The 69,673-nt window shown below is 57.3% G+C and overlaps 1 protein-coding gene across 1 annotated transcript; it reads left to right on the forward strand.

Moving 5' to 3' along the window:
• Nucleotides 1-17,743: 17,743 nt before the first annotated feature.
• On the forward strand, nt 17,744-52,087 carry IL4R (interleukin 4 receptor). The gene is made up of 10 exons (XM_062180197.1): nt 17,744-17,842; nt 34,404-34,491; nt 35,404-35,542; nt 36,601-36,752; nt 38,388-38,539; nt 41,885-42,041; nt 44,319-44,418; nt 45,808-45,886; nt 46,795-46,844; nt 47,500-52,087. Exons 2-10 carry the CDS (start codon nt 34,422-34,424, stop codon nt 48,947-48,949), a joined length of 2,349 nt encoding a protein of 782 aa, XP_062036181.1. The 5' UTR covers nt 17,744-17,842; nt 34,404-34,421; the 3' UTR covers nt 48,950-52,087.
• Nucleotides 52,088-69,673: the final 17,586 nt, after the last annotated feature.

The following is a 69,673-nucleotide window of genomic DNA, read 5'->3' on the forward strand; positions in this document are numbered from 1 at the left end:
AGCCCTGCCCCCATCCCCACGCTGCCACCACGACAGAGTTCTCTGACTCAAACCTTAGTGTGGCTGAGGTTGAGAAATCCTACTTCCACTTTTTTGCAACGAGGAGCTGCAAGAGGATCCTCCCACAAGAGCGAGAGATTCAACTCTGAACTCTGACAGTTGAGTCAGTGGGGGCCCAGAGAAAGGTGACCCTGGAGACCAATGTCATTTACTGGATCTCAGAGAAGTTGGCCAGCACAAGTCTGGCTCTTCAGCCAGAACCACAAAGCTCTGTGGGCTCTCCTGCCGACTGGTCAATCCTGTAGGTATTGTGACAAGCAAGCAAGTGTGCAAGGTCTGTTGGGCTCCTGGCACAGGGTTCTTTCTTCCGAGAAAGTGGGATCACTCTAAATCCACCAGCTGCAGGATCTTGAGCAAGCTACTTACCCTCCCTGTGCGTGTTTCCTCATCTGAGAAATGGGGCTGACAACAGTACCTACCCTTAGAGGTTTTGTGAGGATTAACTACTATAGGACGGGAGCCTTCAACAGAGCTTGGCACACAGTAATCGCTATATAATTTTTAGCTTTTCGCATTGTCCTATCACCACCACTACCACCATCACCATCAACATTATCATCACCACCACCATAACCATCATCATCATCATTATGACCATGACCAGCATCATCATCTCCATCACCACCACCATTATCACCACCAAACCCTACCATCACCATCACCATCACCACCAACAACCATCATCAACATCACCACCATCATCATCATCCACATTGTTATCATCATCCCCACTGCTACCATAACCATCATCACCACCACCACCACCATCACCACCGTCATCATCATCACCCCCACCATCACCACCATAACCACCATCATTGTCACTCTCACCACCACCACCACCATCATCATCACCACCACAGCATCATTACCACCATCACCACCACCATCATCCCCACCATCACCACCACCATCATCCCTACCATCACCACTGTAACCACCATCATTGTCACTCTCACCACCACCATCATCCCCATCATCACCACCATAACCACCATCATTTTCACTCTCACCACCACCACCACCATCATCATCACCACCACAGCATCATACCGCCATCACCATCATCATTGTCCCTACCACCACCACTGTAACCACCATCATTGTCACTCTCGCCACCACCATCATCCCCACCATCACCACCACCACCGTAACCACCATCATTGTCACTCTCATCACCACCACCATCATCACCATCATCATCACACCATCATCACACCATCATCATCATTAACATCATCATTTTCTTTTCTAGAAAGCTTGTTTGCTGAACCTGCCTTACCTCAAGTAATACAGACAAGACTGGATGCAGTGCTACTCAAAGCAGGGTAGCAAAAGGGATCAACCCTGGGCCCCTCCGACACAATCTTCTGGATATGTCCACAGAGCTTGACTCAAGGCTATTGGCAACAACCCTTCTGTCTTCCCCTGCCAAAACCAGGGTGGTGGTCCCAGGTGGTCCAGTTCTCAAAGTACCCCCACTGGGTCTGTCCTGTTAAGCTACACAACAGCAAAAGGCTCAACCAACAGATGCATAAACAGAGCTCAAATGTTCCACTGTGACGTGGAGTCTGCAGGCCGGACACGGCTAGTCTGGCTCAGCTGCTCAGAGGCATCCAAACACCCACGCCTGGAAATCCCTCACCTGACATGAATTCCCGACCTGGGCTATTGCTGGGGTTGGCTCAGTTGTTCACAGATGTCATGGCTGCCACACTGCAGCTGCCGTGGCTCCCTCCTGGTGGCAAGAGGTTCCACGGCAGCAACTCTCTCTCTGGAAAGCGAACATCTCCCCCTACCCACACAGAATTCCATTCGTGTTTCCTTGGCAGAGTGGCTCATTCGGAAACCTGGAACATCTGGTCATGATTGACTTAAGAGAACCGTGGTCTACGGCCTCAGGTAGGAAGGACATACGGCCACCCCATCTTCCCCCAAAATACCTGGAGTCTATTGACCAGGAAGGCTGTGTGAGTGGGAGGTGAGTATCGCGGGCACCCCAGCAGTTCAAGCCACAGTGACTGCATCACAGACTAGCCCCCCGCTTGGCGGCCTTGGTTTTGCTTATGAATCTGCAGTCTGGCAGCTTGTTCCTGTTGCACATGGCATTGGATTAAAGCAATAGCCACGTTTGCTTTGCTCAGAATTTGGCGGATTCAATTCTTCCTCCCTTGGTATGAGCTGGGGTAACCACAGAGCTGGGAGCTGGCATCAGCCAAAGGCCACTTGCTGTCATCACCAGGCCTCGGCTGGCAGGAACCAAACAGCTGAGACTGCCTGGGCTTCTTGCTCCATCTCTATGGGTTCTCTCCAGGGTGCTCTCTCCAGCATGGGGGCTTCAGGGTAGCTGGACTCTTCCTATGGTAACTCAGGGATCCTAAGGCATGGATATTATCGGTCAGGGCCAATGCACCAGAGACAAGAGTTGATGCAAGGGAACAGGTTTATTCCAGAAGCCAGAATCCTTGGGGAACGAGCAGACTCTTGAGTCCCCAAAGTGCCTTTCCCAGCTTGCAAGTTATCCAGAGGCTTTTTTTTTTTTTATTTGACAGTTAGAGTTAGACAGTGAAAGAGAGAGAGAAAGGTCTTCCTTCCGTTGGTTCACCCCCCAAATGGCCACTATGGTTGGAGCTATGCCGATCCGAAGCAAGGAGCAAGGTGCGTCTTCCTGGTCTGTCACGTGGGTGCAGGCGCCCAAGCACCTGGGCCATCCTCCACTGCCCTCCCAGGCCACAGCAGAGAGCTGGAATGGAAAAGGAGCAACTGGGACTAGAACCCGGCACCTAATGGGATGCCAGCGCCGCAGGCGGAGGATTAACCAAGTGAGCCACGGCGCCGGCCCTATCCAGAGGCTTTTAAGGGCAGAAAGGGAAGATAAAGCATGAATCAGGAGCAAAGGACAAAGGACAGAGCCAGCTGCATGTTGGCCTCTGGCCAGGCGACAGGAGCTGGCTCAGCGTCCCACTGGGGACTTCAGCCTGCAGTGAGAAACCCAGTGCTCTGGCTGTGCTGGCTGGGGCGGGCTGGGCCACTCTACAACCTCAGCCCACAAGCACTGTTTATCCGTGGAACAGACACTCAGGAGCCGGAGCATCCAGGTTGCAGGCCAAATAAGGTCCTCGACATCATTTGCTCCGGCCCTGCCAAGGAGCCTGGAGCCAGCACTTGAAATTCATTAACTCTGTAGCAGGCTAATCACCATGCTGATCATTTGTGTGGCCCTGCAATTGAGGTTATGACGATCCAAGTGGCCCTGGGCAGGAAAAAAAACTCCCCACCCCCACTAGCAGTCACAGGGCCAGCAGTTGGCGTTGGTTGATCAGGACATGAAAAGGAAAGAGGTGTTTATTGCAGGCAGCTGTGGGGCGGCAGAGAGGGTTCTGGAAGGAAGTGGGAGCGCCTCCTTCTGCCCAACCTTTGGACTGACCGCATCATTTCCATTGCCTTCTCTTCACTGGGAGAAACTCACCGGGCCACGGTGTAGGGGGAGGAATGAGGCTTCCTCCTTTCGCCTGAGACATGTTAAAGAATTGGACGAGGGCTTTGTCCCATACAGTCCGTCCAGAAAGGCTAGGAAAATAACCATCCCCATTCCGGGAGCCTTGAGCCTGTGACCAGGGGGGAGCGGCTGTGTGAATAACCCCACCCCCTCCTCCCACTAGGTAGGAAGATAGACATTAGCCCATGTGCTACTGTCTAGGCCGGAGGGCAAAAACAGGAAGTTCAAGTGGGAAGGAGAGTAGCAGCCTGCTGTTTACACGGCAGCAATCCTGCCCCTGTCCCATAACCTTGTATGGGGGTCCCGGCTGCCCCTCCCTCCCCTCCTGGGGACATTTCAGGGGAATCTTCCTGGCCCGCCCCAGGACACTGTGTGATAAAGCCCTGGGAGGGATCTCATGATTCTCTTCCCTCCCAGAAAAAGAGAGAGGGAGGAGACGAAACAGCTGGAAGAAGTGCGCCCCAGACGTGTGCAAAGCCCAGTCTCTGTGCCGGCCCCTGTTCAGTTCTTTGCTGAGTTGCCCACCTGGCCTGGCAGGTGTACTCGTGATGTTTTGCTGCTTGCCCATCGCCCGTATCTGACGTTCTCTTGGGGTAAGGGGGAAGGTGGGACAGAAACCTCTGTTCCAGTTATACTCCATGGGGAAGGGGGTGAGCTTCCGGGGTGTCTTCTCTCTGCTCTTTCCTGTTCTATGGGAAACAAGTGGAAGCTTAGGTTTGAATCGTTGAGCCGGAAGATGTTTCTCACAACTTCTGCATAGCCCTGCCTTGGAACTCCAACCCTTTCCCTGTCAATCCAGTACCCACGCTTTCCCATGAGACACCTGTGGCTCTTGGAGGGCCAGAAAAAGCCTGGAAGCTAAGCTCCACGTGGAGGCACTAAGAAACCCCCAGAAAGCCTCCCGCGCACCAGACTCCACCCACTCCGTCCCTGCCCCATGGAGGGGTCTGTTGCACGTGGGAGTGGCCCATGGTGACTTTTGGCTTTGGCCCTCGTCCATCCGTCTCTGACCTCTTCCCACACTCCCTCCTCCTAGGTGACTGTCTGGCCCGCACAGGACAGGTATCTCTTCGGGTATGGTTACCCATGCTCACCCCAGGCGTATAACCACGTTTTCTCTCTTTAAATACATGCTGCTGTCAGCTGTGCACCTTAGCTATGCCTCTGCAGGAACTTGGGATAGAATCTTCGGGATGGATATGCATCCCCAGAGCTGGTCCCCTGCATTAACGCTCTCTCCCTGCTCCTACTTCCCCGCGCCTCTACTGGGTTTTCTGGGGTTGGGACAGAACCTCCAGAACTGGTTGGAGGAATTGCTAGAGAACCTCTCCCGGCAGATCTGGACCCGCTCAGCCTAGACATAGCAAGCTGACTGCTGATCCTGGGGTGGTGGAAGACTGTAGGAGTTTCTTTGCAATGCGGAGAGTAAGGGCAGCCTGTGCTCAGTTCCGAGACCACCGAGGGACACAAGGCCGTGACTCTAACAGCTCAAAGCAAGGGGGTGCACGGTGTGCGACCCTCTCGCATGTGGGCCTCGGTGTGTATGGCCTTCCTATGATGAGTCAGTGTTGGCGTCAATGGGATGGCACAGGCAGGCGCCAGTCAGTCTGTGGCTACGGGTAGATTGGGCATTAATTTGTTTAATCAGGGCCTGTGAATCCCCGTGGAGCTCTCAAAATAGATGCCAGCGTTGAGCTGATCGCTCTAGGGGCAATTCCAGGCTTTGCAACCCAAGGGCTTGGCTCTGGCCTTATCCTTGTGTCACACCCTGGATGAGTTCGTCTTCATGGAGGAACTACACGCTAAGGAGGAGACGCTAGGACCCGACAACGTCTTCATCAAAGGCATGAGGGGTAGGGGCTCTGCTTCGGACCCATTGAATCCTACTCTCAAGGTCTGCTTCTAGGGCATACCAAATCGGATTACTGGGTTAGGGCTTCCGGGTTCAGCTCTGACCTTGGACGTCATCACTTCCGTTCTCACGGCCAGGGAAAAGCTAAACAAGTGGAAAAACACATAGGCTTTCCAGAAGACCTGCAGAGACCAAAGAACACAGGGCAAACCGCCACTCAGAAATCTGGGTGAGGAGGCCGGTGTGGGGACTGAGCCAACATCCACTTCCTGACAGCGGCAATCACTAGACCTGTAACTACTAGGAACACTTAAAGGGTGAATTTAAAAAAGGTTTATTTTATTTATTTGAAAGGCAGAGTTACGGAGAGAGAGGGGAACATACAGAGAGAGAGAGGCCTTCCATCTCCTGGTTCGCTCGGACACAACAGTTGGGGCTGGGCCAGGCCAAAGCCAGGAGCCAGGAGCTTCTTCCAGGTCTCATGTGAGTGCAGGGGCCCAAGCACTTGAGCCATCCTCCACTGCTTTTCTTGGGCCACCAGCAGGGAGCTGGATTGGAAGTGGCACAGCCAGGATACGAACCGGCGCCCTTATGGGATGCCAGCATCACAGGTGATGGCTTTACTGAAATGGTGATTTTGATGAATTGCAGAATTAAGTGAGAACAAGCCTGAGAATTACAGGCGTCTGGGCCGCGGTCTTAGTGGGGCTTTTACCTCCAGGAGCCCACCGCCTTCTCATAGTTAAGACCAAGGCAAAATCCCCTGTGTTTTAGGCAGGAGAAACATTTTTTAATGTACCCAGGGGGAAAATAACCATTATGAGATGTGCCCAGGGCAGGCTTCAGAACAAAGGCCTTCCTTTTCCGAGACACTGCCAGGGCCTTCGCTGACCCACGGGAAGGAAATCAAGTCAGCTCAAGCCTCCCCCAGCCTTCCTGGTTCCCAGTTGTAGCGAGACAAAAATATCTGAAGGCCAAGGTCTAGGACTCGGGCACCGTTTTTTAAAACTGAGATTTAAGAGAGTATTTCCCTTTCCTGATACCTTAGTACCCCATCAACAGAGTTCCAGAATCATGACGGTGGCCACCATGGAGAGAGCTGCAAAACACGGGCTTTATTTAAGAAAGAGTTCTTAGGGAAGCCTCAAGACAAAAGAGGAGGGACCAAGGAAACGAGGCAGGTAGCACGTATGGCTACAGCAAGCACTAAATCCAGCCCAGGCCCCAGCCAGAAGAACAGAAAAGTTCACATGCAAACCGAATTATCTCAGTTCTGTTACCCAATATATCACCTCTGACTTCCAACACAAAGTTGGAATGCTAGGGGCTGGCGCTGTGGCATAGTAGGTAAAGCCGCCACCTGCAGTGCCAGCATCCCATATGGGCACCAGTTCGAGTCCCGGCTGCTCCACTTCCCATCCAGCTCTCTGCTATGTCCTGGGAAAGCAGTAGAAGATGGCCCAAGTGCTTGAGTCACTGCACACACGTGGGAGACCTGGAAGAAGCTCCTGGCTCCTGGCTTCAGATCGGCCCATCTCCGGCCGTTGTGGCCATTTTGGGGAGTGAACCAGCAGATAGAAGACCTTTCTCTCGTCTCTCCCTCTCTCTTTCTGTAACTCTGCCTCTCAAATAAATAAATAAAATCTTTAAAAAGAAAAGCCATACAAACTTTTCAAAGGTTCTTCCTAGGTAGGCGCTTGGCCTAGGCGTTCAGACGTAGTGAAGACCGCCTGCTTTCCATAGCAGGGCGCCTGGGACCCACATCCAGGCCTTGCTGCTCACTCCAGCTTCCTGCTGATGCACGCTGGGAGGCAGCAGGTGATGGTCCAAGTCCTTGGGTCCCTGCCACTCACGTAGGAGACCCACACTCAGTTCCCCGTTCCTGCCTTTAGCCCTCACTGCAGGTCACTGTGGGCATCTGGGGGGTGAACCAGCAGATGAGATCTCTTTCTCTCTCCCCACCTCAAATGAATAAATAAAATCTATTTTTAAGAAATTCTTCAGGGCCCGGCGCCGTGGCTCACTTGGTTAATCCTCCGCCTGCGGCGCCGGCATCCCATATGGGCGCCGGGTTCTAGTCCTGGTTGCTCCTCTTCCAGTCCTGCTCTCTGCTGTGGCCCTGGAGTGCAGTGGAGGATGGCCCAAGTGTTTGGGCCCCTGTACCAGCATGGGAGACCAGGAGGAAGCACCTGGCTCCTGGCTTCAGATCGACATAGCTCCGGCAGTAGTGGCCATTTGGGGGGTGAACCAATGGAAGGAAGACCTTTCTCTCTGTCTCTCTCTCTCACTGTCTGTAACTCTGCCTGTCAAATAAATAAATAAAATCTTTTAAAAAAATTTAAAAAAAAGAAATTCTTCAGAGACAAGGAAACTAATTAGGGGAAGAAATTTGGGTCCGCATAAAAACTGTCAGAGGAGGAATATACTAAGTGAAAATATGAATACACGTGTGGGTCGCTCCTAATTGAACGCATAGATAGCCGCTTGGTCAATGTTACAATGGTGCTGATTTTGCTAGGTGGTTACAAGACACAGCCAGCGATGTGCTGGGGGGTGGGGGAGGAGCTGTGGGGGGAGCAGACGCGAACTCGCTGTACCATTTCCCTGGAAATCCCCAGCGGTTCCAACAAGGAGAGTCCAGTGCACGACTGGAAAGTTGAAGGATGCGCTTTGGAAACAAGCGAGCGTGTTGTGAGGTGATGATAACGGAGCTTATAATGAGCAGGACTCGGGAAGCCCCTGGGTTTTTACGATTTGAGGCTCTCCCAGGCCCACTCCAAGGCCTGACCCAGAGCAGCCACGGACAAAGCTTGACAGCTCCTCGGGCAGGAGCTTGAACCTGGGTACTGGACGCTTAGCCACGCTGGCCCCCTCAACCGCCCTGGGGTCATCTGCAAGGCCCTGCTTTTCGTCTGGGCGCAAGTGCAGACTTGCAGAAAAGCTGCAAGAGAAATACAAGGCATTTCTGGAACCCCTCCCCGGTTCCTGAATCTCTTGGTGTCTGACCACAGCCGCTGCCTCTTTTCCTGCCTTCTCAGCAAACCTTTCTTCCTCATTCTACAAACACACAGGCTGAGGGCATGGGCTGAGACTCCGCCCCTTTCTCCTCTTCCTTCGAGTAAGAGGGAGCGTGAGTGGTGGGGATTTGGCACAGGGGTCCAGACACCACTTGAGATGCACTCGTGCCATACTGAACCGCCTGGTGCGAGTCCCAGCTCCTTCCTGACCATCGGCTTGGAGATGGTGGAGGAAGGACCAGGTGCGCGGGTCCTTTCACCCACGTGGGAGACCCAGATGGAGTTCCAGGCCCCTGGCTTTGCCTTAACCCAGGCCTGGCTGTTGTGGGCATTTGGGGAAAATGGATGATCTCTGTCTGTCTCTATTTTTCTCTTTTCTCTGTTTCTCTGGTTTTCAAATAAAATTTTAAAAAAATCCATTCCCAATTGACTTCATAGATAACTTTATTGAAATTAATGACAGCAACCTTGTGTTGGTGACTGTATTATAAGGAAAATTAAATGACAGCAGTGTCACGGAGGAGGAGAGAGATAAATGGAGAATGCTGTCCAGAGGGCCCTGCACTCCTGCGACACCGTGTCATTGAGTTTGAACTAAATTTTTTAAAAGGAATATAACTGATATGCTAAGACAGCGAGAGAAGTGAATCGTGTAAAATACTCAAACCAGAAATCAATCCTGGATGTTTTCATCTAGAAAACCAGAGAATGAAGAGCAATGTAAACCCAAACCAAGCAAAGGAAAATACATAGTGAACATCACAGGAGAAGTGAACTGAAATTCGAAACAGAAAATTGATGGAGAAAGATCACTGAAACCAAAAGGGGTTTCTTTGAAAAAAAAAAAAAATCCATGAGGGGCCGGTGCTGTGGTGCAGCAGGTTAATGCCTTGGCCTGAGGTGCCACCATCCCATGTGGGCTCTGGTTCGAGTCCCAGCGGCTCCTCTTCCCAGCTCTCTGCTATGGCCTGGGAAAGCAGTAGAAGATGGCCCAAGTCTTGGGCCCCTGCTCCGTGTGGGACACCTAGAAGAAGCTCCTGGCTCCTGGCTTCAGATTGGTGCAGCTCCAGCTGTTGCGGTCATCTGGGGAGTGACCCAGTGGATGGAAGACCTCTCTCTCTCTCTCTCTCTCTCTCTCTCTCTCTCTCTGCCTCTCCTTCTCTCTCTGTGTAACTCTGACTTTCAAATAAATACATAAATCTTAAAAAAAGAAAAAAAATCCATGAAATTGATAACATTCTACCTAACTTGATAGAGAAAAAAATAATAGAGGAGACACAAATTAATAATGTTGGAGATGAAAGAAGGAATGTTACTACAACCCAGGGACAGAGGAAGAAAAATAAAGAGTCATTTAACAACTGCACACCCACAAATCTGATAACTTAAATGAAACGGACCAACTCCTTGAAAGACAAACTGCTGAAATTCACAATGTAAAGAAAGGGAATTAATAATTAGTCATCTTTTGTGAAAGAAAGCAACAGATTCAGGTTTCAGTGGTGAATTCTGCCTTACACGTAAGGAGGAAATGACCCACATCTTCCAAAACCTTAACCAGAATACAGAAGCAGATGGACTATTTCCCAACCTGTTCTGTGAGGCTCAAATATCCTAACACTGAAACCAGATATAGACATTACAAGAAGGAAAAGCTACAGACCAACATCTCTCTCGAACACAGAGGAACAACCCGCAACAGAATCCTAGCAAATCAAATCCAGTAATGTGGAAAAAGCCTGGGACACTGTAACCAAGCAGGAGTTATTGCAGCTGGAAAGGATGAGCTAACGTTCAGAAGTCAATTTAATCCTTCCTAATCGCAGCCCATGAGAAATGATCGACCCGGAAAAAAGCACTTGGAAGACTCCAACAGCCATTCAGGAAGAAAGCTCCCAGGAGACTAGGAGTGGAGGGCCATTTCCTCCTCTTGGTGAGACAGTCAACCAAACACCTACAGCTAACTCAACACTAAATGATGAGAAACTTGGTGAGGCACCCGTGACCATCAGGACAGGAAACAGATGCCCCCTCCCATCACTCGCACTCAACATCAAACCAGCCCTGCCTAAAGCAGCCAGAGAAAGGAGAAGTTGCACAGACCGGGAAGGAAGAGGCAAAACCGTCTTTGTAGGCAGATGACATTATTGTTTATGTGGAAAATCCCAGCGTCAACCCGAAGAACCCTCCTGGAGCTAATCATTGTTAGTGGCAAGGTTGCCAGTTAAGGGGTAATTGTTTTAATTTTTAAATATTTTTTAGAGATTTATTTATTTATTTGAAAGGCAGAGTTACAGAGAGGCAGAAGCAGAGAGAGAGAGAGAGGTTTTCCATCCACTGGTTCACTCCCCAGATGGCCGCATCTGGGCCACTTTCTGTTGCTTTCCCAGGCCATAGCAGAGAGCTGGATCAGAAGTGGAGCAGCTGGGACTCAAACCAGCACCCATATGGGATGCTGGCACTGCAGGCAGTGACTTTACCCACTGTGCTACAGCGCCAGCCCCCAGAGTAAAGCCTGAAAGTCAGTTGTGTACCCCCAGTGAACAATTGGAATTTGAAATTGAAGTGCTGGATCCCATATGGGAGCCGGTTCAAGACCCGGCTGCTCCACTTCTGATCCAGCTCTCTGCTATGGCTTGGGAAAGCAGTGGAGGATGGACCAAGTCCTTGGGTCCTTGCATCCCCATGGGAGACCAGGAAGAAGCTCCTGGCTCCTGCCTTCGGATCAGCGCAGCTCCGGCCATTGTGGCCATCTGGGGAGTGAACCAGGGGATAGAAGACTTCTCTCTCTCTCTCTCTCTCTGCCTCTCTCTCTCTCTCTCTGCCTCTCCTTCTCTCTGTGTGTAACTCTGACTTACAAATAAATAAATGAATCTTTAAAAAAAGATATAAATACATGGAAAGCTACCCCATGTTCATGGAAAGAAGACTGGTATTGCTAAGATATCAGTTCCTCCCAGCTTGATCCATAGATTCAGTACAATCCGGATCAAAATCCCAGCAAGTTATTTTGTGAACATCAAGAAACTGATTATAAAATTCATACGGGAGGTCGGCGCCGTAGCTTAACAGGCTAATCCTCCGCCTTGCAGTGCTGGCACACCAGGTTCTAGTCCCGGTTGGGGCACCGGATTCTGTCCCGGTTGCCCCTCTTCCAGGCCAGCTCTCTGCTGTGGCCTGGGAGGTCAGTGGAGGATGGCCCAAGTCCTTGGGCCCTGCACCTGCATGGGAGACCAGGAGAAGCACCTGGCTCCTGGCTTTGGATCAGCGAGATGCGCTGGCCGCAGCGGCCATTGGAGGGTGTACCAATGGCAAAGGAAGACCTTTCTCTCTGTCTCTCTCTCTCACTATCCACTCTGCCTGTCAAAAAAAAATTAAAATTAAAAAAAAAATTCATACGGGAAGGCAAAAGGCAAAACTAGACAACACAACACTGAAGGACAGTCGCCAAGGGGGCAGACGTTGCCAGCTGTAAATCTATAAGCTGCAATCAGCAAGTCGGCTTGGTGTTGATGAAACAACACACGGAGATAAAGCTACGCAGAGTGGTCAGCTCACCTTTGACAAGGGAGCAAAGGCTGTCAGGAGGAGAAATGATGCTCTCTTCAACAACTGGTGCTGGGGGCGGTGGCTGGCCATATGAAAAATGAAAAAAAAAATTTAGGTACAGAACCGCCATCTTCCGCAAAAGTAACTCACAAAGGATCACAGACCTAAATGTAAAAAAAAAAAAAAAAAAGGCAACAGTTGAAACTTCTAAGCATGAAATCTTGGATCTTGGTGACCTTGGGTTTGGCAATGTTTTGTTTTGTTTTGTTTTTAATTTATTTATTTCCTTTGGAAGGCAGAGTGACACAGAGAGAGGGAGATCTTTAAGCTGGGCTGAGCCAGGTTGAAGCCAAGAGCCAGGAGCTCCATCTGTATCTCCCATGTGGGTGGCAGGGGTTCAAGGACTTGGGCCAGCACCTGCTGCCACCCAGGCACATTAGCAGGGAGCTGGATCAGAAGTGAAGCAGCCGGGACTCACGCCGACCTTCCCATATGGATTAACTTGCTGCACCACCAACACTGGTCCTTGGTAAGGAGTTTTTAGATACTAAAAGCATGATCTAGCCAGCGCCGCGGCTCACTAGGCTAATCCTCCGCCTTGCGGCGCCGGCACACCGGGTTCTAGTCCCGGTCGGGGCACCGATCCTGTCCCGGTTGCCCCTCTTCCAGGCCAGCTCTCTGCTGTGGCCAGGGAGTGCAGTGGAGGATGGCTCAAGTCCTTGGGCCCTGCACCCCATGGGAGACCAGGAGAAGCACCTGGCTCCTGCCATAGGATCAGCGCGGTGCGCCGGCCGCAGCGCGCATACTGCGGCGGCCATTGGAGGGTGAACCAACGGCAAAAGGAAGACTTTTCTCTCTGTCTCTCTCTCACTGTCCACTCTGCCTGTCAAAAAAAAAAAAAAAAAAAAAAAAAAAAAAAAAAAAAAGCATGATCTGTGAACGGAAATAGTTGATAATCTTGACTTCATCAAAATTTAAATTTTTTGCTTCACGAAAGACATCGATAAAAGAAAAGAATGATAAGCCACAGAGTTGGACATAACCCTGGCAAAACAAATATCTGACAAAGGACTTGTGTCCAGAGGATATAAATAAGTTTAAAACTGTAATAAACAAATAACCAACTTAAAAATAGTGACTGGGGCCGGTGCTGTGGGCGCGGAGCTGCCACCACTTACAACACTGGCATCCCTCAGAGCATCTGTCCAAGTCCCAGCTGCTGTGCCTCCAATCCAGCTTCCTGCTAGTGAGCTGGGAAGGCAGCGGAAGATGCCCCAAGTCCTTAGAGCCCTGTACGCACAACTGTCTATGGCAGTTCTATTCATAATTGTTCCAAACTGGAAGCAACCCACATGTCTTTTGTTAAGTGAATATAAACAAGAGGTCCATCCATAGGCGTACAGGGGAGCATTATTTAGCAACAAAGAGAGAAGAAGAGAGGGCAGGAGGAAAGGAGGGAGGAAGAGAGAGAGAGAGAGAAAGAGAGAGGTCTTCCATCCCCTGGTTCACTCCCTAATTGGCTGCAACGGCTGGAGCTGAGCTGATCTGAAGCCAGGAGCCAGGAGCTTCTTCCAGGTCTCCCATGCGGGTGTAGAGGCCCAAGGACTTGGGCCATCTTCTACTGCTTTCCCAGGTGCATTAGCAGGGAGCTGGATCAGGAGTGGAGCAGCTGGGACTCAAACCGGCGCCCATATGGGATGCCGGCACTGCAGGCGGAAGCTTTACCCGCTACGCCACAGCGCCCACCCCTTCCCAACTGTCTTGAATCCGAGGTGGGTTGAATCCACAGATGCGGCCCCCAGTGGGCTGACGCTGCTTTCTGATTCCCACCACATGACATTCTGACAAAGGCAAAACTACGGAGCCAGTGAAAAGGACCAGCGGTGTCTCCGGTGTGGGATGGAAACGGAGAGCAGAGGGGATTTCTGGGGGCGTGGAGCCGCTCTTCATCTTGCGCCCTCGCTGCCCACGTGATGTTGTGCCTTTGTCCAGACCCACAGGCCTGCACAAGAGATAAAGCGAGACTTCACTACTAACAGCGGGTTAACATGGATTCCCTCGCAACGTCCAATGATGGTAACAGGGGGACGGAGGGCAGGGTTAGGGAGGCGAATGAGAACCCTCTATGCCATCCGCTCCATTTCCCTGGGCATCTAGAGCTGTTCAAACAAGGAGAGTCTAGTGTGGGTCTGAAAAACAGGAAGATTGGCTTGGGAACGAGTCAGCGTCCTGTGCTGAGAGGCGGGATGAACTTGCCATGAGTGGAGGCTTGGGAACCCCCTGGATCGGAGGATGGCGGTTCTGGTATTTTGGGGGCTCCCAGGGCCTGAGCCAGGGCAGCCAGCTCCGGCAGCCTGGAGTGGGTCTCAGCCATGCCCTGGGGTCTTCAGTTACTCTGAGGTCATTTCAGACTTGCAGAGACACCGCCAGTTTCCCGAAGTGCAGCACATCTGGCCGCATCTGCTCCCCGCTCGCCTGTCTCCTCAGCTGCGTTTTGTCTTTGTTTCACCATAGGCTGAGGGAGCAGGCTCTCATTCCCTTCTCACCCCTCTTCGTTCCAATGAGAACGACCGTGAGAGGGAACCTTTGGCTCAGCAGTTAGGGGGCCTCTGGGGGCGCCCACATCCCACACCCGCACGGGAATGCCTGGGTTCGAGTCCCAGGCTCCCGAATCCAGCTTCCTGCCAAGGTGCGCCCTGGGGGGCACCAGGTGGCTGCTCAAGCGGTTGGGTCCTGATGACCCCAACTGAATCCCAAGCTCCCCAGCCCCCATGGGCATTCGGGGAGTGAACCCACGGAAGGAAGATCTCCCTCTCCCTCTCCCCTCTCCTCCCCCTCCCCCTCCCTCTCAATAAAATGAAAATAAACAAAATTAGAAGAGAAGCACGACCAGGAACACTTATCGAGGACCTGATGCGTGGCAGGCGGTGTTGCCCGCACGTCCCTCTCCCTCACTCCTAGGAGGAAGCTGAGGCCGCGGGCCAATGACCCACTCTGCCCACACTCACGGTCAGTGAGATGTAGGGCGAGGAGGGGAGGCAGGGTGAGCCCAGTGTGCGGCTGGATCCAGCCCACGCCCCACATCCCCAGAGGATCTCAGAGGTGGCCTTCAGCCGCCGTCTCAGGTGACTGAGAGGCTCACAGACAAAGCAAGGACTCTGTCTTACAGGATTGAATTCCAAACTGGCCGGGTGCGTGGATGTGTCATGAGTGTGGCTGTGTGACTGTGCGGGTGTGTGCATGAGTGTGACTGCAGGAGTGTGTGCGTGTGTGATTGTGCACGAGTGTGAGTATGCACGTGTGAGTGTGTGGGTGTGTGCATGAATGTGAGTGTGTGTGAGTGTGACTGCATGAGTGTGTGTGGTTGTACATGAGTGTGAGTGTTAGTGTGCATGAGTGTAGTGTGTGGGTGTGTGAGTGTGTATGTGACCATATGTGAGTGGGAGAGTGTGAATGTGACTCTATGGGTGTGTGCATGCGTGTGCCTGTGCATGTGTGTGCAGGTGTGGGAGTCACATCTGGTCTGGAGAAACCTACTCTGGAAGCCCAAAGCTCCTGAAAGCCCTCCCTGGGGTCCTCTCTGTGTCTGCCCCCTCTCAATTGCTTGTGGTGCCCCAATGATTCCCCAGGGCCAGGGAGTGGGGCTGTGTCTCCCCAGGCCTGGCCCAGGACCTGGTACCAGGAGGTGACTGGGACAGCTGCTGGGTGATGGCAGCTTTCCCACACTCCCATGCCACATCTCCCCTCTGGGTTATCTACACACACACACACACACACACACACCTTTCCCTTCTTCCACACTGATTCACTGGCCAGAAGACATCTCTTCCAAGAAGCCCTCCCGGACTCCCAGGTCCGAGTCCAGGTTTCCCTCGCTGAGCTGACTGCCTTGCTGATGTGGCTGGAAGGTGTCAGAGGGCAGAGTCCACATCTCTGTCCTCATACCTGTTTGTCTGTCACAGGGCTGGGGCCACAGTGGGGCCGAGAAGGTGAAAGAAGCCACACCTTACCTTACCCAGGGTTCTATGGGGGTTTTGTTGGTCCCTGGCCACGCTCTGCCACAGCACTGGACCCCACTGGGCTGCCCTTGGAGTTGAGAGCTTGCCTCCACCCTTGGGCTGGGAGCTGCTTGAGGACAGGATGGTGGGGTCAGTGGAGTCTGTGCCCCCAGCCGCGCCCTGCCTGCCTGTCTCCCACCTCCCCGCACTCAGTACTCCACAGCCACCCTGGATTTGGTATAATTCCTGTAACGGGCTAAGCAGGTTCCCAACCCTGGGCCCTTGCACCTGCTACACGCTCTTCCTAAACTGGTCTTCCCCTCCCCACTCCCCACTCCCACTTCAGGGAATCAGCTCACTTGTCTCCTACCCAGAAACGGTCCCCTGACCAGTGGCCCCACTGACCTAGAAAGCCCCTCTCTGTTTTACTTTCTTCTTAGGGCCTCTAGTTTTTCCCCTACCATTGTGCTCCATCTTGGAATTTTTTTTTTTTTTTTGAAAGGCAGAGAGACAGAGAAATCTCCCATGTCTAGTTCACTCCTGACTGCCTGCAATGGCCGAGGTGGGGCCTGCCAGGCCTCCCACGTGGGCAACAGGGACCCAACCGGCTTAAGCCATCACTGCTGCCTCCCATGGTGTGCATTAGCAGGAAGCTGTAATCAGAAGTAGGGCTGGGGCTTGAGCCTGCGCTGTGGCGCAGCGGGTTAATGCCCTGGCCTGAAGCGCCAGCACCCCATATGGGCACTGGTTCGAGACCTGGCTGCTCCACTTCCGATCCAGCTCTCTGCTATGGCCTGGGAAAGCAGTGGAAGATGGCCCAAGTCCTTGGGCCCTTGTGCCCTTGTGCCCATGTGGGAGACCTGGAAGAAGCTTCTGGTTCCTGCCTTCGGATCAGCACAGCTCCGGCCATTGCAGCCCACTGGGGAGTGAACCAGCGGATAGAAGACCTCTCTCTCTGTCTCTACCTCTCTCTGTAACTCTGTCTTTTAAATAAATAAAAATAAATCTTAAAAAAAAAAAAAGAAGTAGGGCTGGGGCTCAAACACAGGTCTTCTGATTTGGGGTGCCGGGGTCCCGAACAGCCTAACCCAGGCCCCTCTTCCATGCCTTTGTGGTGTCTGGTAGCTGGTGGCCTGTGGAGCCTGGGTTTGAGTCCTGGCTCCGTGGCTTCCTGCTGTGTGGTTCTGAGCAACTTTCTCACTAGCCTCAGTTTCCTTATCTGTAAAATGGGTGATAGCAGACTAGCACTGTTTATGTAGTTGGAGGACTCAATGGGTTCGTGCACGCAGTGCCTTGGCCGGGGGACCCAGCAGATCACGCGAGCTACTGAGCAAAGGGTGGTTTTACTATCTAAATTTCCCTGGCCAGCTGAGTAAACATTTATTGGAAGAATGAACAAGCATTAGCCCTTTAGAAGCTGGGTGGCTGCGGAGGGGAGGACTCAGCCGTCCAGGGACCCCTCCCACCCCTGTAAACCCAACTGTCCTCTCCCGCAGAGCCGGCTACCAAGCGAAATCGCTCAGGGGCCGGGGGTCCGGGCCGAGCCCAGCCCCGGAGCCCCAGTCCGGGTTGTCTTTGTCTCCCCGAGGTCAGGGAAGCTCTGGGGCGGCCGCGAGGCGCCGGGGCGGGAGACGGCGGCTCGGACCGCGCGGGGACAGGGACCGGGACCGGGACAGAGCCCGCGGCCGGGGCGGAGCCGGCGATGCCTGGCTGGGCGGTGCATGCAAATCTGCTGGGCGCTGGGGCGGGGCGCAGGAAGCCCGGGCGGGCCGGGTCCCGCGCCCAGGAAAACCCCGCGCCGCGCCGCCCGGGGCTCCCCTCCTTCCAGCTCGGGCGCCCGGTGGGCGAATGGACCAGGAGCAGTCAGGTAGGACCCAGAGCCGACGGGCGGCCCCCAACGCCAAGAGGTCGCACCCCAGGAAGGGCTCGGGCGCCGGCGAGGGCCCCAGGCGGTGGGGACCCCGAGCGATTGCGCAAGCTCAGGGCTAGCTCCTCGCGCCCGGCTCTGTCCATTTCGGGGCAGCGGTGGCGCGGGGCCGGGGGCTGGGGTGGGGAAGGGCGGCTTGACCCCTGAGACCTGAGCAGGGACCGCCTGCCAGGGACATGGGAACGCGGTGCGCACGGGGGTGGGGTGAGGCGAGTCTGGGGCCGCCCCCTGCCCCGCGCTCGCGTTGCCGTGCGCATGGAGGGGTGTGGACAGGTGTTGGGGAGGGGGAGTCCTGGGCGGTGCGGGGGTGGCTACTGGGTCCAGGACGCGGGGGCAGCGAGGCGCTTCTGACCTTTGGCCTTCTCGGAATGTTGCGTGCACCCAAGTAGGAGCTGGCACGTAGTTGTTCAGGCTCCGGCCCGAGCGTTGAGGGGATTCTGAGCCAAACCGGGCCATCACCCAGATACGGGTGTCGAGGCCAGGGCAGCCTGGACAGCTGGCTCGAGCTCCCAGGCATTTCGAGGCCAGAGACAGCTGCCTCCCAGCTGTGGACACTATAAACTACCCAGTAACCAGATTCTCCCTGGCAGAGTTTGCTTACAATGCAGACTCCTAGGCCCCTTCCCGGAAAGCCAGGTTCCATAAACCTAGGGGGGAAAAAATCTGAATTCCTTGAAGCGGGGCGAGTAGGGGGCCGAGCAGTTTGCTGGGTGCTAGGATTCAGGGAATGTCCCCAGGCCAGACCTCGCTCAGCCACAGCCCTACCCTGCTCTCCCCCAGCTCTGTGGGAGGGAGGGGCGACCTCTGCAGCTCCGCCCCGACCTGGGCTTCCCGGAGCCCACATGTCTGCTGAGACACCAGTGCCTTTACGAAATTCCGGAAGTCCGATGGGGAAACTGAGTCTCCGTGGGGCAAGTCCAGCCAGCCCACCCCGCAATGAGCCGGGACGGGAGGTGATCCTCCGAGCCATTCCCTCAGCGCCCGCTGGGCTCTGTGCTGTCGTGGGCACTGCTGTTTGTCCCCCAGCCACTGCCCCTGGTGGAAGAAGGCAGGGTGGCAGGGGTGGGGGGTGGGGAGCGCAGCTGCTGGAGCTCAGCAGGGGTGACCACTTCGGGTCCTGGCAGTGAGCGGGGCTTCCTGCTGCAGGTGGAGGGGGCTGTTCCTAAGCCAGTCCGCATGTGGGGTAGCCTTGAGTGCCGGCCCGTGGATTTGGCCTTACCTTGAGAGGCCTGGAGTCGCAATGCAAATTCCCAGACCCCACCCCGGAGCTGCCCTTGGAGGGAGGAGCTGCCCCTAGAGGGAGGTGGCCCCGCAGCGAGCTGGCGCAGCACCCGCAGGTCTGTGAGGACCTGAGGGTTTTCATGTCCCAGGCGTGAGTCAGCCACCCGGCCCTGACACAGTGGGTGCGAGGGCTTGCGGAAAGCTGGGGTGGCAGCCACACTGCGCCCTGAGGCTCTCCAGCTTGGGATTAGCAGAAGGGTCACCAGTGGGAAGAGAGACCCACCCCTAGTCCTTTCCCTGCCCGCCCCTCCCCCCCAACAGTAAGGCATGAGGAGAGGCCCGCGGGTGATGTGGCGCCTGCCCTGGGTGGCCCTGGCTTGCTGCTGTGGGGCCGAAGCTCCTGGATGCTGTCTCTGTATTCCTGTTGTTTCCTTGTATTTGTAAAAATCTGGCTTCCATGGTGATGGCTGATGACGTCAAGTCAGTTTTAAATTGTTATTTGATTTGTTTGAAAGATGGAGGTATAGACAGACAGACGGTAATAGAAAGGGCGATCCCATTTGCTTCCCAAATGCCTGCAGCACCTGAACCAGGCCGGAGCCAGGAGCCAGGAGCCAGGAAATGCAATCCGAGTCTCCCACGGGGGTGGGTGCCAGGGACCCCAAACCAGAGCCCTCACCTGCTGCCTCCCAGGGTGCACAGGGGCAGGAAGCTGGGACTGGGGGTGGAGCTGGCACTCGAACCCGTGGCGTCTTGATGGCCCAGCCAAGCCAGTTTTTGTATGATCCGTGACACAGTTTCCAACGCATAGTAGGTCCGTGCCAGCTGCTTACGGCTGTCTTTGACTTGTCGAGAAGTGCAGCTGGTGGCTCGGGTTCAAGTGCTGCCTAGCGCTGTAGCCCGCATCTCAGAGGCTCTGCTGGGGGGGGGGGGGGGCGGCTCCGGACATTGCGGACATTGCGTGGGGACTCTGTGAGCGCGCATGCGCATTCGGGAAAGCAGGCAGTCCGTGTGGCTGCCTGGCTTGGATGCCGCTGCGCGGCGTAGGGTCCAGTAGATGCATATGGGAGAAGAAGCAGCCAAGGCCCAGAGTTGTGTGCAGGGGCCCTGCCTGCGGAGGGGGGGGCAGGGTTTGGAGCGCGCCTCCTGCCGAGCCTGGGGCTTCCCTCCATTCGCACCGACTAAGTGAGCCACCGACTAAGCCACAGGCCACCCTGCGCAGTCCTCCGGGCGGCCTGTGTGCGCAGACAGGCCCAGCCCTGCTTGGCCATTGGGCCCTGCTGCGTGGACTTGTCCTCGACTGAGCGAGGGTCAGCGCCCTTCCGCAGAGTCCCCCCCGCCCCAGGGTCCCAGAGAAGCTTCCCTGAGCCTGGGAATGAGCCCCACCTCTTCACGGGCAGCCCCTGGCTTCCCCATTGACTTCTTCTTGCAGTGTTTATTGAGCACTTAATACGTGCTGGGGGCTGGCCTTGGAGCCCGGGACAAAGCGCTTGCTCTCCCAGCGTTTAGCTCTGTGGGAGGAGTCAGCTGTCTCCCCCGACACCACACACACACTCTATCCCACTCTATCGCTGGTCCATTCTTCAAATGGCTGCAGTGGCCGGGGCTGGACCAAGCTGGAGCCAGGAGCTTCATCTGGGTCTCCCACGTGGGTGCAGGGACCCAAGCACCTGGCCCATCTTCCGCTGCTCTCCCAGGCTCATTAGCAGGGAGCTGGATGGGAAGCAGAGCAGCTGGGTCTCGAACTGGGGCCCATGTGGGATGCAGGCAGAGGCCCACCTGGCTAACCCAGCAGGAGGACTTTTGAAAGGCGGGAAGGGGAAGTGGGGGCTTTAGGGAGGAAGATGGCCAGGCAGAGCCTCAGGATCAGCTTGAAAGGGGAGGGGGGTGGTCGCTTGGATCCAAGGTGGTCAAGAGCTTCCCAGGTGAGCTCCGGCTGTTCTAGCCATGTCTCTGCAGCGAGCCCCTGGAATTCTTCCGTGCACATCTCTCTATGTGGAGCTCAGCACGGGTCTGATTAGTCACAGCGGTTAGCTCACGCTAAGCAGAATGTGAAAAGGGCAAAGCAAACCTATTGAGTTTCAGTTACCATCTGACACCCCCCACCGCAGAGGGAGGGAGGGGTTGCAGGGATCCTGCAATCATGGGGGGGGGGCGATGACAGCGCTAGAGAGAATAAAGGAAGGTGAAATCAGGGAGGGTCTCCCGGAGGAGGTGACATTTGCAGGAGGCAGAGGCCCCAGGACAAGAATGAGCCAGGGGGAGGGGCTGAGGAGCAGGCAGGACCCGCTTCCTGACACCCTGTGCTCTGTGCCCGGTTCTGTGTAAACACGCCAGCGCATGCCTTTCCAAGAAACGGTGATGGTGCTGGGGCTCTGGCTGGGCCCCAGCTGACTCACTGTGGCTCTGGGGGGGCCGTGGGGCCACCTCACCACCTTCGGGGCTGCTTCAGGAACCTGGGGTCTGCGGGAAGGCCAGGTGGGAGGTGGGGAGGGGCGCGGGGCATGGGGCGGGGGCGGGGGCTGGGCTCAGGCTGCTCTCCAGGCTTCTACATCCTCAGAAGGAGGAAGCAGATCCTGGGGGAGGCTGGGGGGGAGGGGAGATGGGGGGGCCGGGAAGGAAGCCCCCCCCCCCCCGGCTTCTGGGGCTGGGAGCCAGGAGTCTGCATGGCCCCTGGAGGAAGGGGAAAGTCACAGAGGCCCCCTCGTGTTGGGTGCCAGGCTGGGCTGGGGACACGGGAGACCCAGGAGCATGCGCCGGCAAGGGGCTGACTTGGGGAGGTGGATATGCAGGCAACAGTGATCCAGACAGGAGCAGCAAGTGCAAAGGCCCTGAGGTGGGGGCAAGCTTGGCGTGCTGGGTGGGGAATGGAGGCTAGGGAAGTGTGCCGGAGCCGGACGCCTGAATTATCCCGTGGAACTCCCTAAAGGACCCAGTGGGCGCTGCCACTCTTATTCAGGCTTCATAGATGCAGCGACACAGGCACAGAGAGGGTCAGGAGCCTGCCGAGGATCACACAGCAGGGCAGGGCTGTAGACCTGGAAGGTGTGGAGTGCTCCGCCTGTTCACGGCTGTGTTTAAACTCAATGAAAACTCCGCTCAAATGCTGAAGGCCCTCCCACCACTTAGTTGTAAAAGATTTATTTATTTGAGAGGCGAAAAGATACAGAGCTAGAGAGAGAGAGAGAAGACAGATGTTCGATCCATTGATCTATTGACCGATTGATCGATCGATCGATAGATAGATAGGACTAGCTTCCATCCTCCGGGTCACTCTCCAAATGCCCATTACAGCCAAGGCTGGGCTTGGGCTGAAAAGCTGGGAGCCAGGAATGTGGTCAGGGCTCCCAGGTGGGCGACAGGAACCTGGTCATTTGAGCTACCACCTGCTGCCACCAGAGTGCACATCACCAGGGAGCTAGAGTCAGCAGCTGGAGACGGACATGGAACCCAGCACTCCGATGTGGGATGCGGCCATTTTTTTTCTTAAGATTTATTTATTTATTCAAAAGGCGGAGTTACAGAGAGGAGGGGAGAGACAGAGAGAGAGAGAGGTCTTGCATCTGCTGGTTCACTCCCCAGATGGCTGCAATGGGCGGAGCTAGGCTGATCAGAAGCCAGGAGCCAGAAGCTTCTTCCAGGTCTCCCACGCGGGTGCAGGGGCCCAAGCACTTGGGCCATCTTTCACTGCTTTCCCAGGCCACAGCAGACAGCTGGATCGGAAGTGGAGCAGCCAGGACTAGAACCGGTACCCATATGGGATGCCGGCACTGCAGGCGGCGGTTTTTACCCACTACACCACAATGCCCGGCCTGGGATGCAGGCACTTTAACTGCTAGGCTCCACGCCTGCTCCTGGATGTGTGTGGCAGTCACCTATTGGCTGCTCACCTGCCACGCCCCTGCCCCGCCACCCTGGGAGTGTAGTCAGGCCAGGGCTGGTTCCTCTGAGCCCCATTTTCCAGACGATCTGATTATTCTACAGATCAGCTTTCAAATGAGCCGGGCCTGCATCGCAGACAGTGAGGGGACAGCTGAGCAGAGGGGCGGAGGGCAGCGGGGGTCGGGGGCAGGAGGGGGGAGAATCAGCTACGGGACAGACCCTGTACTGGATGAGGGCCTGGGGGCGAGTGGCTGTCATCTCATTTCCCTGAGAGGGTGACTGACGCCTGGGAGAGACCCCCCCCCCCCAACGTGACACAGCTCAGAAGTAACAGAGTCAGGATCCAAACCCAGGGCTGTCTAAAGGGCATGATGTTGCCTCTTCCCTAACCCTTTCCCCGCCCCCCTCCCCCAATTCATCCCTTTTGTCGAGACCCTTGGTGCGGAATCAGACTCAGTGTCCCCAGGTGCCTTGCAAACCCAGTTGGCAAAACCCACAAGTTGCCCGGGACAGCTTGTGAAACAGATCAAAGTTGCCAGTGGTTTCAAAGAGTCCCCTAGTCCCTACTTTGCCAGCTGCAAGCCCCCTACCTCCCTACCCCCTCCTCTGGGCAGGCAGCGACAGACTCATCCCTTAACCAGATAAAAACCCAGCCCTCTGCGCCCTGCGTGCTGTCTCTTTGCAAGAACAGACTGTGGCCCCCCACTTCACGTCAGTAAAGTAACCTGTCTCTGTTGCGGTCACCTCCGTCTCCTTTCTTTCTCATCCCTGGGGGCTGTGAAAGGCCAGAACCCTGAGCTATTCCAGACCTCACACTGCCTACCCAGAAGCCTTTGCAGCTGGCCGCAGTTCCCAGCATCCCAGCCCGAGGGGTGTGGTTTAAAGGGACTAAGGGCTGGCAGGGAATTCGGGGAGCAGAGGCACCGAGCACCACTTTGCGGGTCTCAGGGGAGGCCTGAGGTTCTCAAAAGAGGAAACGAAACATCCCTGGATGGGCCGTGGCGCCATGCTGGGACTCGGGACGGCGCAGCCGCTGGGGCCAGGGCTCCCGGGGAGACACTGTCTCCTGACACTAGGGCAAATCCCCGTGCCAGGAGCACAAGCCATCTGCTCTGGCCTGGCCCAGGATTCCTCTTGCTCAGACTCCATCACCACAGTGGTTCCAGGTGCTGTCCCCAAGGTTAGGGCTGGCTGCAGACATGGTTCCGAGTCCCATTCCCCCAAAGCCTGCCGTGTCAGAGGGGAGACAGACTGTCACCTCCTTGGATCAGGAGCCCGTACCACTGTTCATGCAACCTGCAGGCATACTTGGTGGTGGCTGCGTGCTGCCTGGGCTCGCCTTGTGCTTGCCAGATTTTCCCCACCTCCCACCCCGTGAGCTGGTGGAGGATTAGCCTAGTGAGCCGCGGCACCGGCTACTGCTCTGACTTCTAACCCCGAGGCCAGTTGGTCTCCCACATGCATGAAACCCGACAGCCCTGCCTTCCTCCTGTCAAGCTGCTGTCCCTCAGCTGGGGCCTGTGAGCCCAGTTCCTGCCATTGCAGCAGCATCCACTGTTTGTGGGGGGCCTTGGGTTGCTTTCTTGGTGCTCGGAGTTCGTCCTTTGCCGCTCACTCTGTCCACACCGCGTCAGGTTTCTCTTGCCCAGCCGTGGCCTCTTTGCTTTCTCACAACTGCTCTCTGAGGCCAGCAGCCTTGTCCCCATTTCACAGATGGGAAGACAGAGGCTCTGAGAAGACCCCTTTGGTTTGTCAGGTTCTCCCAGCCAGTCCAAGAGGAGTGTGCACCAAGGCCCAGGGTTGTGCTGCTGGGTCTGCGATGCTCCCAGGCCCCTGCCCTCCTGGTGGCCCCTGCCCACCTGGCTGGCTGCCCCCTGCCCGCGTCTCTGTGTCCCTACACCTGTGCTAGCAGCAGTGTGGGGTGGGACAACTGGAAGAACTTGACCGAGAGCGCGCGGCCTGCCTCTTCTGCTTGCCACACCTGTCTGCGATAGGGAGCAGCAAGCTCATTGGGTCTGCCAAGGGGACAAAGTCCCAGTGGCTGTTGAGACAGGTCCAGCGCAGAGGGCGGGGCCGACTCCTCTGGGCCACTCACTGCCCCGCCTTTTGGGGGAGCCCCCTGAGCCCCTGGGAGCCTCAGTCTGCTGCTCTGTGCAGGGGTCTTGTTTGACCACTTCTGCCTGCTGGTGGGAGAGGGGCCCACAGAGGGACTTCCGGGTTGCTTCCTCCCTGCCATCCACTGTGCCAAGGACCGCACAGCTCAGAGGCCTGGGCTCAAACCCCAGCCCCGCCTTTTATAAGCTGTGCGTCCTCGGCCAGGTCTGGAAGCCCCTCTGGGACCCTCGTCTCCATGGCTACAATGGGGGCCGGCAGGAGCTGTGACCGTCACTAAGAGGAGGCAAACAAGTCAGCACCTGCCTGCCCCCAGCCCTCTACGGGAGCTTCGGGCCACGATTGGTCCATGTCGACCAAGTGGTGAGAAAGTGGCCACTTCTGGCCCCCGGAGCCGAAGCCCTGCCTCCATCAGGGCTGGCTGACTGGGCCTGCCTGCACACAGCAGGTGGAGAGGTGAGGGAGGGGAGGCTTCCTTCTGACAATCCGCAGATCTTTCTGGAAGCCTCTGGTGTGTGCCAGGCGCTGTACGAGGCTCTAGGGAGGTGGGAGCGGGCGTGCCTTTCGGGTTTGCACAAGCAGTGGACGAAGCGAGGGTGACAGCAGGCCGCAGGGACCTGGGCTCCACAGGACATAAAGGCAGGTCTGGGGCCAGTGGCTGCGCCTGAGCACATGGGATCGGGACGCAGGGTCACCGGGCCCGGGGCCCTCCCCTGGCCCTCTGGAATCTTCTGAATCCAGGCTTGGCCTCCAGGATCTAGGGTGGAGGTGCTTGGGTCACAAGCGTCAGTCACAAGGATCCGCATTGAGTGTCCAGCCTGAGCCTTCCAGCTCTGTTCCATATCGCCAGAACCACTGCCCGACTCACTGGACCCTTGGTCCCTGGAGCATCGCTGCAGAGGCCCCGCCCACCCCAGCCAAGGCTCCGCCCACGGCCCAGCTGGGCAGTTGGGAAGTGGACCCTGGCCGCCCCTGCCTGGCTCTTCTCCCGTTCTCCTCTCATCTCTTCCCTCCACTCCTTCCTCGCTCACAGACCTCCCCAATCTGGAAACTGGGCTCACGCGTCACTGAGTGTTAGGAGTGAAGTGAAAGGTCGTTTGCTGGGCACCTGCTCGCCCTGGGGGCGGGGCCCTGGGGGGCGGGGCCCTGGGGCAGGGCCCTGGGGGCGGGCGGGGCCTTCTGAGTGCAGGTGTGAGCCTTGCTCTCTGCCCTCGCTCAGCCCGCCTCCTTTGGACCTGCAGTTCTCTTTCCTGCGCTGTGCCTGCCCTGGGGCCTGGCCCGCACTGTCCCATCTCTCGCACTAGCCCCTCCCACAGCCCATGCGTCCTGGCGGCTGCTCTGAGCTGGTTTCAGCATCTCAACCGTCTTTTCTCTGTCCCAGCCCGCCCCATCCGTGCTGTGTGCTGGCGGGGAATCCTGTTGACTCTGCTTTCAACCTCTTTGAGCGGCCGCCTCCCTACAACGCTGGTGTGAGCCCCGGGGTTTGGCGCTGGGGCTCTGACCAGTGCAGGAGCCGGTTTCCTGGTCCAGCCTCTGCCCTTGACCCATACACAGCCTTTCACATGCCCCAGCCAGAGGATCCCCGTTTTTGCTTTAGGTTTTGTTTATTTATTTGAAGGGCAAAGACAGAGAAACAGGAGAGAGAGAGAGAGAGATCTTGCATCCACTGGCTCACTCCCCCAAATGCCTGCAACAGCCAGGGCTGGGCCAATGGAGGCCAGGAGCGTGGAACTCCGTTTGGGTCTTTCACGTGGGTGGGACTTGAGGTGTCACCTGCTGCCTCTTAAGATGCGGTATCAGTGGGGCTGGCGCCGTGGCTCACTGGGCTAATCCTCTGCCTGCAGCGCCGGCATCCCATATGGGTGCTGGGTTCTCCCGTTTACTCCTCTTCCAGTCCAGCTCTCTGCTGTGGCCCGGGAGGTCCGTGGAGGATGGCCCAAGTCCTTGGGCCCTGCACCCGCATGGGAGACCAGGAGGAAGCACCTGGCTCCTGGCTTCAGATCAGTGTAACGCTGGTTGTGGCGACCATTTGGGGAGTGAACCAATGGAAGGAAGACCTTTCTCTTTGTCTCTCTCTCTCTCACTGTCTGTATCTCTACCTGTCAAATAAAAAAGAAAAGAAAAAAAAAGATGTGGTATCAGGGAGCTGGATCAGAAGCAAAGAAGCTGGGACTGGATGGCGGCCCTCTGATAGGGCACGCGGGAGTCCCAGGTGACAGCTTAGCCAGCTGCACCACAGCACCTGCCCCCAAGGGACCTTTTAAAAGTCTCATGATGGCCGGCGCCGTGGCTCACTAGGCTAATCCTCCGCCTTGCGGCGTTGGCACACCGGGTTCTAGTCCCAGTCGGGGCACCGGATTCTGTCCCGGTTGCCCCTCTTCCAGGCCAGCTCTCTGCTGTGGCCCGGAAGTGCAGTGGAGGATGGCCCAAGTGCTTGGGCCGTGCACCTGCATGGGAGACCAGGAGAAGCACCTGGCTCCTGCCATCGGATCAGCATGGTGCGCCGGCCGCAGCGCGCCAGCCGCAGCGGCCATTGGAGGGTGAACCAACGGCAAAGGAAGACCTTTCTCTCTGTCTCTCTCTCTCACTGTCCACTCTGCCTGTCAAAAAAAAAAAAAAAAGTCTCATGATGTCACTTTGCTCCAAAACCTCCGGTAACTCTGCACTCACTAAGATAGTTGTTCAATGAAGGGAGTGAGTGAGTGGGTGAGTAGCATGTAGGATCTGTGGTGGCTGGTACAGAGCAGGTGCCGGGGGAACTCCTGAGGGGGTGAGGGCCGTGAGCAAGCAGTAGGCGCCCAGGGAGGCTGGGACGCTCTGTTGGCCAACTTGCTGATTCTTGCTGCTGTGGGGCTGGGCTGAGCTGGGGAGGGTGGGTGGGCAGGGCCCCAGCCACTCTGGGCATCGCCACCACCTGGGGTGGAGCTGCAGACGTGGCCACTGATTCTGGGAACCGCAGCTGGGCCGCTGCTCTGGGGAGCAATGTGTCCCTGGCTCCCTGCCAGCCCGGCCCGGCTGTCCCCGAGCCCAGAGGAAGCTGACCGGCTTCAGATGGGAGAGTCTCGGGGTGAGCCGCTCCGGAGGCCCCTGCAGTCCGTGTCCCTGGCATACAGTGGGGGGGGTGTGGATGGGGTGGCTGCATCCTGGCTGCAGAGGTGGTCCCCTCCTTCCAGGCAGGTTTTCAGCCCAGAGGGGAGCAGTGCAGGTGGCCCTTGTGCCCATCTGGGCTGGGGAAGAGCCCTGCTGAGCTGCTGGCTCCTGTGGTTTCAGGGCACCCCACTGACTCCACCCCACCCCCATTTTCTAATCTGTGAGTTAACTGTGTTCTATCACCAGCAGGCCTGTATTCCCAGGTTCGATGCTTCTGCTCGCCTCCTGGCTCTGGCTTTCTGCAGCTTTGCATGCCCCCCTAACTCCATGACCTTGACCTTGGCACTTGCCCGCTCTGCACCTCCATTTTCCTCCTTGACCTTTGAGGCTGCTCACGTTACTTGCTGGGCGTACTGTAAATGACAAGTTCTCTTTCACACCCCCAGCAGCTTACAGAGAGGGGCCTGTGTCACGTCTTCCGACTGTGGATCACTTCCGTCGTGAACCTTTTCTGTCCTTTGCCTGTTTTTCCCAAGGGGGTGTTTGTCTCATTGATTCGGAAGATCTCTTTGCATATTGAGGCCACTCACCCTTTGTCACGTAGATCATTGCCTTTTCCTCTGCTTGCTTTCTATTTATTTTTCAGGGCGTGTTTTGATCTCAGGAAGTTGAAGATTTTTTTTTTTTTTTTTTTTTTTTTTTGCAGTCGGGTCTTGCTATCTTTGCCATCTGCTCTCTGAAATGAAATGAACACGTGTGTGTGTAACCTCACTAACACGATGTGAGATGGTGACAGGTGCTGTGATAAGAAGTTGCCTCCCTCAGGCGTGGACGGCCTGGGAGAGGAAAGAGTTGGAGGGTGTCCAGGTGTCAGGGGATGCCTGGGGGAGGGGGGTTGGCGTGTGACGGACGGAGGAGAGAGGACACGAGGATCGAGCGTTTGAGGGTCGCTGGGCTGGCTCATCAGGGGGCTTGGATTTTGTTTCATTGTCATGAACTTTGTATTTTCGGATAATTATGCAGATTTCACAGCCGTTTGTAAGCAATGGACTGAGCTGGCTCCTGGCTTCAGATCAGTGTAGCGCTCAGTTCCCCCACTAGCAAGCAGTACCTTCTTACCCATCGCCACCCGGATGTTGGCCATGCAATGGCCCAGATCTGGTTCCGGTTCCCCTGGTTGCTGGGCTCCCTGCAGGCACATGTGTACATGTGTGTGTGCGTGTGTGTGTGCGTGAGTGCGTATGTTCACGTGTTCCGTTCCTTGCCGTCGGATCACTGTGTGTGCCCATGTGCAGGTGTGTGCCCATGTGTGGGTGTGTGCACAGGTATGTGTGTGCACGTGTTCCGTTCCTTGCAGTTGTATCCCACGCAGAGGTCTGAGCACCCACCACACAGACAAGACACAGAACGCCTGTGTCACTGCCCGGAGCCCTCCTGTCTCCTTTTATGGCCACATCCAACTGCCGGCCTGGCCACCCCCCATGCTTAGCCTCTGCACCACTCATCTGTTTTCTGTTTGCACAATTTGCCATTTCAAGAATGTTACATGCAATCGCAGTGTGTACTCTTTGGGGATCGGCTTTATCACTCAGAAGCCTGTATTTTACTGATTACTCATTGCTTAGGAGAGGGGCCTTTTTAAAGAAAGGATTTTTTAAAAATTTATTTGAGCCGGCGCCGCAGCTCACTAGGCTAATCCTCCTCCTGTGGCGCCAGCACCCCGGGTTCTAGTCCCGGTTAGGGCACCGGATTCTGTCCCAGTTGCTCCTCTTCCAGTCCAGCTCTCTGCTGTGGCCTGGGAGTGCAGTGGAGGATGACCCAGGTGCTTGGGTCCTACATCAGCGCAGTGCACCGGCTGTAGTGGCCATTTGGGGGGTGAACCAACGGAAGGAAGACCTTTCTTTTTCTTTTTTTTTTTTTTTGACAGGCAGAGTGGACAGTGAGAGAGAGAGACAGAGAGAAAGGTCTTCCTTTGCCGTTGGTTCACCCTCCAATGGCCGCTGTGGCCGGCGCACTGCGCTGATCAGATGCCAGGAGCCAGGTGCTTCTCCTGGTCTCCCATGGGGTGCAGGGCCCAAGCACTTGGGCCATCCTCCACTGCACTTCCGGGCCACAGCAGAGAGCTGGCCTGGAAGAGGGGCAACCGGGATAGAATCCGGCGCCCCGACCGGGACTAGAACCCGGTGTGCCGACGCCGCAAGGCGGAGGATTAGCCTATTGAACCACGGTGCTGGCCATAGACCTTTCTCTCTGTCTATCTTTCTCACTATCTAACTCTGCCTGTCAAAAAAAAAATGTATTTGAAAGGCAAAGTGACCGAGAGAGAGAGACAGACAGACAGAGTGTCTACCTGCTGGTTCACTCCCCAGATGCCCACAGCAGTCAGGGCTGGGCCAGGCTGAAGTCAAGAGCCTGGAACTCCATCCAGGTCTCCTATGTCAGGGGCAGGGACCCAAGTACTTGATCCGTCCTCTGCTGCTTTCCCAGGCCATAGCAGAGAGCTGGATCAGAAGTGGAGCGGCCGGGACTCGAACCAGCACGCATATGGGATGCCGGCGCCGCAGGCAGAGGCTTAGCCCACTACGCCACAGTGCCGGCCTCTTCCTAGTTCATTCATCTTACTGGGGTTCCACCTGTGGTTCTCGGATGAGAAGCTGAACACACCAACATACTGGAAGGCTCTGTGGGTTCAGAGGTAGACAGACCTGGGTCCATTTTTCTTTTAATTTTTAGTTGATTTTGTTCGAAAGACAGAGACATGGAAAGATTTTCAATCCACTGCTTCATTCCCCACATGCCCGCAGTGGTCAGGGCTGGGCCAGGCCAAAGCCAGGGGCCTGGAACTCCATCAGGATCTCCCACATGGATGGCAGGGACCCAAGTATGTGAGCCGTCCCCAGCTGCCTTCCAGAGTGCGCATGAGCAGGGAGCCGGAGTTGGGAGCAGAGCACTGCGATAGGAGATGCAGGCATCGCAAGCAGGGTCTTACCTGCTTCGTCAGTCGCGCGCCCCCAGGCCTGGGTACCGACTCTCGCTCTGCCCCAGCTGGCAGGCACAGGTCTCGGCCCCGCTGGCCCATTTGTTTAGCAGGAAAGTGGGGGTGCTGGGTTCTTGGGCAGGTGCAGCAGGGCGGTACGTCCAATGCCGCAGGCAAAGCTCCCAGCCCCACGCAGGGTTCTACCTGTGTGGTGCACACACAGAGGATGCTGTTTCCGACAGCTGGGCCCTGCTCGGCCGTGGCCTGGGAGTGAGTGCCCCTTCCGTGGCGGGAAGCAAGCAGAGAGTGGTGGCAATGTGTCTGAGACGGGGTATTTGCAGGGTATTCCTGTCCAGGTCAGCCCCCACTCATCAAGAACCCCAGGATTCACAGCGGCACTTGAAGTTGTTGCCTCTGCCACACGTCCTGGTCACCTGGTGATTGACTGTCAGTTCCTTGGCTCTTCTGCGCCTCTGTTCCCTGAGCTGTGCGCAGAGGCCTCTGTACTTACTGCACCTGTGCTGTGGCTTCTGTTAAGATGCAGCACCCAGGGGCCAGTGTGGTGGCACCTGCCGTGCCGGCATCCTGAATGGTTGAGTCCCGGCTGCTCCCCTTTCCATCCAGCTCCCCACTCATGCACCTGGGAAAAGCAGCAGAAGATGGCCCGAGTGCTTGAGCCCCGGCCACCCACATGGGAGACCCGGATGGAGCTCCTGGCTCCTGGCCATGGCCTGATCCAGCCCCAGCTGTTGCAGCCATTTGGGGAGTGAACCAGCAAATGGAAGATTCTCTCTCACTCTTTCAAATAAATAAATAAATATTTTTTAAAGCAGCAGCTGCCTATGTGTGAAGCCAGCCGGTGCGTGCACGTTTGTGTGTGTGTGTGTGCACACGCATGTATCCGGGTGTGCCCTCCACCGCAGATCAGGGGAGGGCGCCGAGTGTGGCGGATGGGCTGTTTCCTCCGACCCTGGCTGGGCGGCCTGACTGCCCGACCCGCCTTCGGAGAGCTTCACCTCAAAGGTCTTGCTGCTCTGTGGCTTCCGGCAGGCCCCTTGGCCACTCTGTTTCTCTGTACTCACACTTGGAGATGAAGGGAGACCTTTGCCATCTCCGCCACAGGCTGCTGCGGGCCCCTGTGAACTTGTGAACCCTTCTGAGGCTGTGCAGAAGAAGCTGGTGCTGGGGACCCGCGCCCCGCCCCCTTCTGTGATCTTCCACTGGGACTCCCAGCAGGGCAAGGCCAAGGCCCCCTCCTCTACCCTTGTGCTGAGCCCACGAGGGGCCCCAGGTCATGTTCAAAGTCATTGACTTGAGTTAGGTGCACCTGCTAGGATTCATCAGTGAGCAAGGCTGGTCCTGGCTGTTGGGGTGGCAGACGGTTGAAGAAGGGACAGCTCGCCCCTGAGTCCCTTGCTCTGGAAACCTGGGACACTCGTGGAAGAGCGTGAACCTGCAGTGGCTTCAGAGTGTCCGTCGTCGGAAGTGTGACGGCTGCACGTGGCCGACAGCCCCTAAGAAGCAATGCCGTGTCTTGCTCTGGGTGGTTCACCTTAATCCTTGGGTGAAAGCCACGCCCGCTAGGGTCCACCCTGTAAAGTGAGTCCTGTATTGGGTGGGGTGCTTCCAGAAGCTTGTGGACATGCAGATGTAAAAGATCCATCAGGAGGGTGGGCGCTAGGCAGAGCCAGTTAGCACGCCTGTATCGGATGTCAGAGGGCCTGGGTTCCATCCGCGTCTGCTCCCGACTCCAGGTTCCCACTGATGCACCCTGGGCGGCAGCAGTGATGGCTCGGATACTTGGGTCCCTGCCACCCACGTGGGAGACCTCATTGAGTTCTTGGTTCCAGCTGGGGGCCATTTGGGGGCCATAGGGAATGAACCTGTGGATTGGTAGCTTGCGCGCTCTCTTGCTCGCTCTCTCGTGTGTGTGTCTTTCTCTCTCTCAAATAATTTTTTTAAAGGTAAGTTTATTCTGGAGCAAAAGCTTTTGAAATCCATGCACATGAGGGCTCCTCAGCGCTCATGGGAACACTGTGCATGGAGTTCTCAGCTTTTTTGCACCAAAGTATCTTTGAATTCCATGCTTCCATGAACTTTGTGAAGTCCTCTCATATTTTGACTCATTGGCCTGCTCTTCACACTGGGGGAATGCTGCCTCTGGATGGCTTCTTTTTTAGGAAAAAAAAATGTATATTTCTTTCCATGTACGTGAAAGGCAGAGCAACAGAGAGAGATGGAGAGAGAGAGAGCTCTTCCATCCACTGGCCCATTCCTCAAATGGCCCCAACAGGCAGCATTGGGCTAGGCCAAAGCCAGGATCCCAGAACTCCGCGTGGGCCTCTCATGTGAGTGGCAGGGACCCAAGCACTTGGACCACTCTCCGCTGCTTTCCACGCACATTAGCAGGGAGCTAGACCGGAAGTGGAGCAGCTGGGACTGGAACCCACACTCTGATTTGGGATGCCAGTGTCCCAAGTGGCAGCTTAGCCCTCACGCCACAGCACCGGCCCCCGGAGTGTCTTTCTTAAATGGCGCTGTGGTCTGAGTTTGCCTCCCCCCCACCACCACCAAAAATCCTGTGTTGGAGTTCATCCCCCAAAGGATTGCATTGAGAAGCCCTGACTTAGGGTGAGTGCTTAGGTCCCCAGGGCTCTGGCCCGTGAGTGGGAGTTGGAGGGAGCAGGTTGGCCTGGGGGTGGTGTCATACAGAGAGCAGAGAGCAGCCCCCACGTCCGCTGATGCCTGGGACTCCCGAGCTTCTGCCTGTGGGCGCGAGATGTCTCTCCCTCGCACATTACCCAGTCTGACGCAGTAGCCCGGGTACATCAAGCTTTGGCTGTGTTCTGGTCACCATTTAAGGGTCTCTGCCATGTCAGCTCCTGTAACTCCCATGATGCTCTGCTGTTTCTGGCCCCATTCACGGATAAGGAAACTGAGGCATGGAAGGGCAGCTTGCTCCTGGTCCACAGCTTGCAGGTGACCAAGCAGGTTCTTAAGAAAGGGGATCATCCAAGACGTGTGTGTGTGTGTGTGTGTGTGTGTGGGCGCATGCGTGCGCGCACGTGCCTGTGCGTGGTTCTCCACACAAAGAGGCTGTGTGATCTTGGCTCAGCTAACCTGGAAGGCTTCTTGCAGGCAGAGGCACGAAAGGCCAGAGCAAAGCAGGGCCCCTTCCCATGTTAGGCGGGCACTAACCCACTTGCTGTGTCTCCACAGGCCTCTTCCCCTGTCCCGATGGGGCGGCTTTGCTCTGGGCTCCTGCTCCCTGTGAGCTGCCTGATCCTGGTGTGGGCGGCAGCCTCTGGTAAGTCACCCCCAGTCCATCATCCCGTTGTCGACCGTGAACTACGTCCCAGGGGCCTGGGGTATGTCCGTGAGCAAAGCAAAGATCCCCCGGGGTTGCATCATCAGAGGCGATGGTGTGAGCAATGATCATGGTCCCCATGGTAAGTTGAGTTGGAAATCAATGCTCAACGGAAGCAGCTCATGGCCCCGCTGAACAGCAACGGCAGGCAGCGGCAGAAAGCGACCCGGCTCAGCTGCACGGCCGTCTAATCCAGGATGCGGACGGCTCCGCCAGGGACAGGTGTTTTGGGGGAGCAGGTGGCGATCGGGGTTTGTTTTGGACATGAGATGACCTTGGGGCTGTTGGTTTGGTGGCTGGCGCCTCTGCTTAGCTATGCAGTGACGTCAGCTGGGATGCCGCGGGGATCTCAAGCCACGAAGCAAAGCCAATGTACAGACTCCAGGACCCCCATCCCCACAGGCCCCTGATTAGCTAGGAGGGAGCCGAGAGGAGGACTCCAGCCTCTCCCACCCATAGGCTGAACCCACTGGGAGCTAGAGGGCCAGGATCCCCTGCGTGATGGAGACCCTGGGGTCGGCCTCCTGAGCTCAGAGAGGGTGGGGCAGGGAATATTGAGAGAACGCCCTTCCCCCACCTGGCACCTGTTCCAGGGGTTGGCTGTGCACCGGCCAAGGGTATTGAGTTCGCGGAAGGTGCAGGTGCATCCAGTTCCTTCCGCTCAAGCCGCAGGAGTCCTGGTCCTGGCCCCTGAGCCGTGGGACGGGGCTGCGTGGTGCGTGCCAGGGTCTGCTTTGTGCTAGGAGAGCCGGTTTCCCGCCTGTCTCGGCGGCGGTACTTGTCCTCCCACCTCCCCTCCCCAGACTTGTGGGTTCCCGGCTGCTCAGAGAGGATGTTCCTTTGTTTCTCCAGGGAGTGCCCAAGTGCTACACAAGCCGTCCTGCATCTCCGACTACCTCAGCATCTCCACCTGCGAGTGGGAGATGGCCCGTCCCACCAACTGCAGCGCCGAGCTCAGCCTGTCCTACCAGCTGGAGGCTGTGGTCCCTGAGTGAGTCTGAGTGGGTGCTGGGGAGACTGGGGGCTGGAGGCCAGGTAAGTCAGCTCCTGGAGCTATGCCCTAAAGGGCTAGCCCTGGCCTGGTCTGGGCGCTGCGCCACAGGGCACAGTGCCAAACTCGGTTTGCTGAGGCTTCGTGGGTGCAGGGACAGAGAGAGGTGGGGTCTGAGATAGGGCGGAGGGCCCCTGGGACTCTGAGCAGACTGTCCCAGGGGTCTGTGGCTATTGGACGAGACGAGAAGTTCTCAGACTATGTGGCTTAGGACCCCCAACGCTGTGGTTTGGGTGGCCCCCATCAAGCGATCGCTACCTTGTTAGAACTTATGCCTGAGAGATTTCCACCCTGCTCTCCAGCAGCCCTCAGAGCAGGGGCGGTGTCACACATCCATGGCCTCTGGCAGTCACCGCTGCTGCAGCCTCCTGAGAGTGGAAGCCGGGTCCTGTCTTGGTGACAGGAGAATCAGTGAAACTTGACCTTGACCTTGACCCCAATGCCCAGACTAGGCTTGGAGGAGACTTGATGGGGGGGACGGTAATAAAGTGAGCACAGAGTTCATGGTGATGGCAGCCAGGTTGTCACAGGTGCTCCTCTGGGACGCCGTGTGACAGGTGGATGATGGATGGACAAGTGGATAATAAGACATGATCAGGCACACAGGCACCCAGTGATGGGTGCATCTCGTGTAGGGTGCACTGGTCCAGGGGCTACTCCACGATTATACTCTGCTTCAGTGCAGTGGCATAGACCAAGGGTTGGCAAACCACAGCCACGGGCCAAACCCAGCCCACAAGTCAGTTTGTGTAAATAAAGCTTTATCACAACCCCGCCGCTTCACGCACATCCTGTGTCCGTGGCTGTGTTTAGTCTACCGCGGCCGTAGCACTGAGAAGCTGGGAGAGAACTGGTACCCAAGTGCCCCGTGGGGTCCTGGAGGCCGGGCCATCGGGAAGTTGGGAGCCAACATGGCTCCTTGGCATGTGCCGGGGTCTGGCCGTGACTCGCCGGCAGCCTCCACGTGTCCAGCCTAACCCCGGCCCCCGTGTCTGCAGGAACTACACGTGCATCCCCGAGAACCTCAGAGACACCGTGTGCGTGTGCCACATGTTCATGGAGGTCATGTTCGGAGGGGACACCTACAAGCTCGACCTGTGGGCGGGGCGCCAGCTGCTGTGGTCGGCCTTCTTCAAGCCCAGCGAGAATGGTGAGTGGTGGGGGGCTGGGCGCAGTCGCCTCCATGCCGGCCAGGCTGGCCGGGCTCCCGTGCAGGCGCTGTGGGGTCGGAGCAGCAGGAGGAAGCCTCAGATCTGCTGGGGCTCTCCACCCCCAGCACCTTGGCTTAGCGATTGAATACAGCCCCCTGGATTGAAGCGGCCAGGAGGGCATGTGGAGGTGGCGCACGTTAACGGAAGACGAGCTTGCTATAGATGGAAGCAGGACCTGGGGACAGTCTGTCTGTCCTCCATTGCCTTGTTCAGTGGTTTTGACCAAGGCAGGCTGACCTTGTCCTGGACCCCCGAATCCCTGCGGGAATCCTCCCCCGCCCCCGCCCCACGAGCTCGCCCTAGCATAGTTAGTTTAAAACAGGAACTTAAGACACCACTCACATCTTGCTGGGTGACCTTGGGGGAGTCCCAAGGCCTCTCGGAACCTTAAGTTTCCAAAGGGAATGGGCACCCCCTTTTAGCGATTGACTAAAACCGTTGCTCAGAGAAGCAAGGTCAGCGCGCTGTCTCAAGTCTCATGGCTCCCTGGAAGAGCGCAGGCGGAATTCAGGGAGAGTCTCGGGCAGAGACGCCCCCTGGGGGCCTCCCAGCACAGCCAGCCTCCCGGGAGTCCTGCTCAGGGGCAGGACTGGCCCCATGAGTGAGCTTGCAAAGCAGTTGTATACTGGTGTATTGTTCGCTGTCAGTGCTAGACACCCCTCGAGATGCCCACATACCATATCAGGGTGTCTGGTGTCTGGGTTCCAGGGCGACTCTGCTCCCACTCCCTGCACCTGCTCACCCTGGGAGGCAGCAGATGATGGCCCCAGTGCTCGGGTCCCTGCCCCCCACGTGGGAGACCTGGATCCAGTTCCTGGCTCTCTCTCGCTCTCTCTAGCTCTCTCCCCCCCCCCTTTCAAATAAATAAAAATAAATAACATATTTAAAAGATAGGCTTATTGGGTCTGGCTTTGTGGCATAGTGGATTAAGCCACTGCCTGCGGCACCAGCATTCCATACAGGCACGGGTTCAAAAACCAGCTGCTCCACTTCTGATCCAGCTCCCTGCTAATGTGCCTGGGAGAGCAGCAGAAGATGGCCCAAGTGCTTGGGCTCCTGCTCCCACATGGGAGACCTGGAAGAGGCTCCTGGCTCCTGGCTGGTTCATTCCCCAAATGGCCACAACAGCCAGGGCTGGGTCAAGCCGGAGCCATGGGCTTCCTCTGTGTCTCCTATGTGGATGCAAGGGCCCAAGTGCTTGGGCCATCTTCTGCTGATCTCCCAAGGCACATGAGCAGGGAGCTGGATTGGAAGTGGAGCAGCCGGGATTTGAACCAGTGTTCCAGTAGGGGATCCGTGGCCTCAAGTAGTGGCTTACCCCACAGTGTCAACACGGGCCCCCGCTGTTTTGCATTTTAGAAATATCATCGTCTTTGTCATTGTCATCATCATGGTGATGGCTTCTCCTTAGGTCTCTCGGTGGGCGCGGCACCCCATCCCAGGCACTGCGGCAGCGCCGGCGGTGACAAAGCCAGGTGGCCTGTGGGCGCAGGTGCAGCCGGGTGCTGGGCCATGGTCTCTTGCATCACCCCGGGCGGCCCCTCATGCAGGCAACTTTCACTTTTCTCCCACAGTGAAACCCAAGACCCCCGGCAACCTCACGGTCCACACCAACGTCTCTGACACGGTGCTGCTGACCTGGAGCAACCCATACCCTCCGAACAACTTCCTGTATGACGAACTGTCCTACATGCTCAACGTCTCCAGCGAGGAGGACCCCGTGGAGGTGAGCAGGGTCCTCCACGGCCTCCTGGGAGCGAGGGAGCTTGGGCTGGCACTGTCCCGGGCAAGGCTCTCAACTGCGTGGGGTGCAGAGAGGGGGCCTTTGAGCCTTTGTTCTGTTTCCTGTCCCTGCTGTGCTAGGAAGGACTCCGGGCCACACCTGTTTTGGGGGGGTGGGCTGTGAGGAGCAGAACAGGTGCACCTCGGCCTCACATTTCAGGAATCCAAGTCCCAAAGCCAGGTTGCCACCGCAGGTCAATTCCTCTCAAAGCCAATCCAACCAAGAAGGCTCGGTGGAGCTGGCTTAGTCATTAATCCCTCTTTTGACAGAGGTGGGAGGCCCCAGGCTTAGAATCACCCGCCCTCCCCCCACCCAGCACCACCACCACCACCACCACCTCCGAGAAAATAGGTTCAGCCAGAAGTCAAGGCCGCCCCGCTCCTGGTCCCATTTGCTGCCATGGGCAGGTGCTTGGCAGGTGCTCCTTGCTTTTCATTCCCAGCAGTGGTAGCAGGGGGGTTCCTTTTAATTTATTCCTTTTTTTAAAAATATGTATTTATTTATTTATTTGAAAGTCAGAGTTACACAGAGAGAGGAGAGGTCTTCTATCCGCTGGTTCACTCCCCAATTGGCCGCAACAGCTGGAGCTGTGCCGATCAGAAGCCAGGAGCCAGGAGCTTCCTCCGGGTCTCCCACGCAGGTGCAGGGGCCCAAGGACTTGGGCCATCTTCCACTGCTTTCCCAGGCCACAGCAGAGAGCTGGATCAGAAGTGGAGCAGCCGGGTCTCGAACCAGCGCCCATATGGGATGTTAGCACTGCAGGCCAGGGCTTTAACCCATTGCACCACAGCACTGGCCCCCCACATTGTATTTGAAAGGCAGAGTGACAGAGAGAGAGGGAGAGGGATCCATCTTCCATCCACTGTGCTGCCCACAACAGCCCGGGCTGGGCCAGGCTGAAGCCAAGAGCCCAGAAGTCACTCTGGGTCTGCCACTTGGGTGACAAGGGCCCAGGTACTTGAGCCATCACCTGCTGCCTCCCAGGGTGCGCATTAGTGGGAAGCTGGAGTCTGTTTAACCACTGCGCCAAATACCTATCCCCTTTTTAAATAGAGGGATTGACCTCTTTAAAAAGGGAGAGCACAGGGGCCGGTGCTGTGGGCAGCAGGTTAAGCCGCCATCTGCACCCATTTGGATGCAGGTTCGAGCCCCGGCTGCTCCTCTTCCAGTCCAGCTCCCCGCTAATGCATCTGGCAAAACAGTGGAGGATGGCCCAGGGGCTTGGGCCCCTGCACCTGCCTGGGGGACCCACATGAAGCTCCTGGCTCCTGGCTCCTGAAGCCATTTGGGGAGTGGATCAGGGAAGCAAGATCTCTCTGTCTCTCCCTCTCTCTCTGTAACTCTGACTTCAAATGAATACATCACTCTTGAAATAAATAAAGGGGAGAGTTGATTTATAGGAAGCCATCAAGCAAGCAATGCCGGGGGCCGGGCCACACCCCTGGGCGGTGTGGCCCCCACTGTCTCAGCTGCAGGTGGGCCTGGGGTCCTTTCCTGCCACCTGCATGGCACCCCAAACCCAGCTGCCTCACAAACGCCCTGTGGGGCCATCGAAACTCCCCAGCCCCAGCGTCGCTCACAGCTGGGTCCCAGTGCCCACCCTGCCACTTGGTAGCCATGGTGTAACCACTCTGTGCCTCAGTTTCCCCAGCCATGACCTGGGGACAACAGGAGAGCTGACCCCCTCGGGCTGCTGGGAGCAAGATGTGTGGATGCAGATCAGCTTCCCCCACGTCCTAAATGCCATCTGGCTTTGCTCTTCCATGTCCACCCCCACCACCCTCTCCCGACCTGGGCAGGCCTGGCACCCCCGCCCCACCCCACCTTACGCGCTTCTTCACCCTGTGCAGTGGCTGCTCGGGGCCCCGCCTTGTGTCCTGGGACCTGGCTGAGCCCAGCCCCCAGCCTTCAGCCCCTGTGCTGGCTCTTGTTGCCTCTTCCCGCCACACCAGTGGAGGCAACTGGGTGTTGTGTTACATCTCCCACGAGTGGTTTCCTTCACGGCACTGGGCCAGGATACAGGGACCGGGCAGGAATGGGGCAGCGGGTTCACTCAGCAGTTGGGGTGGCTGGAGAATGGGGCAGGTTAGGTTTGATCAATACATCTTCCCGTTCCCAGAACTGTGCAGGACCTGCAGGGAGAGAGGCCAAGGAAGTGTTTATTTCTAGAGCTTCCTCCAGGCATGGCTGGATCCAGGCTCCAGGACTCTGTCGACCTCCTGGCCCTGCCTTATTCTGCGTTGGCTTCATTTTTAGGCAGGCTTTTCTCTTATGTAGTAGCAGATATGCCCACTTGTAGCTCCAGGCCTATGCCCAAAGCTATTGTGGGAAAATTCATATTTCTATTTGTATTCCTTTTTAATGATCCCAATATAAGTCCCATGGCTGAAACCCACTTGGCCTGACTTGGATCACTTGCCAGTCTCTGGCTGTGGGAGGACAGAGGTGCTCTGATTGGCCAGACATGAGTCACATGCCCACCTCTGGACCAATCACTGTCTGTGGGAGCAGAGAGGTGCTGGGGGCATGCTCTGATTGGCCAGAGCTGAGTCACATGCCCGCCTCCGGAGCTGCAGTGGGGTCAGCTCCACCCAACCTAGATGGGCTGAAAATAAGGCAGGAGAGGTCAGGGAAGCAGGAGCCACCCCCGCCCCGCCCCTTTTCCCAGGCCCTCTGGCTCCTGCCACCCTCAGTCTGTCCGTCACCAGCTCTGTGGCTTCTCCCTTGTTTCAAAAACATAAAAGGCAGCAGGCGACGCACGCCAGTCTGCATCCTGTTCCCTGAACAGTAGATCTTGGGTGGCGCTTCCCTGGGGAGGCACCGTGGCACAGGGTGCGAGGCTCGGGGCTTGACCACGGAGGTGTCCAGGAGCCACGGGAGGCCTGCGGAGGGCTGCCCTGGCCCTGCTGGTGCTGCCCAAGGAGCACCGACCTCCCCGCAAACCTGCTAGGAGTGGGCCCTCCCACTGTGCACGTGAGGACATTGGGGTCCAGAGAGGCTGTGTCACTGACCTAAGGTCACACAGCAGAAACTGGAAGGACCCTGACCCTCCTCTTCCAGCTGAGGAAAGTGACACTCAGAAATATTAGTTGCCCGCTCAGGGAATAGGGCACGGCCAATCCACAGCAGAGCCTACCCAGGGCCCCCATGGCCTGCACTGGGGGGAGAACCGAGTAGCCGGCATGGCGGCTCTGAAATGGTCAGCTAAGGCCAGCAGCCAGGGCAGGGAACAGGGCCCTCCCCCCCCCCCCCCAGCAGGTACACTCGCATCTCGCTCTCTTCTTCCAGATCAAAATCTACAACGTGACCTACCAGGAGCCCACCCTGCGCCTGCCAGCCAGCAGCTTCAAGGCCGGGGTTTCCTACTCGGTGCGGGTGAGGTCCCGGGCCGGGAGCTACGACAGCGCCTGGAGTGACTGGAGTGCCAGCGCCAGGTGGCAGAACCGTGAGTGCCACTTGGGGTCTCTGCTCCCGGCTGCCACCGCGGGGCCCGGCGGCGCCTGTGTGTGCTCCTGGCTCGGGCTTGGGACGCCTCTGCCAGCCAGGGCAGACTCGGCAATGGGCAGGGTGGATGGGTCAGGGCAGCGGGGACAGCCGAGCCCCTCGCGGAAGGCTTGTTCTGGCTCGCGGAGCAGTCCGGCGGGAAAGCCTCTGGTTTAGGGGTGTGTTTCCTCCTGGTGGAAACTTGGGGACCGAGTCTCTGTCCGTTTTGTCAAGCTCCAGGATAAAGGTCCTGGGATTTTTTTTTTATGCCCTGGGCCTCTTTGCCCGCTGAATTCTCTAGAACTGTATCTCAACTGAGAATAGTATGTTTTATTTATTATATATATATATATATATTTTTTTTTTTTGACAGGCAGAGTAGATAGTGAGAGAGAGAGACAGAGAGAAAGGTCTTCCTTTTTGCCGTTGGTTCACCCTCCAATGGCCGCTGTGGCCGGTGCATCTCGCTGATCCGAAGCCAGGAGCCAGGTGCTTCTCCTGGTCTCCCATGCGGGTGCAGGGCCCAAGGACTTGGGCCATCCTCCACTGCACTCCCGGGCCACAGCAGAGAGCTGGACGGGAAGAGAGGCAACCGGGATAGAATCCGGCGCCCCTGTTTTATTTTTTTTAAAGATTTATTTATTTGAAAGGCAGAGTTACACAGAGAGAGAAGGAGAGGCAGAGAGAGAGAGAATTTTCCACCTGCTGGTTCACTCCCCAATTGGCCGCAACAGCCAGAGCTGCACCGATCAGAAGCCAGGAGCCAGGAGCTTCTTCCGGGTCTCCCACATAGGCTCAGGGGCCCAAGGACTTAAGCCACTTAATACTGCTTTCCCAGGCCACAGCAGAGAGCTGGATCGGAAGTGGAGTAGCCGGGACTTGAACCAGTGCCCATACGGAATACCAGCACTGCAGGCGGCGGCTTTACCTGCTATGCCACAGCGCTGGCCCCAAGAATACTATGTTTTAGGCCGGCGCCGTGGCTCACTAGGCTAATCCTCTGCCTGCGGCGACGGCACCCCAGGATTCTAGTCCCGGTTAGGCGCTGGGTACTAGTCCTGGTTGCTCCTCTTCCAGTCCAGCTCTCTGCTGTGGCCCGGGAAGGCAGTGGAGGATGGCCCAAGTGCTTGCGTCCCTGCACCTGCACGGGAGACTGGGAGGAAGCACCCGGCTCCTGGCTTCGGATCGGTGCAGTCATTTGGGGAGTGAACCAACGGAAGGAAGACCTTTCTCTTTGTCTCTCTCTCTCACTGTCTATAACTCTACCTGTCAAATAAAAAAACAAAAATTCTATGTTTTAAATACATAAAAGACATAGACACACGAAGGACACTAATTGTCTTGAAACCCAGGTTTAAAACATCGGGAGCACAGTTTTAGCTAGGAATCTATAGGTTTCATTTCTTGTGTTTGAGAGGCAGAGAGACAGCCATACTAGAGAGAGAACTGCCGTCTGCTGGTTCACTCCCCACTGCCTGCAGCGGCTGGGGCTGAGCTGGGGTTGAAGCCAGGACCCAGAAGCTCCATCCGGGTCTCCCGCATGGGTGGCAGGAGCCCAAGGACCTGAGCCCAAGGTCACTGCCGCCTCCCAGGGTGTGCATTAGCAGGGAGCTGGAGCTGAGCCTTGAACCCGGGAACTCGGATGTGGGACACGGGCATCTTAGCCAGCAGGGGGTTCTGCCTTGGAACAATGATCTCAGGAGGAATGGAGTCCCATAGGGGGACCTCCCCGGGCTCTGGCAGCCAAGTGACTCCATCGCAATGTTCCCTCTGCCGCCCGCAGCTTGGCAGCATTCTGTCCGTGAACTTGACCTTCGCGGCTCCATGGGGGCTGCTGTACACACTAGAAAAGAAGAGTTGCTCCAAGGGCATATACCCTGGGCACCTGGTTCACCAGGGAGCAGAAATCTTTCTAGAAGCTTCTTGAAGCTTCTGGTGACATCCCAATGACTATGCCTACCAGGATACATAAGAGTCAGGCTTTGAACTCAGGCGGTCCGGCTCCTGAGTCACGTACTTGGCCTCCAGATTTCTGGAAAGAGAGAAGCAAGTTGCAGCTTTGCGAGGTGGCCCCGTGTGTCAGAGCAGCAGGTGCAGAGAGTTGGGGGTGAGGAGAGCGCAGCAAGAAGGGGAGCAAGCAGGTGATACGGGTGTTGGAGGAGGCGGGTGCTGAGGCCTCGGCCCATGGCTCTGGGATGCGGCCACGAAGCAGGCTCATGGCTTTCCTTCCCGCTCACAGACTACCAGGTGCCCCTGAAGCAGCGCCTCCCGCTGGGCGTCAGCATCTCTTGTGTCATCATCCTGGCCATCTGCCTGTCCTGCTATTTCAGCGCCATCAAGTGAGTCCTGGGCTCGGTGCAAGGCACCACCGGGGCAGGTGGGGGACAGCCCACCACTGTCCTGCACTGAGCAGCTCCTGGGCGCCAGCCAAGCACTGAGGCAGGAACAGGGTTCCCCCAGCAGCGGGGAAGTGGGAGGGGCCGCTTGGGCCGAGAAGAAGGAGCCCAGGGCCTGGGTGATCCTCGGGCAGGGGGCCGGTGAGGCTGGGCCCCCGCTGGGCAGAACGAGCTGCCCTGCCTGGGGAGAGGTGGCGATAGAGAATGTCACGTCACCTGATGGCCTTGGCGCCCAGGGTTCCGTCCGGACTCTCTGGCCTCGGGCAGGAGGGAGAAGAACTCGCAACAGTTGCCCTGGTGCAGTGAGGGGGCCTGGGTTGGAACCTGGCCTTGATGCTTGGCAGCGGGCAGCTGTGACAGGGCTGTGCACACGGGGAGTCGTGGTGGGGAGCAGCAGAGCCCGGGCCCTGGGGAAGCCGGGGAGGGCTGCGAGGTGGCAGATGGGGAGCCTCGGAGCTGTGGGGGTCTCCAGCCTCAGCCCTCCCCTCCCTGAAATGGGGCCAGCAAGTCAGGACTGGAGGTGGCCAGGGATCAACGCAAGGCAGGTATCCACTCTTGGCCTCGTCACCAGTGATCCCGATGACCCTGGGCTACTCTTACCTCCTGCACTGAGCCGCCATCTCCCTGACCCCCCTCACTGTTCCCCAGCACTCCCACCTCCTGGCCGTGGTGGCCTCAAGGCCTTCGCACCTGCGGGGCCCCCTTTCCCCAGACCTTCCCAGCACTCACTTCTGCACTGCTCCCCATCACGGCTGGGAAGCCACCCTCTGAGGGTGCCCCCCCCCCGACTCTGTTCCCCTCCACTCCCTTATCTACTCACCGCTGTGACTGAATGATGTCACAGAACCACCTCTCCTCTGGTTCATGGTTGCTGTCCCGGGGCTCTGCACAGTGCGGAGCAGGTGCCGAGTGATATGTGCTGGGAGCCCTCCCTCCCTGCCACGGCCCCGTGGCTACAGGCAGACCCTGGACAAGCTGGGGTCTCTTTCTTGGTGTGTTTCCCACCTTCTCAGGCCTCCCCAGCCTGCCCCCAAGGACTATGGGAGAGAAATCCGGAATGCTCACCCTAGGGCCTAGTGCCTGGGAGGTGGTGGGGGGAACAGAGGCGCCCCCCCCAGGAACTCAGTTCTGGGTACATGACTGCCACTGTGGGACCCCAGCTCTGCTGTCGCCCTCCATCATGGGGCTCGGTCTCCTTGTCCGCAGAGTGGAGGCAGGGATAGAAACCTCCCCACCGGGGGAGGGTGAGGATCCAGCAGTGGGCAGTGGGTGAGCAGGTGGCCTGGAGGGCTCTGGGGTTGGGAGTGGTCATCTGTTCCTTTTGTTCTGCAGGATTAAGAAAGAATGGTGGGACCAGATTCCCAACCCCGCCCACAGCCCCCTGGTGGCCATCGTCATCCAGGACTCTCAGGTATAAGACTGTGGGGCTGGGCTGCAGGCGGTTCTGGGGCCTTGAGGGTTTGGAATCGCAGAGGAATGTTCTGGAAAGTTTCTGGGGAGACAGATTCTGCGGCTTTTTGTGGTCATCCCTCCCCTCCTGTTGGCTGTTCCGCTGGGGCTGGGCCCCTCTGAGGTTACTCCCCTGGGTGTCACCCTCCCCCGGGTCCCCTGTGTGTCATCTGCGGGGAGACGAGTGCTGGGGCGGGCCACCCGCGTCCCGCATCGGAGCGCCCGGGTCTGATCCCACTGCCAGCTCTGGACTCCAGCTTCCTGCTCAAGTCTGTGGGTTTCTGCCGTCCACACGGGAGGAGGCCCGGATGGAGCTCCCAGATGCTCGCCTGGGCGTTTGCAGAGGGAACCAACTGATGGGAGCTCTCTCTGTCCGCCTCTCAAATGCCTGAAAAAAAAAAAAAAACAGCCAGCCAATCCGCGGCCCAGCAAAGCTCTGCTCAGTTCTCATTGGCCGGGATGGACCACGCCCCACCTCCTTTCCTGATCCAGTCACCCCAGAGCTGGGGGTGGGTCTGTCCGAGCCTTGGTAGGGACAAGGTGGGACACAGGCGCTGCCCAGAGGGAGGCCCGCTGGTGCTTGCTTCCCTAGGGACCTCCAGCAGGCGTGGACGCCTCTGCCGCGGCCCAGCTGCTGCAGTGGCCACCGCTGGGCTCACTGGGGCGGAATGCGGCAGGTGTATGTGCAGACCCCCAAGGATCAAGTGCCACCTATGCATCAGGGGACCTTCACCTCGTTACAAGTCACCCCGAGACACACAGGCCTCCAAGCGACGGCCATTTATGTAGTACACCCTTGGCACACACCCCTGGGCCAGGCCTGGAGCAAGGCCACCTGCTCTGTGTCACCGTCTGCCTCTTACGTTTCAGGTGTCACCATGGGAGAAGCGGGCCCAAAGCCAGGAACCAGCCAAGTGCCCGTGAGTGTCTGAGCTTGGGCTATGGTAGCCCACGTGGACCTGGAAGGTGGTAGAATGGAGAGCAGGCTCACGCCGCCCCCCTCCGTGTCCGCCTTCCATTCCCTGGGTTTGCGGGGTGGCAGGAGGAGGCGCAGGTGGGGAGGTGGGCTCCTGGCCGAGGCCCTGCGAGTTTTCACTGGCAGGTCGGGTATGGGCTGAAGCCCCTTGGCAGTGCCCAGCTGGGCCTGAGCAACGCTGTTGCAGTGCACAACCAGGGCAGCTGTGCTGGGTGTTACAAATATGACCTCCTTGTTTACTCATTGGCAAACAGCCACCGTCCTACACCCTTGAGGGTGCCAACACCCCTGTGGCCTCCTGGGCCTTCCCAATAACAAAGGGTTAATACTTGGCCCAGCCAGGGGCTCCACAGTCTGGCTTTAACCCCTGCATCCCCGTAGCGTTGCTCATCAGCATGGCCCTGCCCAATACAGACTTGTTCTCCAGTAGACCGAGTTGGTTCCAGAGGTTGCTTGATAGGTCGTTAACTCAGGAAGCAAGTCTGCAACACACAGACGTCCACCCAGGGTGATCTGAAGCTTGGGCTTTGATGGATGCATAGGAGTTTTCTAAGCATCAAAGGTAAACCTGACCCCTGCACGTCTCCTTGCCATTGCAGACACTGGAAAACGTGCCTGACCAAACTCTTGCCCTGCCTGCTGGAACATGGCGTAAGGAGGGAGGAAGAGTCGCCCAAGGCTGTCAGAAACAGGCCTTGCCAGTGCCCTGAGAAGCCTGCCTGGTGCCCGGGGCTGAGCAAGGCGGTGCTGTGGCCAGAGAGGATCAGCGTGGTGCAGTGCGTGCAGCTGCTGGAGGCCCCGGCGCAGGGCGAGGAGGAGGCCGTGGAGGAGGACGGAGCGGGCAGCCCATGCCCGTCACCCGCGAGCAGTGCGGGCGGCTTCCTGGACGGCAGGGAGGGCATCGTGGCCCGGCTCACAGAGAGCCTCTTCCTCGACCTGCTCGGGGACCAGCCAGGCTGGGGGCAGTCGGCCCTTCTCCCGTCCCCAGGAAGCGGGAGTGCCCTGACGCCCCGGGCCGAGCCCCCCGATTCTGGGTGGCCAGAGGAGGCATCGTGGCAGGGTGAGGAGCCCGCCTCCCCTGCCAGCCTGGCTAGCGCTGGGACGCCTGTCGTCGTCACAGACAACCCCGCCTACCGCAGCTTCGGCGCCTGCCAGAGCCAGACGCTGCCGAGTCCCCCGGAGTTTGCCCCCGACCCCCTGCTGGCCGAAGACTCTGGGAGCCCAGGTGCCGCCTCCGAGCTGGCCGCCGGGCTGCAGCCTGAGCCGGGAAGCTGGGAACACGTGCTACGCCAATGGGTCCTGCAGCACGGGGCGGCCCCAGTCCCCGTCTCAACCCCCTCCAGTGGCTACCGGGAGTGTGCACCGACCGAAAAGCAGGCTAGCGCCCAGGATGGCACAGGGCCGGCAGCCGGCCCTCCCGGAGAGGCTGGGTACAAGGCCTTCGCCAGCTTGTTGTTGGCTGGGGGCTCTGTCTGCATGGGGACACCTGCGCCTGGGGCCAGCAGCGGGGGCGGGGGCTATAAGCCGTTCGAGCACCTCGTCTGCCCCGGGGACCCGGCCCCAGTGCCCATGCCCCTGTTCACCTTTGGACTGGACGTGGAGCCTCCTCCCTCCCCAGGGCATCCCGTGGCCAAGGGAGGGGACGGGCAGAAGTCGCCACCGTCCCCAGCGCAGGCCACGCAGCCCGTCAGGGATGACTTGTGCAGTGGCATTGTCTACTCTGCCCTCACCTGCCACCTGTGCGGCCACCTGAAACAGTGTCACGGCCAGGAGGAGAGCGGCCAGGCCCAGGTGGTGGCCAGCCCCTGCTGTGGCTGCTGCTGTGGAGATGGCGCCGAGCCCAAGAGCCCCTGGAGGACCCTGGATCCCTCTCCGCCCCCCGACCAGGCTCACCTCCCTCCAGCTTCCCCGGAACCCCTAGGTGGCTTTGAGGAGGGCAAGCCCCCAGCGGCCGTCCCATCTTCCCCCAGACACGCTCGGGACTCAAGCCAGCCCCCCAAAATGGCGGGCCTGGTCTCCCCAGGGCCCACACACACGAGAGTTGCCTAGGTACGGGCACTCTTGCTGCTGAGGTCTTCGGGTGAGGCCTGGGGCTTCTCCATGCCAGCCAGGAGCGTTGTCCTGGGACTCAGAGAACCAGGGTGTGAAGGGGTGACTTGGCCACACCCCTGGGGCCCCAGGGACTCCCCTGCCCTGCCCCCCAGCGTCAGCCTAGGCTTGCTGCGTCCCCCGGAACTGGGTGCCACTGGGCCAGCTCTGCCCAGGCACTCCCCAGGTGGTCCCGTCACACTTGCCCAAGCTGTGCCCTAGGCACTGAGTCACCTCGCACCCCGGGTCTGGGGGGAGCTGCCTGCAGCTCCCGGAAGTGGAAGCTGTTGTTGGAGTTTAGAAACAGACAGCCAACGCGGGAATGAGTTGGGGAGCCTGGGCAGACAGGCTTGGAGAGGGAGGGCTTTGGGCCAGAGGTGCCCGGTCCTGGGGTTGGGGCCAAGGCGGAATCGGCCCTGTTGAGCTGCACAGCTGGGAGGCGGCAATCAAGGAAGATGTGAGCAGTTGCCCCTGCTCCCCTCTAAGGCTGGGGCCCCCCTAGGAAGCAGGAGAATGGAGGAGCCTCACCGCCTGCCAGCTGCCCCTGCCACTCCTCGGAGACACCTGCTGCGCCAGGAGCCGGGTGAGACTGTGCTGAGGTCCGGCGCAGGGCTGTGCCCGCATGGGGTCACAGTCCCCAGGGGCTGCAAAAGCTAGCCTTGGCTTGAAGAAAGTTTGAGTCTCCCAGTTGTCTCACTGGTAGCTTCGTGTGCTGGGGGCGGGAGGAGTTTTCTATAAATAAAGGTTCGTCATTTAGCAAGGAAGCGTCCGCCAGGCACTGTTGGGAGGCCTTGACCTCCGTTAACCCACCGAATCTTCCATCCGGCAGAACCAGGGCACAGGAAGTTAAGGGGTTTGCTGCCTCTGGCTCCTTCCGAGCCAGGCCTTGGCGGTCCAGGGCGTGGTGTCAGCCGCACTGCCAGTGCGGGCCGGTGACACGGGGAAGAGCACGCACGGCGCATGCCCAGAGTCACCCGCCGCAGCCCAGGGCGCTGGGGCTCTACAGAGGCTGCTTCCAGGGTCGGTGAATTCTCCAGCACTTGCTGCTGCCCCCAACTCCGGGAGAGGGAGGGGAGAACGAATTCTTGGACTAGGAGCTGGCACGTGGAGGAGACACAGACAGGGCACTGGCGGTGGCTGGCTACTGCGCTTTGCCAAGGTCAGCCAGCTGGGTCCTGGCAGGCCCACAGTGTCTCCAGACCCCCGGCAGGTGGACAGACAGAGGCCCTGACTTCCATGCGCGAGAAGTGTTGCTGTTGCAGGTTCCTGGCTGCTCGCGCACAGTGCATAACGCCCTGGGAGTTAGGGCAGCTCACCACCGCCTCACCTGCAGTCTGGTTTTGAAATAAATAGCCCCTTGGGCTGAGCCCCAACCTATCCCTTCGGCTGCCCAAAGGGCGATTCCGAAGAGGGGAGAGGATTGGCCCCGGGTTCCCTCGTGAGAGGAGCCTGAACCAGACTTCTGGACTTGAACCCAGGTCCAAGAGCAGCACCCGCAGCCGGCTTCATCTGTCCCCTTAGGTACCAAGCGGCACAAGCTCAGCTGTCCACCACACCCACTGCAAGCATCCTCTCAGAAAAAACAAGTTTGTAAATGAAACTGCAAGGGCTGGCACTGTGGGGTAGCAGGTAAAGCCGCTGCCTGCAGTGCCGGCATCCCATATGGGCGCCGGTTCGAGTCCCGGCTGCTCCACTTACAATCCAGCTCTCTGCTGTGGCCTGGGAAAGCAGTGGAGGATGGCCCAAGTCCTTGGGCCCCTGCACCCGCATGGGAGACCAGGATGAGGCTCCTGCCTCCTGGCTTCTGCCTGGCTCAGCCCAGGCCATTGCACCCATTTGGGGAGTGAGCCAGCGGATGGAAGATCGATCTCTAACTCTGTGGATAAAATAAATCTTTTAAAAAACGAAGCCACAAACAGGGGAAATATGTTTGTGGAGGTGGCAGAGACGCAGCCCGGCTGGGATCCTGACGCAGAATCGAGCCTGGAGTCCTGGTTCTCTCTCCAGGATCCGAGGAGGAGGAAACCCAGGTTGTCGCTCGAGGCTCGTATTTCCGAACTGGCTTGGCTTCGAGAAGCTGGAATGGAGAGCAGGACAGAGGCACTTCCCACCTGTCACCTGCCCGAGGCTCAGGGACCACTGCCCCAGTATCCATTGAGCCCCTGCTACGTGCCAGGCGGGCCCCTTGCTTCCTGGTCAGGAACCAGACTTTTGCGCAGGGGAAAGCACATTCAGGGTGGAGGGTAGAGGAAGTGCAAAGCCACGAAGCACCAGGCGTGTGGCAGGCTCTGGGAACCGACGGGAACCAGGACATGACTATGGCTGCGACCTGAGACAGGAAGTCGGAGCTTGGCTTCAGTACACATTAGTCCCACCCACTGAAAATCCTCACCCAATAGAAATCAGCCATCAGGCTTCTCCCCCAATCGGGGATCAGGAGCCAAGGAGCGGAAGTGTTCCTCCTATAGGACTCCGTCCGGCCTTGCAGAGGTAGGGGACTAGTGTTCCTCCTGACCACCGCGTCGTGAGACGGCCACTGGGCATGTGCGGCTTCACACCTCCATGACCAGCTGTCTGCGGGGCGGGCGGCCTTGCTTGGAATTTCCGTAAAAAAGGACCCTTAAGGAAAAAAAATCTCCAAATCCGGTCCTTACCTCCCCAGGCAACCCCTCCTAACCCCTCTGTAATGACTGACCCTACCCTTGGGGCCCAGGCCCCGCACACTCCCGCACACGGCAAGCACTGAGGCCTGTGGCCCGCGTCTTCCTCCCCATCCTCTTTTTTTCCCCCAGCAACTTCTGGAGAGGCTGCGTTAACAAACCAGCTCTCAGATTGCCAGCATGGCACACACTTATCCCGCGTGAGCACCGGTTGGAGTCCTGGCTGCTCCACTTCCTATCCAGCTCCCTGCTAATGCACCTGGGAAAGCAGTAGAGGATGGCCCAAGTCCTTGGGCCCCTGCACCGACGTGGGAGACCCGGAAGAAGCTCCTGGCTCCTGGCTTTGGCCTGGCGCAGTCCTGACCATTGCAGCCAATTGGGGAGTGAACCAGTGGATGGAAGACCTCTCTCTCTCTCTTGCCTACTTTCTATCTGTGACTCTGCCTTTCAAACAAATCAATAAATAATAAATCACAGCTCATCAGAGTTCATGCTTATCTATGTTTTTATTTATTAGCACGTACTTTAAAAAATATTTATTTTTTATTTATTTTAAAGAGTTACAGAGGGAGGTAGAGACAGAGAGACAGAGAGAGAGAGAGAGGTCTTCCATCCGCTGGTTCAGTCCCTAATTGGCCACAATAGCTGGAGCTGCACTGATCTGAAGCCAAGAGCCAGGAGCTTCTTCTGGGTCTCCCACGTGGGTGCAGGGCCCCAAGGACTTGGGCCATCTTCCACTGCTCTCCCAGGCCCTAGCAGAGAGCTGGATGGGAAGTGGAGCAGCGGGGACTCCCAGTGCCCATATAGGAAGCCGGTGCCTTAACCCACTGCGCCACAGCGCCGGCCCCAGCACGTACTTTTTATTCCAGCATAATCTTCATTGCCTGAGGTGGGAGGAGGGAAGGAAAGATAGATTCAGGGAAAAAGAAAAGTTTTCTTAAAGCACATGAAAATTTGCCCCCAGAGCTCTGGCTGGAAGGAGGCGCTGGGATGGGCTGAGCAGGATGCTGGAGTTTCCCAGCAGCCCCCGCGGCGCTGGACCACGGGCCCGGTGGGAACGCCGCGGCCTCCGGGGCGGGGCGAGGCGCCGATGTGGGGTCCCCTCCCTGGCCCTGCACCCCGCCCCCAGCCTCGCTCGCCCGCGGCGCGCCTGCCTGACCGCCGTCCGGTTCGAAAGCCGCTCGTCGTATTTTTCTGCTGGCTTTCTCGCCACGTGGCCGCCTCCTCCGATTCAGAGAAAACCCGAAGGCACAAAGGGGAAAGTGAGAAACCACCGGAAGCCCCGGCCCGCCGCCGCCGCACCTGCGCCCCGCGGGGGTTGCTTTTGCGGGAGTCCTAGCGCCCTTGACATCCTGTTCTCTCCCCGCTCTGACAGTGCGTTCCCACGAAAGTCATTAATTAAACAACAAACATGAAAAAAAGAAGAAGAGAAAAAAAAAAAAAAACACCCGGGAGGGGTGAGAGCCCGCGGCGCACGGCGGAGGGGCCTCCCCGGCTGCTCACGGCGGCCGCGGGGCGCTGGCCGCGGTGCACGGCCACGGAGACCCCCGGCCCCTCTGAGCCCACTTCCCCCGCGATGGAGGCCGGCGCCGCCCGCTGTGGGTGGTCCGGCCGTGGCGGCTCCCGCCCGCACTGCTGTCCCTTGGCACAGGGCTGCTGACCAGCCCGGGGCTCTGGCCTGGGGGGCCTGGGTGTGGTGGTGGGGGGGTGTCAGCCCCTCGGCCCCTGCTGCCCCCTGGTGGCCGCACCGACCTCGGTGCCGGCGGGAGAGCTTGTCCTGGGAGACCCGCCCCACCCGCTGACCCCACCCTACTCTCCCCGCCAAGACCTCCGACCCCAGACGGAGGGACATGCGGGTGGGCCACCTGCTGGCCCCCCCTCCCCCGGCCTTGTCGCCTCCTCTGTGAAATGGGATGGCCGCGGTGACATGGGCCGTGCTGTGCATGCCCTGTGATGGCTCACAGGCAGCACCTGGACCGGGGTGGATCCTTCGCCCCTGTGCAACAACTCGCCACCTCTGGGTGCTCCCACTGGAATGAACTTCCTGGTTTCTGGCTGGTAAATTCAGCTTGAGTCGAGAAGCATAGCTGACCCTGACTGCCCTTCCCCTGGGCCGTGGAACCACAGGGCAAGCTGGGACTTTTCCTTCCTCATCAAAACGAACCCCGTGAAGAGAAGGGCCCCATTGCCGGCTTCTTTTCTGCTTTGAATGTGATGCATGGTGTGTTGGCAGCCATTTTGTCATCACGAGGTGGGGCAACCCAGGCGGTAATGTGCTGATTATAGCAAAATGCAGAAAATAAAGAGCCTGACTCCTTGATGACATGACAAATTGACCAAACCAGCCTCTGGATTCTTCTAATTAATTAATTTGAGAGAGCGAGCTCCATCCACTGACTCACTCCCCAAATGCCCACAACAGCTAGGGTGGGGCCAGCTGAAGCCAAGAGCCAGGAGCTCAGTTTGGGTCTCCAAGTTAAGTGGCAAAGACTACCAGAGCTGTGGCTGCTGCCTCCCGGGGTGTGTGTGTCAGCAGGAGCTGGAATCCAGAACACAGCTGGGGCCCAGAAGCCGGCCCTCTCTGGTTAGAGTGGATGTGGGGCAGAGCCACCCCCACCACCACCACCAGCCATGTCATCAGTGCAGTGACGGGTGGCTTCCTGCTTGGGGGGGGCGGGGAGCGTGCAAGCTCCCACCTTGAAATTCCTAATACTTTTGTCCTCGAATCTGTTTTGCTCAGGGCTCCATGGGATCAGGACGCTCGGAACAGGGGCTTCAGACTCCAGCTCCTGCCACCTGCCCTGCCCCGCCCTGGCCCCCACCGCCTCCCACCCCTGGGAGGGGCCCTGGCACAGGGTGAGGGAATGTTGGGTTCGAGGAACGTCTACCGCCAAGGAACGACTCCAAGGGACACTCTCATGCAATCAGCAAAGGGTTTATTTATCCCAGCATGCCGGGGTGTCTGAACAGCAGGAACAGAGCAGCCCCGAGGGAAAGAAGGCTAGGGTTTTTATACGTGCAACAAACAAACGGGAGGGGGTGAGTTTATCCAATGGTCACTAACTTACAGGAACTTAGTGCAGCTCTTTTCGGACATCCGCCGTTATGGTTATGGCATGAGACAGTTACACAAGGCAGTTACACAAAGCAGTTTCCGAAGGCTATTCTGTAGGCTGGTGGAGACACAGTTATCTTAAGGGATGTCTACCGCCAGCAGCTAAACTTTTTAACCCTTCCCTCCCCACTTGTTTTCTTGGGGATTTCTAATCTTAGAGATCTTTAGTTTTATTGTCCCTGAGGGTTGTATTATTTGTTGACCTTTAGGCACCCGCAGGGACCTTGACGAGGACTCCCCCCCCCCCCAAGTAGGCCTCTCCATTCCCGGAAATTTAGGCCTTTCTTGCATGCGGATCCCAAAGCTACCATCCCGACCTTTTGATGATAGGAAAGGGGGCACAATGAGTCTCTCTGGCTACTTCCTGCTGACTGGGGCCCGCTGGGGGGTATCTTGGGGCTCTGAAGGGACAGGCGTGTATGGATGGAGAAGCATCTGGTTGACTGGTTGTAGAAGGCCTTGGTTTATTTTATTATTACCTGTTGTAAACATTTAAACAGACACTGTAGTATACAAGTCAGGGTGAAAATAGAATGAGAGGATTTCATCAGGTGGGCTTTAAAGCCTTGTAAATTATGAGGCTCAGACTCATCTATTTTTTTATATAGCCTATATCCTAAGGGAGGTGTGGACCTCCTTGGGAAGGCACCCTGTTGACTTTCATTACCTAGCTGGCCTGGGAGGAGAGCTGGCCATGTAAAGGCAAGTGGCAACTCCAACAGGAAATATACAGTTTTGCCTCTAATGTTGCTGACCCTACTTGGCCGTCCCCTCTCAGCAGCGATGGTCACCTTGGAAGCTGGGCCGAGTGAAGGGCTCTTCAGCTTAGAGCCAATAAGATCTGTGGCTCTGACCTGAAGTCCTTCAACTCCAGGGCAGGTCCATTTCCAGTGATCCAACTCCTGGCTGGCAGAGCTGCCAGGGCTCTTTATAAGCTGACTTCTGCTGAATCCCAGGCTTACCACATCGAAAGCCACTGCAGTGGCCTGGCCCATTGGGTCTCCCTGAGGGCAGATCACTGTACAGAGCTGCCTGTAATAGGCCTGCCACCCATCTTTACATTGCTATTGCTTCTGATGTCCAGTTTTCTTTCCCTCCTGGATCTTATTAAAGTAGACCAGAGAATGCAAGTCAAGGGGGTGCTCAGTCCCACCTCTAATTTTTGTTGTCTAGACTAGGAGTCCAGAGTTATAGGCATGTTTCTTATGAATATTTAGCTGGGCTGAGTTACTCTGATTTCTGAACATGGTTGACCTTTAACAGAACTGACTTATGTCCTTACCCAAATAGCTATGCAAGGATACTGCCAGAGTGTCACTACAAAATCTTACCAGTAACCAGCCATGCTTAAAAAACCTTGCACCACCAGAGGCAAAACAGATACATCAGGAACTCTTTAGGCCTCTGTGGCTTTTTTATTAAGATTTAAGATCTCTTTTGTAACCTTCTGTGACTTCCACACACTCTCTTTAACTTACTTAAAACATTTTATTATTTTCATTTTAGTCTAGAGTAAACTAGCCATCAGGATGAAGTCAATCTTCCAAACTTTGTCCTTTTTTAGTTAAAATAACTCTTTTTTTTAAACCTTTCTTACCAAATGCACATTTTTATAACATTTTTTGATTACCCGGAACCTGTTAAAATAAATTGCAAAAATAAGCTCAGCAAGTTACAAAGCAATATTTTTAAAGGTAGTGATCTTAGATTCAAAGAAAGGAAACCAGAGGAGGAGGCTAGACAGCTACGTGTTCAGGAACAGGTCCTTTTAAAACTGTGCCGGAGGGCGGCCAGGGAAGCAGGAGCATCGCCGCCGGGTTTGAAGCCTTGGAAGAGGAGGTGGGCGGCAGGAATGGTCTTACCCAAGCCAGTGGTGTCTCACAGAGGTCCTGCCAGACCATTATGTAGGGTTGTTGGTCCAGATGGCCATGTCGGCTGGGCTGAAAGACAGCCTCTTTTACTTGTCAGATGACTGGCAGATGGAACGAGCCCTCTGGAGGCCAGTCCACTCCGAGAGTAGGCCACTCAGTGTTACAGAAAGCTTGCCATTTAGCTTTTTTTTTTTTTTTTTTTTTTTTTTTTTTTTTTTTTTTACTAGAAGAGAAAGATTATGAGCCCTCTCTCGTACGTCTGGCCAATGGGCCAGAGTGAGAGAGGGAGGCGTTGCAGCGGTTTGACCCATGTTAGACAACAAAATATACAGTAACAGAGACACAGAAAAGACAAGAGACAAACAACGACCACTCAGACTAGCCACAAAGAACCTAAGGGCCAAACTGTCCCTGCTGGCAACAGAGTCACTGAATCTGAATTTACCCGATAGGAGGCCTCTGGGCGTCCCCAGTCCTCCTCCTCCACCAGGGCGTCCCCTGGGGCTGTGACCTGCGGCACCGGACATGTCTGTCTGCCGAGGGAAAGAAGGCTAGGGTTTTTATACGTGCAACAAACAAACGGGAGGGGGTAAGTTTATCCAATGGTCACTAACTTACAGGAACTTAGTGCAGCTCTTTTCGGACATCCGCCGTTATCGTTATGGCGTGAGACAGTTACACAAGGCAGTTACACAAAGCAGTTTCCCAAGGCTCTTCTGTAGGCTGGTGGAGACACAGTTATCTTAAGGGATGTCTACCGCCAGCAGCTAAACTTTTTAACCCTTCAGGAAGGTGGAAGTCAGTCGCTGGCCTCCTGGGATGTTGGGGAGGCGGGCGAGGGCAGCTCAGCCCAGGCGGTCAACACGCGCCCACCCCCAAGCTAGGGGCCGAGAGGCGCTGTCCGGAACGTTCTCATCGCCTGTTTGGGACAGGGAGCCCCGCGGCCTCGGCCCCGGGCGTAGCCGTCGCCATCCAGGTCACCCCACCCCCACCCCGGTGCCCGAACTGGAGCCGGCCCCTCTCCTGCGGTGCGCCCCTGTGCCTCCCACCGCTGCCCTCTGCTGGCTGCTGCCCTTGGCTCTCGCCGTCCAGGTCCAGTGGCCAGAGGTCGCCTCCTCCCTGCTCTCCCCCACCTTCTCCCCAACCACAGCACCCAGCACCCCACCCTGCCACGAGACCGCTTTCACTGCGGCCGGCGCCACGGAGGCCGGGTCTCAGGGTCAGCCCACGCCCTCCCTGGGTCCCTCCCCTGCCTGCTGGCGGCTGCTGGCTCCTCTCCAGGGGGTCTTCCTCTTCCTCCGCCCCCCCCCCCCCCTGTTTCTCTCTCCTGCACGCAGTGAGCTCCAACCTTCACTGAATCTGCACTGGAGACCCAGGGGGATTGGGGGCCACCCGGCACCCAGCACCCACAGCTAGTGAACGAACGAATGAAGGAAGGAAGTTAGGAATGCTTCCTCTTAAATCTGCTCCCCGCCCTGCCCCCAGCCCAGACCTCCTGCCGGAGCGGAGAGCCCTGCGTCTCTCCAACAACCATGGGGCACATCTATCTCGCCAGGCCGCCGGTGCTGGTTGGGACCCCCGGCCTGGGCGCCTTCATTTCCTGTCTCTTATCAGCGCTCTCGCCACTGTTGCCCCCACGACAGACTCCACGGAAGGGGAGGTTTTTGTCCCTGTTCGCTTCTCTGCTTTATCCTCGGGCCCCTGTCGACTGTGGTACACAGCAGGTGCTTCATAAATGCTCCTTCCACAAATGAGCAGCTCCTGGCATGGGTGGTTCTGCATCTCGGCCTCAGAGCCTCCAGCATAGCTCCCTAGCTCCCGCACGCCTCCTCCTCTGGGGCCCCGGCTCGGCCGCTCTGTCCCTGTGACCCCTCTGCCTGGCCACTTTTGTGTCATCGGATTTCTGGAGATGGCGTCTTTCTGGCTCTGTGCTAGCACCGGGGCCGGGGCACAGAGCCCTGGGTCCCCCTAGGTGCCGGCGGGGCATGATGGGCAGGCTGTCCAAGCCAGGGAACTGCCCCTCTCCCCCTCCTCTGATTAAGCCTGGGGCGCGCCCCCGGCTTCCTGGTCTGGCTTTTGCACTTCCCTTCTGTTTTTTGGTAAAAAGATGCTGTTTTCCCATTTGTGCTGGTGGCAATATTTCTTTTGAAAATAAAGGCACTTAGGGGCTGGCGCCGTGGCTCACTTGGTTAATCCTCCGCCTGCGGTGCCAGCATCCTATATGGGCACCGGGTTCTAGTCCCCGTGGCTCCTCTTCCAGTCCAGCTCTCTGCTGTGGCCCGGGAGGGCAGTGGAGGATGGCCCAAGTGCTTGGGCCCTGCACCCACATGGGAGATCAAGAGGAAGCACCTGGCTCTTGGCTTTGGATCAGCGCAGCACACCGGCCGTGGTGGCCATTTTGGGGGGTGAACCAACGGTAAAGGAAGACCTTTCTCTCTGTCTCTCTCACTGTCCACTCTTGCCTAATAATTAAAAAAAAGAAAGAAAGAAAAAAAGAAAATAAAGGCACTTAAATCGAACAAATCAGTTGCTATAAAGAGAAAGTTTAGTAGACAACGGTGGAGAGAAAATAAAAAAAGTAACGCAGATTTGGGCGGAATGACTGGGGGCAGCTGGCTTAGGGCTGAGCGCTTGGAATCCTACCATCCACATCCCAGGGTCCCGGCCTGGGGTGAGGCAGTTCCCTCACTTCCCACCTCCTCAGACACCCCTAGACCCCAGGGCCCGGCCACCCCTGAACACCAAGACCAGGTCACCCCCAGGTCCCCAGGGCCAGTCCACGCCAGATGCCATGACCCAGCCACCATCCCCAGACCCCACCAAGCACTGTCCAGCCCCAGACCCTCTGCTCCACCCAGCGCACCCTGTCTCCCTCTGGCTGCAGGGGCCGCTGCAATGCCCGCCCTGATACCACTGCACCCCCAAAGTCATGTGGCTCCATCCACCCTGCGGGCCAAGGGGGCACGTGATCCAGGTGCAGCCAATCAGAGCGCTGCTTCCCCCATCCCTGTAGTCATTGGTTCAGGGCTAGGCACATGATTAAAACTGACCAATGAGAAGCTTTGCGGGCATCACTGGCCGTAGTCCTTTGAAAGACAGTGCTCTTTGTATGTCCCAAAAGTGGAGACCCCCCAAGCTGCAGGAGTCGGGGGAGCACCCTGATGCCGCTGTGCCTGAAGCTGTCGCTCTAAACTTCATTGTTTTTCAAACAAGGAGCAAATACGCCCGTTTTAAACATGCCACGTCCAGCACTTGCAGCCACAGGCTCCTGGTGGAAGTGTAGGCTTGGTTTTTCTTTTTCTTTTTTTAAAGATTTATTTTTATTTATTTGCAAGACAGAGTTACAGAGAGAGGTAGAGAAGAGAGAGAGAACTTCCATCCACTGGTTCACTCCCCAGATGGCCACAATGGTCAGAGATGCGCTGATCTGAAGCCAAGAGCCAGGAGCTTCTTCCAGGTCTCCCACGCAGGTACAGGGACCCAAGCACTTGGGCCATCTTCTACTGCTCTCCCAGGCCATAGCAGAGAGCTGGATCGGAAGTGGAGCAGCTGGGACTTGAACTGGCACCCATATGGGATGCCGGCACTGCAGGTGTTGGCTTTGCCCACTATGCTACAGCGCCAGACCCGTAGGCTTGGTTTTTCATCGTGATAAAATTCAAATAGCATAAAGCTCACCACTTTAGTCGCTCAAATGTGCACCACCCAGTGGGCTTTGATCTATTCGCGTAATTCCAGAACGCTTCAGTCACGTCACTGCTTCACTTCCTGAAACAAGAGCAACCTGGCCCCCACCACTGCCCCTGTGCCCCCTTCCCCACGCCCTGACAGCCACGGGGGCCCAGCGAGACCCTCCCTGGGCACAGGGCACGGCCGCCCTCACCCTGAGCACTCCTGCTTTTGTGGCGGCTGTCAATCTTACCTTTTATTTTTAACAACGGACTATCTCCAACACACGGGCAATCACCACTCGGGTATATTTCCTCCCAGGCCCCTCCAGGGTGGGAATGTGATCCACTCCTCTCTCTGTACTCCCAGCCCCAGCCCAGGGCCTGCCCCCACCAAGGTCGCAAAGAACGGGGAAGGGGAGGGAAGAGGAGAGGAAGGGAGGGGGAGGAAGGGAAGATGAGAGGAGAGAGGAAAAAGAAAAGAAAAACTGCACGAAGGTTCCCTGCCAACAACCCCTCGCCAGACCAGACCAAGACGGCAAGTGTTTGTCGACTGACTGACTGATTGCCGTGTCCGCCATGGGCAGCCCTGTTGGGTTGATGTGTGCAGGGCTGCGGGGGGTGGGAGGGATGTCACTTCCCACACTCTGACATTTACTTCAGCCAGACCGACGGCTGCTTGACAAGTCTGGGTACCCCCCTGAATTTCCCCAAGCTGTGTCTGCCAATAGAGGCAGCAGGCGTAGCACACCCATGGGCTCGGCCTCAATGGTCCCAGCTGTACAATGGGGCTGGAGACAGAACTCCTGCCATGCGCTCGTCTGAGGACCCCCAGAGCAGGGCTGGCTCGTGCCACTCTGCCGAGTGGGACGCTCCTGCTGAGTCGGCCTGGAGCCGCTGGGTGTGACGGTGGAGGCAGTGGCACAGGCTTTCTCCTCTGCTAGAAAAAAGACTTCCGCCCCTCACTCACCCCCACCCCACCACGACGCTGTCACATTGAGCTTAGATGCCACCTCCTCCAGGAAGCCCTCTGGCTCCCAGGCCTTGATTAGGAGGCTCTCCTCTGAGCTTTTCAATCAGCACTGGGAGGGCTGGTCTCCCAGACACCTGCGCTGGCCCAGGGTTAATGCTGAATGAACGAGAGAACACATCAGAACAGGCACAGAAAGCTGACCAGTGGCTTGGGTATTGTTTCTGATTCCTCCTCGCTTTTTTTTTTTTTTTTTAATTTTAAAGATATACTTATTGATTTGAAAGGCACAGTGTCAGAGACAGAGAGATCTTCTATCTGCTGGTTCACTCCGGAAATGGCTGCAACAGCCAGGTCTGGTCCCAACTGAAGCTAGGAGCCCAGATCCCTGACCTGGGTAGCAGGGGTCCGAGCACTTGGACTATCCATCACCACCTGCGCAGGCGTATCAGCAGGGTGCGGGGCCGCAGGTGCAGGTCTGGCTCATCCCTGGGGCCTTTTGGCCAAAGTCTGGGGCACCAAGGCTCGGGCTCGGTCCTCCAGGTTTCTCTGCGGAGGGAAGGGGTGTGGGGTCCAGTGGTGGCAGCTCCTGGATGCTCATCATTGGCTCCCCGGCTGTGTGTGCCCCACCCTCACCGTGACGAGAGGGTAGCACCTCGGGAAGCAAACCTTCAGGTCTGGGTTTGCTTTCTTGGTGTGTGCTGGTTAATGGCTGTCCTGCACGCCTCTAGCTATGACTTGGGGACCAGGACGGCTGCTTGGGTCTGAGCAGGGCACAGCTCGCCGCTGCTGCCAGGTTTGGTTCCATGTGTCTGGGCCACACTCAACTTGCCCGTGACCTTGGGCGGGGCTTTCCACCACCACCCCCGCCCCTCCCCTGTCGGTAAATGCTTGGTGATGGCCGCATGGACAGTTCTTGGTAAATATTTTTGTGAGGGGTTGACCTTTTACCCATGTGAACGCGGGGGAAACCACGGCAACTTGAACTTGAACTTGAACAGTAAAGCAGAGCCTCTTTGAGGAAGGGAAGCTCTGCAGAGCTCACCACAGTTGCCTGGAAGCCGAGTCACTGCCGCCCACCCTCGTCCGCTGTGCGGCCTCTGAAGCCCCCGGCGGCTCGGGGCCACTCATCTCCTAGCTGCAAAGGCTGGAGCGGAGAAGAGGAAGTTGGGGACTTTGGGACCGGGGGTGGAGGGGGGGCTTGAGGCGGGCGTGGGGAGCATGGAGGGACTTGCACGCAGGTGGGAGCACAGGTGCATACATGGGGGTGGGGGTGGGGTGGACTGTGCCGACACCCGCGGCGTGGGTCACTTGGGGCCAGCTCCGCTGATGGGCCACCAGCAGTGCAGACACCAATGCCACTCTCCGGTCCCTGCGCCCTCACCCCCGCCGAGGGCCCAGGTTCTGCCACGTGGCCTGTGCAGGACGCTGGGGGACCCCCTCCTGCACGGGACACATTCCGGCTTGGCTGGCGCCCCACAGCTTAGCTGACTGGTGTCCCTGCGTGCCTCCACCCCGTTAAATGACACACTCTGGGAGGGCAGTGGCTCTTGTTCGGTGCCGCAGCTGCCACCCCAAGAACTCTGTGTGCCCCGCTGCTACCTCACCCAGCACCCAGCACAGTGCCTCCTTCAAAGAGCTCATGGATGGGCTGGCCTTGTGGTCAGTGGGCGAGGACACGGCTCAGGACCCCAGCATCCCACATCTGAGCACCTGAGTCCCCAGCTCCCTGCTTATGCACCTGGGAAGGCAGCAGAGGACTGTCCGAGTACTTGGGCCCCTGCCACCCATATGGGAGACCCGGATGGAGGTCCTGGCTCCTGGCTTCAGCCTGGCCCAGCCCTGGCTACTTCAGCCATTTGAGAAGCAAACCCATGGATGGAAGATCTGTGTGTGTGTGTGTTTGTGTCTGTCTGTCTCTCTTCCTCTCCCTTTCCCCACCTTTCAAACTTAATTAATTAATTAAATCTTTTTTGAAAAAGTTCATGGAAATGGAGTTGAACAACTCTAGATTTGTTTTGGTGCAAAAACTCTTTGAAATCCGTGCAGTTGCAGAAGGTCCAAGAAGTTTCTGAAAAATGCCATTATAAAAAAAAGTGTGCATGGGTGTCAATGTTTGCACTCAGGTAAACTTGAATTTTCTTTCCATTCCCCTTGAACTTCCTGAAACACTTTCTTAGGTGCCTGGGTGTTCTTGGCCATGCATATGGGTGTGCTTGCATGGGAGGGGACTCAGGGCATGGCGGCTCCACACACTTTCCAGGCAGGCATGTTAACAGGCACACACGTGTCCACGTGGGAGTGTGCCCAGGAAGGGCATGAGTCCCCGTGGGCCCCGTTGCCACGTGGGAATCTCGGCGCCTGGGTGTATGTGCACCTGTGAACAAGGTTGGGCAATCATGGCTCTAGTTTGCACACACGTGTCTGTGCAGGTGCGGCATGTGTGCAAGTGCACAAGGGGGCTTGGGTGGGGATTTCTGAGAAAGGTCACAGCCTAGGGACTCTACAGCATGGGCTCTGCAGCCGCGTTGTCCAGGCTCGTGTCTTCTTACCCGTGTGACTGTGCAGGGGTGGGCAGCATGGCACGGCGGGTGAAGCGGCCATCTGCAATGCCCTGCTCCACTTCCCAGCCAGCTCCCCGCCGATGCCTCTGGGAAGGCAGCACAAGATGGCCCAACTGCTTGGGCCCCTGCCACCCTTGTGGGAGACCTGGATGGAGCTCCTGGCTTCTGCTTCAGCCCGGCCCAGCGCTGGCTGTTTGGGGGAGTGAACCAGCAGGTGGAAGATCTCTGTCTCTGTCTCTCTATCACTCTTTCAAATAAATAAACTTAAAAATAAATAAATCTCTTAAAAATACTTAAATTCAGTGTGCCTCAGTTTCTTCATCTGTGAGATGGGCCAATAATCCTATCAGCCCCCGAGAGCTGTGTTGGGGGAGCAGTTGGCTCACAGCCAGCCTTCGATCCACGCCCCTGTCGCCATTGTCATCTGAGTGCTGTGTGGCCTGCACATCTGTGCCCTGATTGGCCACCTGCCACCCTCAAGAGGTTATCAGGAGGGCTCCAGGAAATGATGGGTCCCTGGTCTGAGATGCCGGGGGCGGGGGGGGGGCAGGGGAGGGGTGGGGAGGAGGGGGGAAGAGGGAAGGGGGGCCTGGTGAAACCGTCAGTGTGACCTTTACCCTTTTCCTCCCCACTCATCAAAAAATAACCTGACCTTTCCTTAGTCACCTGTCCTCACCCCGCAGCTCCCTGGGCTGTGGAGAGGCAGAGGGGAGAGGAGGGTGGATCCATTTGGGGGTGGTGCTGCGTGTGCCCATTGGAGGCCTGCTGGCCCCTGGCTCCTCCACAAAGTCTCATAAAACCTGAAGGGCCAAGAGCCTTCGAGGGGTTGAAAAAGAGTGGCCATGCCAGCCAGGTACCTGGAGGCACAGGAGAAGGAGAGGCCTCTGGGAAGAGGGAAGAGGCATGCAAAGGCCCTGGGGACGGAAGGGTGTGATGGAGGAGCAGCCACGTGGCCTGGGAGCCTGGGGCAGAGGAGCAGGGGAGAGGAGGAGATGAAGGCAGCAGTGACGGGGCCCAGCTCCCCAGGGCTTTGCCAGCCACAGGAAGCACTTGGGGTCTATTCCAGGAATGACCGAGCGGCGGGCCCTGGAGGGTTCTGAACTCAGCAGTGACACCACCTGATTCTGGTGCTTAAATGGCCTCTATGGGGTCCGTGCTGTGGCACAGAGGGTTAAGCCACCACCTGTGAGGCTGGCATCCCACATGAATGCCAGTTCAAGTCCTGGCTGCTCCACTTCCAATCCAGTTTGCTGCCAAGGCACCTGGGCAAAGCAGTGAAGATGGCCCATCTTCGGTCCCCTGCACCAGCATGGGAGACCCAGGTGGAGCTCCCGGCTCCTGGCTGCAGCCTGGCTCGGTGGCCCCTCCCTGCAGTGGCTGTTTCCCTGGCGACGGAGGCTGGCTCCTGGGAAACAGCATTTGGCCTCCTCTGTGGCTTTTCTTCTGCTTTTCAATCAGCCCTGCGGGCCTGGGCCCCGCCTCTCAGCGGCACGTGGCTCCAGCTCCCTCCTCCCCTCCTGAGATCCTTCCCGGGGGGTGTCCTGGCGCCCCTCCGGTGCAGGGAAGCCCCTGCAGCTCTGGCACTACCTCCCCCTCCAGACCACTTCCCCCTGGCTCCTCTCCACCCCCGCGCTGGCCCTCCACACTCCCTGGGTAGGCGGCACAGTGGCGCCTGCGCCTCTGGCTCAGCATCGCTGCCCTTGGCCTTGGCTGAGCTCCTCCATCCTTTTCCTTTCATCGGCTCCCATCTCCATGAGTTCCCAGCTCGCTCTTTCTTCCGGGTCTATTTTGCCATCACTTTCTAACTTCTTGGAGACAGATGTTTGGAGCATTAATTGTAATTCTTTTTTTTTTCCAATTTATTTATTTGTTTATTTACCTGAAAGAGTTACAGAGGAGAGGCAGAGGCACAGGGAGAGAGAGAGAGAGAGAGGTCTTCCATCTGCTGGTTCACTCCCTAGATGGCCATAATGGCCAAGGCTGGGTCCAGGAGCCAGGAGCCAGGAGCTTTTTCCAGGTCTCCCACATGGGTGCAGGGACCCAAGCACTTGGACCGTCTTCCTCTGCTTCTCCCGGGCGCATAAGCAGGGAGCTGGATCAGAAGTGGAGCAGGTGGGACTTGAACTGGCGCCCATACGGGATGCTGCCAGCGGCTTAACTGCTGAGCCGCAGTGCCTGCCCTACCCCTGCGGTTTCAATGCTTTCCCTTCTTGCTCCACCTTTCCCTGCCTGCTGCTGCTTTGCAACCTCCCTCTGCTTTTCTCTCCAACACAGAATCAGCTTGATTCTTTTCCCCAGCTTCTAGAATATACCATTAAAAAAAAAAAATCAAAGGGTACATGTTGGGCCTCAGGTGAGGGCCCCTTGGCTGCTGTCAATCATGGCAGATGGTGGTGGGGCGGAAGCCTGTGTGGGAGGGGAAGAGGCAGGGTGAGCTGGGAAGTCGGAGCATAGGGAGGGGCCAGCTCCAAAAGACCTTGTGCAAAGCCCCGCCTCTTAAAGGCCCCACACCTCTTCATATGGCCACACTGGGAACCAGCCTTCCAATGCGTGAAGCTTTGGGGCACAAGCCACATGCAAGCCATAGCAATACAGAAAGAGAGAGAGAGAAAGAGTTTCCATCCTCTGGCTCACTCCTCAAATGGCTACAACAGCCTGAGCGGGGCCAGGCCAAAACCGGGAACTCCATCCGGGGCTTCCTTGTGGGTAGCAGGGGCCCAAGCACTTGGGCCATCCTCCACCTCCTTGCTAGGCGCGTTAGCAGGAAGCTGGGCTGGAAGTGGAGCAGCCAGGACTCAAACCGGTGTTCCAGTACAGTATGCTAGAAGTCCCAAGCAGCGGCCAAACCCACTGCGCCACACATACTGGCTTCTGTCTTCCTCTTCTTATGAGGCCACAGTCCTACAGCATGAGGGCCCAGCCCTATGACTATATTTAACTTCAACTGCTTCCTAAAGACTCCATCTGGTGCCGGCACGGTGGTGTAGCAGGTAAAGCCGCTGCCTGCAGTGCCGGCATCCCATGTGGGCGCCAGTTCGAGTCCCGGCTGCTCCACTTCCGATCCAGCTCTCTGCTATGGCCTGGGAAAGCAGTGGAAGATGACCCAAGTCCTTGGGCTCCTGAACCCATGTGCAGGAAGACCTGGAAGAAGCTCCTGGCTCCTGGCTTCAGATCGGCACAGCTCTGGCCATTGCAGCCAACTGGGGAGTGAATGAGCAGATGGAATACCTCGCTCTCTCTCTCTCTCTCTCTCTCCCACTTTCTGTCTCTCTCTCCTCTCTGTGTTTAACTCTGACTTTCAAGTAAATAAATAAATCTTAAAAAAAAAAAAGACTCCATGTGCAGACATAGTCACACTGGGTGTCAGGACTTCAAGATCTGCATGGGCAGGGGGTGGGGCGCAGGAAGGGGACCCCGAGTTCAGTCCAGTCCACAGCCACGCCGTCAGTGTGTGTCAGGGCCACTGTCCTGACAACATGATTCTGCAGCTGTGCCTTGTTCTTGCGATAACCGCAGGGCTGAGCTGGCAGTCATCCAACCCGAGGCCCCTCCCGCCGACCATGGCGCTGTCTCCCGGGACTTCCAGATTCTTCAGCCTGAGTCAACCAGCCGAGCCAGACTGGCGCACAGACTGCCTTAGGATTCAGCGCAAGCCAACCCAAATACCTCTCAGCGATCGCTTTTCTACTTTTTCTGGCTGGAGTCCCGTGGCAACAACTCCTTTCCCCTTATGGCTGCAGAGCCGGGGAGATGGGAGTTCAAGTCCTCCCCAACCCACACCCTCCCAGAGGCAGCGCAGAGAAAGCTCAATCAATAGGAGAGAAAGCAGCAGGTGCAGTGACCACCGGAGACCCCAGAGGGGCAGCGAAGGACAAGGCAGTCCTCTGAGCATCCCGAGCCTACAGTCTGTTCCCTGAGCAGCTCCAGCCCTGTTGCGCTTCCACTGCCAGACACACTAAAAGTTCTCGTTGGTGCGAAGCTCGTTTGATTAGGTCTTCTACAACTGCAGCTGAGAGTGGTGCTACCCATAGGCCTGAGGGCCCAAATCTGTTTTATTTTCTTTTTTTAGGCTATGACAGAGAGTGTTGGCTGGCTGCCCAGTGTCAGTTCTTTTTCATAGATTTATTTTATTTATTTGAAAGGCAGAGTGATAGAGAGAGAGAGAGGTCTTCCATCTGTTAGCTCACTCCCTAAATGGCCACAACGGCAGGGGCGGGGCCAGGCAGAAGCCAAGCACCTAAAACTCCACAGGGGTCTCCCACGTGGATGCAAGGGCCCAAGCACTTGGGCCATCCTCTGCTGCTTTCCAAGGCACATTAAAAGGGAACTGGGTCAGAAGCAGAGCAGCCGGGACTCGAACCCACACTCATATGGGATGCCGGTGTTGCAGGCAGCGGCTGACCCTGCTGCACCCCGGCACCAGCCCACCAGCTTCAGTTCTGTCCTTCCTCTTCCGTCACAGGCCCCCAGCAGCTAGAGGTCAGGAATACTCGTGTTTATAGCTGTGCCTGCATCCACAGCCTATCTCGATCTGCATCTGTGGGTAATAGTTTCAAACGCAGGCTCAGCTGCACCTACCAGAAACACAGGTGGCAACAATTTCTCTGCCATGTAACAGTGTGGCGGGAAGTGGCGCAGGCTGAGTGGTACTCCCCTCTGCCCAACGACTTCCTGCTTTTTAAAAAGTGTTTATTTATTTTCATCTACTTGAAAGGAAGAGAGAGAGAAAGACAGAGAGAGCTCTTCTGTCTGCTGCTCCACTCCCCAAATGGCTGCAACAGCCATAGCCAGGAGTCAGGAGCTCCATCCAGGTCTCCCACGAGGGTAGCAGAGGCCCAAGCACTTGAGCCATCACCTGCTGCCTCCCACATGCATTAGCCGGGAGTTGGACCGGAAGCAGAAAAGCTGGGACTCCGATGGGCACTCCAACAAGGGTGTGCGGGCACCGTGGTGCTGGCCCCCGCACCCCCGCGCTCGCTCCCTTTTGCTGCAGGTGCACCCAGTGGGCAGCAGGCAATGCCAGAGGGTGACAGCCCTAGAAGCGGCCCCCAGTCAAGGACAGGAGATAAGGTTCTTGGGGGAAGAAATACCCCAGCTTTCTTGTTCCTCTTTGGGGACGATCTGGAAGAATGTTCCGGACATTCCCAGACATCCCCAGTGGGACTGAGCTCTAGTTGCCCACAGCAGTCGTCTGCTCTGGAGACACACACACACACACACACATGCTACTCAAAAGAGGTTCACAGGATTCTAAGCCATCGTCCTTGACCGAATGACCCCCAAGTCCAGCTGAGCCTGTTAGCAGGGCCAACTTAGTCCTTCTGCCGACTCAGCATGGCGCATCCTATCTGTTAGTTTGTCTTGCATTTATTTATTTTTTTTAATGTTTATTTGCTCACTGTATTTATTTGAAAGGCAGAGGTGGGAGGGAGGGATTGAGAGAGAGAGAGATCTGCCAGGACAGGCCAGGACAAAATCAGGATCCAGGAGCTCCATCCAGGTCTCCCATGTGGGCGGCAGGGACCCGACTGCTTGGGCCGTCCTCTGCTGGCCCCCAGGCACACCCCAGGTGCACCAGCAGGAAGCAGGAGCCGGAGCTGGAGTTGGAACTCCATCCCAGACACTCAGATGTGGGATGCAGGCACTCCAAGCAGCATCCAAGCCCCCTGCACTACAAGGCCACCCCTAACATTCTTCTTTATAACTCAGCCATTGCTCTTGAAATAAACTCACTGTATCAGGGTAACTGAGAGAAAAGGGGGCTCCCAGTCTCCGCCCAGCCTTCCTGCCCTGGCTCTGCACGTGCCTCCAAGTGTGGTCGATTCCCAGGGCAAGTC

The sequence above is a fragment of the Lepus europaeus genome, chromosome 21 (genome assembly GCF_033115175.1).
Source record: "Lepus europaeus isolate LE1 chromosome 21, mLepTim1.pri, whole genome shotgun sequence".
Classification (NCBI taxonomy): Eukaryota; Metazoa; Chordata; class Mammalia; order Lagomorpha; family Leporidae; genus Lepus; species Lepus europaeus.

Coding starts and splice junctions, on each gene's coding strand:
- IL4R (XM_062180197.1), top strand. CDS start 34,422: ATGGGGCGGCTTTGCTCTGGGCTCCTGCTCCCTGTGAGCTGCCTGATC. Junction 36,753..38,387: donor CTTCAAGCCCAGCGAGAATG/GTGAGTGGTGGG, acceptor TTTCTCCCACAG/TGAAACCCAAGACCCCCGGC. Junction 45,887..46,794: donor TCGTCATCCAGGACTCTCAG/GTATAAGACTGT, acceptor CTTACGTTTCAG/GTGTCACCATGGGAGAAGCG.